This window comes from Berghia stephanieae, chromosome 1, assembly GCF_034508935.2.
Source record: "Berghia stephanieae isolate SIO BIC M18660-M18661 chromosome 1, UCSD_Bste_1.3, whole genome shotgun sequence".
Classification (NCBI taxonomy): Eukaryota; Metazoa; Mollusca; class Gastropoda; order Nudibranchia; family Aeolidiidae; genus Berghia; species Berghia stephanieae.
Window position 1 is genome coordinate 69,672,671 of NC_088360.1, and position 57,500 is coordinate 69,730,170.

Here is a 57,500-nt window from a genome sequence, read left to right on the forward strand (position 1 = left end):
TCTTGTCGATCATAGATGGGACGTCATTAGTCGCAAGGTCTGAGAAAAATAAGCCCAATACATTGCAACACCCACGCAGTCAGTGATAGAGAAGTGGAATAATATCACACAAGAACAAATTTATCAATCAATGTCCATGGGTGGACACACTCGATGTTGAAAATTTTGCGATTGTATATAATGTAAGCATTCTATGTACATTTTCAATTTTATTGTTTTTCTACATGTTGATATAATCAATATCTATAATGTCACATACCATTTTGTACAGTATAAAACAAACTATCATTTGATTGATGAAAACAGAATGGAATTTGACTTATCTACATGAGATACATTGATTTTAAAGGTGTTGCAGTTATTTTGCTGTTCAGCATATTTTACAAATTGCTGTTGGTAATGTATTATTTATATTTTTAAAAATCTTTATTGATTTTTAAAATGATTGTTATTCAGCATACCTATGCCAGAAGTATTATGCTATTGATACAATTATATTCTCATAATATAATAGCTAGATGGGGAGTAAGCTACGTGTATACTTTGAATTTGTTTTAACACTGTTGTTATGTGGAATATTTTGCGTTGGTTTGAGAGTATTTCCAACATTGAGCCCGTATCAATTTGGGCTATAAGACTTGTAAATAAGTTCACGCCAGTAATGGACAACATAAGGACTTCTTTTTATTAGTGAAATCATTCTTTTCTTCCCTTTTTTTTATTATTTGTTTTATTTATTTATTTTTTTTGAACGTTTTTTTTTCTTTCTTATATTTTTTAAAGAAATTTTCGGATGGTATCTGCATGTACTTAATACATTTGTGTCCTTTGTCGACAGGCAAACTGCACAGTCTTCTGGTGGTATGAGTTTTGAAATTGTTGAAAAGGACGCATCAAGCAGACCCGGTCTTCCTTCACTTCCTCTCAGACAATTGGAAAAACTGGAGAAGAGACGGAAAAAGAAAAAAGCCCTGACTGAGGATGAAATTAAAGAGAAATTGGAACGGGCCGAAAGGAGGAGGAAGGTGAGATGAACAATTACAATATTTAGAAATCATCCTCGTACTATTCATTCAACCACGTCTCTCAATTTTTTTTTCTATCTGCTCTGATGGATTATATATATATATATATATATATATATATATATATATATATATATATATATATATATATATATATATATAAATATAGTATTGTTTTATTTTAGCGGAGGGGGGGGGGTGCTTTTGGGGGATGAGGTATGGGGGTGGTTCTAAAGCTGTTTTCGTGAGGCGGATGGAATGGAATGTGCGTTTAAGCCATTGACTAAGGAGCGCTGAAAGCACGAGATGTAACAAGCTGTCAACTCATTAAGTATTGCGGACACTTCATTTTCCTGGCCACGCGGAGTTGTCGTAACAGAAGGATCGTGAGTACGAACCCCCATCGCCGCGAAGTTTTTATTCTCTATTGTCTTCTGGTATTTTTCTACTCACTTCACTTCTTGTTATTGTTTTCCTCTCGCTATGGCATAGTGCATATATATATATATATATATATATATATATATATATATATATATATATATATATATATATATACATATATATATGCACGTGTTTGTGTGTGTGTGTGTGTGTGTGTGTGTGTGTGTGTGTGTGTGTGACTTGGGGCGGGGGAGACTTTAGACACTGGTATTTACCAAGTTAGTGGACCATCATTATATTTTATATGTATATATATATAGAATTGAATCACATTACTTTGCCCGACAGTTTCTAGCCAGCCGGCTGAATTGTCGACGACTGTGACTGCGATTAACCGCATAGCATCCCATTGTAAAGTTATTATTTAGCATCAAATGATGGAAGGAAACGGAATAAGAATAATTGCTTTTTACGTCTTGTGATTCGTGAGCTATGCTCCTTGTAATGACAATATATTTTTTTTCATTTTGTCCAAATAAACTTAGAATATAGGACTACATGAATTAAAATGACCTTTAATGTGTCTTAAAATGTCAAATCTGAGACTTCAAAGACATATTTGGGGTTATTTTGTAATATCGATATATGAAGTGAGGAGTTCTGTCAGTGAATGACACGGCAGTATAGGTTACATCACAAGAGAAGGACCTCCTACAGTTAACTTTCTACGTACACCTTCCACACTACACACAACCTGAGAGGCTAAGGGGAGTGAAAACACATGAAAAATGGATTTACAATCCTATCACCCTCTAAAATCAATCAATTTCTTGTTGGGTCTTGCCGTTAGACCGATCAATACTTTAGAGTGACCTGATTTCCAGGTATGAAGTACGGGCACGTAGGGGCTGGGTGACCGAATTTTATTCATAAATAAGTCGTTACCTCCCATGAGCATTGGATTTCGGGACGCTCGGATTCTTGTACGGTTTTTTCGCTTCACCCGAGAGCGTTCTAGAATTCAGCGAGTACTGTAATGGGGTTTTAACACATGAGTCAAGGAAGCAAGGAAGACTTAGGACACACTGTCCATAGTCTCTATTGCTTCCTTAACACACTGTCCCAAATCTCCCGAAGCATATTTCTTAACTTGAAACTTGAATATTGTTTTTGATTATTAATCTTAGAATAAATGGGTTCACTTTTTGCTCTACTCACTAACATTTTATTTGATTTGAACAAGCATCTATTTATAAGGCTTGAAGTGAGCAGAGAAAGAAGTACAGATTATGTTGTTATTTTTATATAGTCCGCTCAAACGAGGAGAAACGAAAGGGTAGAGGAGATCGGTGCATAATTCAAAGTGGTATAGTAATATGAGTCAATTCTATAAAGAACATTATATAGGTAACGGTCCACTAATTTGGCAAATACAATAAGTGTCACAAGTCTCCCTCTCCTCCACTATATATGGGGTGCGAGAACAACAATAACAGCAACAAAAACTGGAAATGTTTAGAAGCCATCAGACTATAAAAGGTGCAAGTCTGACATTTTACCACATTCAAACCAATTTATTGAGAATTATGTATACAATTTTTCAGGAAAATAAGTTGAAAAATACTATCTCTACGATTGTTTAAATAAATGAACTGCACTTTTGCCATATCGGACGTAATTCTCAAATTTGGATGGCATCTGTCGATCTCCCGTTTTACTTTATAAAAATGCGTAAACTTTTTTCATTGATCCAATTGGTTTTCCAAAGTCTGGAATAGTCATTCAGTCCTATGCATTTTGAATTGAGCCTCTAACTCTACTTCTGTGCTCGTACCTGACTTCACATGCTTTGATAAACAAAATATCAGTTTTTAAACTTCATTAATAGGACGTATACAGCCGCTAAAAAAAATCATGCATAGATTAAGTGTTGAGAACCGTGCCTGTTTGATTAGGCATGTTCGGGCTGAGGTGTCTGTTGCAGAATGTTCACGTCGGTAGGAGCACGTGCTTAACCACACTGAGCTTTGAGCATTTATATAGCGCAATATCCACTAAATGTGCTCAAAGCGCTTTACAGGGAGTCCCTGACCAGCACTGGCGGTCGGTCAATAGAGCGAAGTTGTTTTGTGCCGCCCTATATTTTCCGTAGATTAGCATGTCAACCAAACAAAAAACTTCAATTTTAAAATTTTGATAAAATTAAAAATTTAGCACATACTGCTTTTTGTTTTGAATTTAATATTTGATGACTCGTGCGTCGCTCCGCGAAGGTAGCGTCAAATCGGCACGTTTCATCTTTCCCCCGTTGCCTGCGCGGGGTGACAATGAGCGGAGGGTGTGGTGTGGTGGGGAAGTTTTTTTTTTTTTTTTTTTTTTGTTTATATGAGCCAGTATTCGTTTGGCCGTCCTGTCCTTATCCTATACTCTGGTGTACCTTGAAGAAAGTTAGTTACCACTCCCCAATCTCCCTCCACCCTCCCTCCCCAACTAACTATTGTCTTTCACTGCTAAAATAATTAGGCCAAGACGGCCAATCTAGCGATGCACGCCCTGAGGTCCTACTTGGGATAAATTAAAACCATATCAGTTTTATCACTGAAAGAAGAGGCTTTGCTTCACTTAGATATACGGATGAAGAGAATGGCAATAAATATATATTTTATCATTGTTGGTTTTGCTTAAATATATATTAAATATCAAAAAGAACAGTAAACAAAGTATGCACCGAGAAGAGCCCCATGGTAGTATAAATAAAAATCCCTGACCCCACGGAGTCCTTCATCCCGCACACTCCCAACGATCCCTACTCAACTTGTATTGTGTGCATTGTCTAATAATAGTATAATTATAAAGATGTCGCTGATTGTGTGTGAAGTTAACAAGTGCTTTGCGTTTGGAATTTAATGTGGATTTTTAAATTCAATTATTCTAAAGTTGTGTGTCATACCGTTAGTATTCAGAGAAAATGTATTATCGCTGTTTTCATTGTTTATGAAACCTACCTGTTTTTATCTTGAATCATTTTATTTTAAAAAGTTATTTCTGTAGTTTGTAACCAATCATGAATCATGTTGATTTTTTAATTGAAAATCGATTCCGACACTTATCCCCTCAAGAGAAAATAGTGGTGAAAGATTTAGGCCCACACAAACCAGTGAATTTTAACTTAGTTTCTAACACACCGCGCAGACAGCGCCGATTTAATAATGATTATTTTTTAAAATGTTGAATGACTTACTGCCAGTGAAAGCCGTAAAACGCTTCATTGTTTTTATTGCTTGATTTTTGGTGATGTATGCTATAACGGACAACAGGAGGATTCAGTGATATTGCGCACATCTCTCAGGCACTGAATAAACATTCTGAATCAAATAGCCATGTCACAGATGCTGTTAAATATAAACTTTTCAACGTTGTAGATATAAGAAATCGGTTGGAAACAGGACATGCTGCGTCTGTGAGTCGTTATAATGAACAGATGAAAGTTAACAGACAAGTTTTGTCCAAGATAATTGATGCTCTTTTGTGAGTACGTCTCGTTAATATTCTAACACACACACACATACACGTACACACAAATACACGCACATATGCAAACAATTGCAATACCCCCCCCCCTCCACACACACACACACACACACACATACACACACACACACATACAAAGTAGGTCAAATTAAGTTAAATTAACTAGACCAATAAAATTTGATTCTGTATTTCGGATTTGTGCCGCCTTAAATACAATGTGACCAACCGCCCCTGCTGACCAGCAGCAACACGTAACATGTAGAACGAAACATGCTGCCAGTCTTGTTTTGACGGCGTCATCTATATATGGTTAGCTCTATAGGGGTACGAGCTTAGGCCTCCATAATAGTTTTATTAACTGCATGTCATTTTTATAGCGAAACTCAAGATCAAAATTGTAATTGGCTAAAATATTTTTAAAAAGCTATTGTTATAGAAAAAAACGAAATTGACGTCGCTCAGCTCTTTGTTATGTTTTTAGACAGCCATTTTGGTGTACATCTCACTAAATTATATCAATCAGATTATAAACGTTCGAGATTGCATGTAGTTTTGTATGTTGGTACGATATATCCGGCTGTCGGCTGTTGTGGGTGTTTTACATTAACGCAGCGCATCAATAAAATAATAAACGTGTGTGGACAAATAAAAAACCGTTCGAAAAAAGATACCATTGGCTTTTACCACCACTTAGATAATAGCAGATTATAAAATTGTATATTGATCTTTTGTTATATGCCATAACATTTATTTCTGCCGTTTCATCTTTTCAAACAGAGAAGAGAGGAGGAAAAACTCAACAAGATCAAAGATATGGAAAAAACAGATGCTTTGGCTGCTTTGGAAAATTTTGAGCAATATAAGAAAGAAAAAGAGGAACATCTGAATCAAAAATTGGATGCTGTATCGGACAAAAGACAAAAACAATTACTTCAAATTCGAGAGAAAATGAAAGAAAGAGAGAGAAGAGCAGAAGAAGTGAGGAAAAGAAAACAGAAAGCGTTGATGGAAGGTCTGTCTAACAATGGAATTATAAACAATGACCAAGAATATCCTTCCGGTATTGATAATCCTTCTTTTCAAAACAACTCGTGAATCAACCAGTAAATAAGTATGACGGTTATAAACTGTTACATCAAAGAGAATTTTGTTGTTACAAATTATAATGCCGAATGCTGCATAATAATTAAAGTTTTGATCCAAGGACATTGATTTCTCTCTGGTGGTTTCTATAAATAATCCAAATATCAATCACTGGGTTTGTTTTGTTTTGTTTTGTTTTATTTTTTGTTTTTATTTGGGGGGGGGGGGGCGGTCAATTTTCAAATCACAACAACATATTTCTTTTTATGAACATAACCTGTTTGTGCTATGCAAAATCAGTGTTGTTTTTGTTGTTGTTGTTTTAAAACTTTAAACGGTGTTACACAACGATTTTGATAAGAAAGCTATTTAATTTCCTATCATGCCCCCAATACTGTTATAGAGAAGTCAAAAGTGTGGGTGTTATATAACCCTGGCTCCCCTCCCGATTCAGTCGTTATTGGCAGGGGATAAGATTCCTTTATTCATTGTGTAATTGTGTAGTAATCGGGAATAAAAGTAAACAATCATAGTTGCTCTTTGTAACTCGCTTGGCTGAGATAGATTAGTTAATCTAAATCCTCTTTGCGGGAAATCTTAGCATTAAGCATATTACCACAATCGGACTCGGGTCATTAATCATTAATCACTTGAATAGGTAACAATATTTAGGTTACTTACTCGTCTTTGCCTTCAACCAGGTAACTGCCGTCATTTGGAAAGAAGTGTATTTTTAAAAAATTGACCAGAAAACTCGTCCTTCAAATATCGAATGATTTAAATGACCCACGTATTGGCAAAAACTCTCAAACCTGGGACTTCACAAGGTCCCAAGTTTGAGAGAATTTGTCAAGACGGGATTCGTTTAAATCGGTCGATATTTGAAGGACGAGTTTTCTGGCCAATTTTTTAAATTAGTGTCTGTCCAGAGCACGGCACTTAACCGGTCGGTTAAGTAATTTTCGATCAAAGCGACTCTGGTGTATTTCCTTTTACAGGTGTACAGCCGCCCACTCACATGAGGCCTGGCCAGAAAACTTACTTCGTATATTATTTTATACCCGTACGTACACGACTAACCTTTCCATTTCTCCAATAATATGATCCCCTTGCTTGTAATTACAGATTTGTCATTTTATTTAAACTGGGCGTTTAAGAATCATTGACCCAAATGTAAGCCCTTTGTATTGATATGATATGATGTGATATGATATAAAATAATATTCATATGCGGGTTTAAAGCAATTTGACAAGTTGTGGATCATTGATATATGAAGTAAATGTTTTCTGTCTCACATGGTAGAATAGCTAGCATTATTTCTCAAGCGACGTATACAAAATTTGCAGGTCTGATTGTCGAACACAATTATGGCCTTGATTTAACATTGTTGTAATGGACGATATTAAGCGTTGGTTTGAGAGTATTTCCATTGTAACAATGAGCTTATAACAATATGGTATCAGACCTACAAATGAGTATACATCGTTCTCAAGTCAAGTCTTGTTATTTGTGTAGATTGAAAAGTGGTTTTCCAAATCTTGTTAAGTCGATTTTACATGTTTAAATTTACGCTCTATATGCTACGTGGAAAAGTAAGTTCTATTATAAGCAATTAAAGACACAAACACACAACAAAAAAATTTACAATAATAGTTTATATGTTGTTGTTTTCTCATGTTTACATTGATATCAGTATCAGCAGTGAGATGAGCAATAAATTGAATGAAGCGGTATTAAAAATTTAATCTTAATCGTCATTTTAAAATCTGTATGAGGAGAATTTGTTTCAAATAATGACACTACTTTTTTTTAATAAACAAAAAATTTAATTTCAACTTTGATCATGCAGAGGTTTTACTGTTTAAAAGTATAGGACTCAACCATCTAAAGGTCCCGTGAATTTGAACTGTGTTCTACAATGTAAAACACTTTTTAATTATAAGTACCCAGTAATGTTTTCATTGCTGGTATAAACCATACAAAATTTAATTTGATTAGCATATATATTGCATGATTCACTGGTTTGAAACGTATGGAAGCATTAAACCTTTTCTTGCTAAATTTCTCTAGCAAATAAAATGCCATATTCTTGTTAATTTAACATAATGAAATAATACTTAAAGAATTGTTATCTTCTATTAGTGTACATTTGTGTAAAAAGTTTTCCTTATTTATTGTACAGTAATAATGTGTTCATGTTGGACACTCCTTGTCTGAACTACCCAGATCAAGATCAGCTGTGATATATATATATATATATATATATATATATATATATATATATATATATATATATATATATATATATATATATATTTTATGAACGCAATGTAGAATAGTTTATGAATTTGTTCCATTTTATAGCATTGCTTTACTGAGCTACTGAAGCAAATGCGCACAGGACTGTTTCATCTTATTTTTATTTTACTTTACTATTTTTTCCGAACATTTCTTTGGCTGTGGGATTGACATCAAGTTGTCCAAGTCGTAAACTTATTGATATGAAAGTAGCTTGATTGCTGTCACTGTTAGTGTAACTAATTATGTTTAAGATAAGGAATGACAACAGCAAGTAAAATGTTGTTTTAACCATTTATATTGTTACTTGTTGAAGACTTTAATCAGATATTATAGAAATAAAATGATGGAGAAATGGCAAACCCATCCTTAAATTATCCACATTATTGTTGCCACATTTTTGTTCAAGCAAACAGTATTATTGTGTAACCTCAATACAAACTTTCTTAGACTGTAAGGAGTATTTCTGGTTTGAATGCTTACCTCATCGAAATAAGACAATGATTATAATATGTGAACCATATAATATAAGGAGGGTTGAAATCCTGAATTGATGCATATATGTTATGAGTTTATGTTTGAATAAAGACAATAAAATAATATATGGTTGTCATTTCAATTCATTAACACATTGAAATTTTCAGTGATTTTATCTGCCAATATAATAATAATGATAACAACAATCAACAAAAAACAACAACAATAATAATAAAAAATAATAATAATAATAATAATAATAATAATAATAATAATAATAATAATAATATAATAATAATAATAATAATAATAATAATAATAATAATAACAATAATAATAATAATGATGATAATAATAATAATAATAATAATAATAATAATAATAATAATAATAATAATAATAATAATAATAATAAATAATAATAATAATAATAATAATAATAATAATAATAATATTATTATTATTATTATTATTATTATTATTATTATTATTATTATTATTGTTATTATTATTATTATTATATTATTATTATTATTATTATTATTATTATTATTATTATTATTATATTATAATTATATTATTATTATTATTATTATTATTATTATTATTATTATTATTATTATTATTATTATTATTATCATTATCATTATCATCAGTGCCGGTTCTAGCCAATTATCGGAGGTCGAGTAAAACACATTTAAAAAAAAAAAAAGAAAAGAAAAATGTCACTTTGGGGGCCTCATACCATTGGTGAAAATAAAATTATTATTCAACACATATAGAAATAACTCTCAAATAAACAGTATTATTAATCATCATTTACCAACATTATGCTTATGAATTTGTATATTGAATCAATTTGCTGAGTCTGACAATATGAAATGTTTTCCAGCTTATGGCCTCTCTTGTTCTTCGATGCACAGACAACTACATTGTACTCCAAAATTTTCACATTTTTTATTCGTTCTCAGGTATTAAATAAATGCTCAATCTCTGCCTCGAGAAATACCATCGATTTGGAGTGTGAACCTGATGCAAGAATGGGACTTTTTAAACACAAAATTCACAAAAACGCATCTTATTGAGATCATAGCTTAATGGTTTGGGAAGGGATACGGTCCTTTTTAAACACTGAACTGGTAATTATTCATGGCACAATAACTGGAGAAAGATATCGGCAAGGCATATTGAAAATAATATAATAAGAAATAATGAGGAATGCATTAAATTCTCTGAACATGACATCGTATGCCTCTACATTGCCAAGATTATTTGGAAGAAGAAAATATTCCCATCTATCTCTCGACCATTGAGCACCTTTGGGATGACTTGGACAGGGTCCGAGCAATGTCAATAAACTTGAACAATATCTCTTCCTAATCCAACATATTGAATGTCATTCAGCTGATGCAGAATAGAATTCGCAATGCGCTAGAGGTGGTCATACTATATTGACGGACTGTTTGCGCATATGATTGATTACTTGGGGTTTTTATTCTTTTATTTTCAATTGTCGTCCTTCTTTTTAATTATGTAACAGATTTGGCCCTGTAAGACAAACGTGTTACGAAAAAGTTGTAAGTCAAGCACTGGTTCTCAATTTATTTTGTATTGTGATTAGTGTTAATCTTTTGCACCTCATTACATTTTGTGCCACTTAAATACGTGCTCCAATTTGTTTTTGAGACAAAGCTTCATAGTTCTCAAATTTCCCACACCTGATGACTTTTAATTGAGCAATAATCATGCTACATTTCAATTATGTTCATAATTTGTTGCAAAAACATCAACATTTGAATTCGGTGCAAATTTTTGTTTTTTGAATTGTTTTGTTTTTGTTTTGTTTTGTTGTTGTTTGTTGTTTTTGTTGGGTTTTGTTTGTTTTGTTTTGTTTTGTTTTGTTTTTTATTGCTCACAATAGTTTAGCCATATTTAGAAACGCCCAAGGAGTGAAACAAGAGGACTAGTTCAAAGTGGATCCAAGTGTCAAATCTGAGACCACGGGTAGTTCCATAAAGACAGAGGGCACATAATCCCAGACAGATGGACACATTTATTACAAAGGTAGCAATTAAATAATATAAGTAAATATAACATGGAGATCAGAGATGGTTTACAAGGGAAAAAAAGGTCATAACCCAAGATAAAATTCAAACATAAATTTGACTATTTCACTGTTTCCCTCTCGGCAAAGGTAAGAGAAAACCCTTTAGTTCATTCCGGGACTAAGATGGTCACTGTTGTCTTGTTTCACTTTTGGGAAATAAAAAACAAAATAATGAAATTAAATAAAAAATGTACTTTTGTTTTTTTATGATTTTATGGCGCTTGTGACACATTCGGGTCATTTCAGCACCAGTAAAAAGGAAGAAAGTGGAAAAAAAAGTCTAGATTTACTATTAAAAGCACACGAGAATAAGTAAGACAAAGAGGAATGATTTAAATACGGAACATGTGTAGATTCCAAGAGCATGCTTTGATGCAAAGTTTGAGATAATCTAAAATTTTCACCAAGACACAAGCACAGAATCCCACTAAGAGGAAGACATTCAAATGCCTACATTAAATCAGGTGGTCGCAAAAACGCGCCGTTGTTTATTTTTTTCTATTGTAAAAATAAATACAGATATCTGCTATTAAAACTATTCTTTGTTAATAGAAATGCAAAATATCAAAATAATTGAATGAGCCGTTTTTAATATTATATAAAATCATGTAACACCACCTAAATGTAGATATCGACGAAAAGATGCAAATCATTATGACATTTATTTACGCGTTGTAATTCTTTAAAGAAGACACTTGTTGCTTTGCCTGGGAAACTCTATGCACATCCAGTTACATATGTCAAAATCACAACGAACCATTCTGCACTGTTGGAAACTGTCTTATGACGACATAATTAATGTTTGATATAAAAAAAAGGCAACAAATTTTAAGATCATCGCCATTTTATTCTCTACAATGCTGTCATTTTTCTCTGACATTATATTTCTGCACTCGGTTTTGAAAAATCTCTATATCTTTTTTGTTTCTCAATCTATATTTATAAAATGTTGACTGGCTATAAGGATGTATTTTATTTGTGTTTTGAATCGGAAAGAAATCCAAAGAAAAGTCTCAGAGATACAAGCCGACAAAGAGCGGCGCGATTTATTGTGACCAGCTGATATATTCAAAACAGCAAATAAAACGGTACATAACAGAGCGGTGGTTTACAATGTAAAAAGTATCATCTCCAAAAAAACTATAACTATACAATTCGACTGTTTCTCTCCTACTCCTAGCCACGGACTCCGATCAAAGAGAAGACAAATGTGTTTTGTGTGTGTGTGTGTGTGTTTTTGTTTTTTTATAAGGGTTTCCAGCGCTTGCAACACATTTTATGTCATTTCAGCGCCAATGAAAAGGACGAAAATGAGATAGTCGAAAATTCTTGAATTACAATTAAAGCACCCAAGAAAAGTAAGAAACAGGGGAATTAGTTTAAATAGGGAACATATGTAGACTCCAAGAGCACGCTATCAGTGTACTTAGTCTGGGATTAAACTAAATGCCTCATCCAGACACAAGCACATGTCCCCGCTAAGAGCACCACACTCAAATGTAAAATAAACAATACAGCGCATAACAGAGAGAGGATTTACAAGACAAAAAATATCATCTCCCAAAACTCTTAACTATACATTTGACTGTTTCCCTCTCAGCCAGAGTATGAGCCAGGGCCAAGACAAAACCAAGTAACCTCATTCCAAGAGAGCATGTTGGGAAACAGTTATAGGAGATAGAAGACAGAGTAAGTGCCTCCCTGCCCACTACTGGAGGTCAGGAACCCCACCGAGAGAGAGAGAGAGAGAGAGAGAGAGAGAGAGAGAGAGAGAGAGAGAGAGAGAGAGAGAGAGAGAGAGAGAGAGAGAGAGAGAGAGAGAGAGAGAGAGAGAGAGAGAGAGAGAGAGGACAAAGACAGAAAGCAACTCAGAAAACATATGCAAGGAGATAGAAAACACGGCAAGTGACCTCCTGCCCACCATGGGAATTCCAATAGACGAGAAAAAAACATCGAAGAAACACAGATTTATACAAGTCGGTAAATAATTTTATTAGCAATATACGATTGGCATGGTATGGAATGATTAGGACAGATATTAACATATTTTCTCTGAAGCAATAGGAAAATATAACAGAGTAACATTCTGTGATATCTTTACAGTTCATCTCACATGTTTGGAAATAGACAAACATTTATCCCAAAAAAAAAAATTAATATATAAAAGGCACTTTGTAAACCAATTAATCAGCTCGTATTAAAGAAATGTAAAGATTTTAAATCTTGATTTAATAAACTGAAAATAGATAGTTAAATCAATGCATGATGAAAACCTAATACAATGTCTTCTATTCTTCTCCATAAAGACCAACTGACTCGACTCGGTCAGAATGAGCATTACTATCAATGTGCTTTTCCAAATAAAAAGAATAAATTACGGCAATTTCCAAATTGTCTGTGGCACATCTTTGTTTAAAGGCGCTTTCACCATTTTAGGTCATTTCAGTGACAGTAAAAAGGAAGAAAATGAGACAGTCCCAGACACAAGAACAGAATCCCATGAATACATGCAATTGCTTACAAAATATTCTATTCAACAACATAAAAAAAAAATGAAAAAAAAAAAAATTGCGAAAATCTATATCTTCAGACCAATCACAATTTGAAAATTGAAATTATATATGCTAACGACATTGACTATTGGCCAAAGACAAAAGGGGAAAGTTCATTTAAGTAGTTCGCAGCAGCAATCTACCTCTGCCCAACCAAAAGACACTTATAAATATTTTTTTTTGTTTTGTGGGGTTTTTCTCTCATGATTTGATGCTTTCCGGTCATTTTATCACCAGCATAAAGGAAGAAAATAAAACCGTCCAAAGACAAATCCAGCTACCAACTAAGAAAAACATAAACAAAGGAGATGGGTTCAAGAGAGGTTAGAGGTAAAACAATGGGTTATCTATCCTTGTGTCTTGTCAAGAACCGCTTTAACAGTTAAATCTACAGGATCTATGCCATAAGGGATATGATTAAATTTTAATAACAAAGTGCTTATTATATATTTTAAAAACTTAACAATTACAGTTTTAACATAGAGATTAACAAGGCAAAAATACAGACTCTCATCAAAGATAAATCCATCTGTTTCCCTTCAACAAAGGACTCCAGGTGAAGCCTCGGCTGAACCAAAAGGGAAAAGAAGAGATAGCTAGAGTAGACCAGCCCGATTAGTCAACATTCCCGCCATGAGAGGAATCCCATCCACCAAAAACCTCATGAAGAGACTGGCATGAGACCCATATCATGAAAGACACTAAATGGTTTATGATACTGAAAAAAATTATGTCATCTAATTCCAGGACAATGACATGACAGTAAGCCACTAAAAAAGAGCAACAAATATGGGAAATATAAGACTCTACCCCATCAGTCTGCCCAGGCTATCATATTCTCAACAGTGGATAACAATTTAATCATAATGATAATGTATTTAATATATAAAATGAAAGACAGCTAAACAATCATTATAAAAATTCACCTACAGGGTGAGTTATATGTTTTTCATTAAGAAGAAAAAGCTCAATAACAGATGTAAATAGAATCGTGATTCTGTAAAACTCAATTAGAAATTAATCAAAATATTCCCCTGTAACAAGTGCGATACAATATTTCATCTGATACCCATATTATGCTGAAAATATATTTACTACACATACTTTTTTGAAACACAGACATACAGAAATTGCTCTGAAGACATCCAAAATATCAAGATTATCAATACCAGAAAGGAATGATGAATTCCAAGTGAGAATTCAAATAGAATGAAATAAACTCTGCTTGTCAAAATGGAATTTAAAAATACAAGAAGTTTGAACCAGACAAAACTCTATCGTTTCCATTTCATTAAATACTTGGACAAATTAATTTTCAAAGAAGGATATCTCAATAAATAACTTGCATATTCATTCATCAGCAATATATCAAATAATTCAGAACCAACCCCCCCCCCCCCCCCCCGCAAAAAACTACAACTGATTTTTTAAAACAAAGATACCCTTACAAGTCAATCATTTTATATTTTGAAACTTTAATGAAGAAGAGAATTCCAATAAATATCAAAGCATAAATAACGATACAATGGGAATGTAGGTCAATAATTTTTATAATAACTGGAAGACAGTTTGTATTTAAGAGGGAAGGAATGCTATAATATAAGAAATCTATAATATGTACAAACAAAATATTATATCATTTATTTACTAATCAGGAACACATAATGAATATTTTCAAAACAATTTAAAATATTTAACAACATCTGGAGCAGCATTAAAAAGATTTATACAATTCAATCATATTTTAATACAATAGGGGAGCAGAATAACATTGCAATGCCATGTGACTACACGCGGGTGAGGGAGACAACAGAAAACAGCATGCCATTAAAATCAAACTTATTAGAGATTAGTTACTCCAAAGTACTCTCTCTCTCTCTCTCTCTCTCTCTCTCTGTCTCTCTCTCTCTCTCTCTCTCTCTCTCTCTCTCTCTCTCTCTCTCTCTCTCGTTTTGTCTTGTGACGCACGGTTTTGTGTGCTGCTATGATTAATCAATTAATGTTCAAATTTTTAAAGGGTTTAAAAAATTAATAAACAAATCTGAAAACAATGTTGAGTGTTCAACATTTGATAATCAGTCACTGACAGTTCTTGTTCGATTTACCAAGTTACAGCTATTCATAATCAGCACTGAGGCATTGGGCAAAATCCCATCCAAAATCAATTTCTAATGCCATAACTAAGCAAGATCCTCTTGTGATAATACTTTCGGAAACAAAAATTCTCTTTATCCCCTCTCTAGACAAACAAAATATTAATTAAAAATAACTACATAAATAAATAAATAAATAAATAAAGAGGAAATGTATTTTGAAAATAGTTATGAGAAGCTTTCAAAATCAACAGTATGTAAATAAATTTTTAAAATTTTGTTTCACTGATTCATTTGCTTATTTAAGTTATTTAGCTCTTTTTCCTCACCCAGTTGTCATAGGAAGAATAGTGACAATTTTAGATCAAATATAAGTAAAAAACATTGTCAACCAAATTCTAAAGCAGGAAGTCATGAGCCATGAAATCAAGGGGAAAAAAAACAAAAGATAGAAAGAAAAAAAAGTGTCTGTCAAAGATAAATGGCAAGTGGAAAATGGCATCAACAAAAGATGGCTTAAACGATTAATGACACCAAGATCATTTAGCAAAATTATCAATGAAACTTGGTAAGATGGATTTAGAGATGATAGACATGTTCGGTACGTATGAACACACTTGTTTGACTTCATACTGTGACGCAGACATCATGAAAATAACTAAAGATTTAGGTTTTAATTCTGTTTATCTGTATCTTTTATATATATATAATGTAGGGTGAAAGAAAAATTATCTGGAAAAAAGTATCACGCTGTTTTAATATGAAGAAGAAATCAAAAGCATTCGAAAAATTGCAAGCAACAAGAACAATACCATATGATAATACTTGCCAAGTTTGATAAAAAATCTACCACTGGTAAAGAAACTACGCTTGTTATAACAAAGTCGTATAAAAATTAAGATATCAAATGTTCCAAACTTGCATCTTGTTTTTAGCAGCATGGTGTTCTAGTAGAAAGTTACCCCATATTGTTGAAAACCAAATGACCTATCAGGACATATTCTGGAATAAGTTTTTCTTCTAACACTGTTAAATAATTTTCAATGCAACGTAGAATCATATTTGATTTATTTCTAAAGATTAAATGGCCTCCAATGAATCCTGACTTGAATCCAATGGACATAATATGGACAATGATGTCAAATAGTGTATATGAGTCATACAAAGTTTTACACAGAAGCAGAGCAAAAAGAGTCGATTCAAATTGCATCAGCTCATATCATTATCTATGACATTAAAAAATCAATTGAAACATGAAAAAAGGCTATGCACAGTCATAAAGTAAAATGGGGGATCGACAGATCACATCAAAATTTGAGACTAATGTCAAAATCTTAAATATGGCAAATTTGAGGTGTATCTATTTTTAAAAAACGTCAAAATAATATTTCTCAATATATTTTCCTGAAAATGTGGGTACATCAAGCCTAATAAATTGTTTTGATTATGGTGTAATTTCAGACTTGCACCACTATTGGCCCGGCGGTTACACCTGACATATATTTTTATTTTTAAACAGAAACTTTATTTTTAGACTCTATCTGTTATGAATGGTATTGAACAGAAAACTCTTTAGCCTATATAAAAAGTAAATGCAGTATAACCAAAATTGAATTCACGCTGTTTGATCCCATTTACTTAAAATCAAAAGAGAATGATAAACAAATGTACTAGGAACACTCATGAAAATAATAATGTAAATCTATGACAATAAAAATATGTAAGTATTGTTGCGTATTTAATTCAGTTTGACATTGCAAAACAATTTAATATAAAAATATATCGTGGAATAAACTGGAATTTATTTTGGACTTAAAAGGTGACAATCATATTACCAAAAAAAAAAAAAAAAATCGTAACAGATCAATTTGCAATGGTAGGATTATTGGCAATCAAACTCTGAATCTTATTATATAAAAAAAAAATCAGTTCTTATATTGATCAGAATGACCCTAAAAAAGCATTCAATTAATAAAAGATTTACATAAACTTTCTAAAATCATGACGACTTGTCAATAATTTTTCACAAATTTACGTAAAAATTTGATCATGATTTAAAGGATGACATCAAAAGGGATCCCACCCCTCCCATGTCATCTCCTAAAATCTGACACAAACTTTGCTCCTTTTGTAATACGCAAATTGCTCTAATGAGAAATTCATGACTTACTTGAAAAATTAAGTACTTGTTTCATTGCTTGTTTGGCTTTAGGAGTTAAACCATGCTTCTTAACTTTACGGACGATAATGAGAAAGTCAAAAGACTTACGATATAAAGTTTATCTGCCCTGAGAAGTACACAAGAAAAGGTAAGGTTTAGGGGATTTGTTCATAATGAGAACTTAAGTAGATCTGAGAGAAATCTATCTGTTTCTCTAGCTTTAGACTGTTTAAATAATCCCAACCATTCACAGGCATATGACCAAAGAACAAAAATACAATCCAGTGCTTATAAAATACATATCAATAACTGACAATTGCATATCAATGAAAAGTTATTGTTTTATACAAAATTTACCAGCAGAAATTGCATATGACATAACTTTCAGCAAAAGATCTCAACCAGACCATTGGCATTACCAACTGCTTTAACCAGAAGAAAGAAGCAGCAGATAGAGGAGAGAAGAGTTGCTGTTGACCTCCCAGCAGAGGAACTGCAACCAGGATTAAGTAGTTGATTATCTCACGCAGTGTGTCAATAATAAATAGCCAAACTCTAGAATCTATGAGTAATATATTCATCTCAATAAATTCCTTTATCGTCCATGTTGAAACTTGGGGCATACATCAAAGATTATTGCAAAACAAAGTCAATGTTGAAAAGAATAAAATAAATAAATTAAAAAACACAAAATTAAAAAAGCAACCAAAGAATAAAAACTGAAAAATTGCAAACACTATAAGATTTAAGGATATTTTGTCATGATGACAATCTTTTACCATTTTTAGATAACTTGTATTATCATAAAAAAGATTCATGAAATATGTTGCAAATACACACAAACACACACACACACACACACATATATATATATATATATATATTCCAAGACAAGAATTTGATATTCACCCTTACATATACTCCTTAAAAGAGAAATCAATAAAGAGGAAAGTCATTCAAAAAAAAAAAGAGCAAATCTCTCATAAAAACGTTGAAGACAATAGACTATTGATTTTTTAAACACTAACATCAATAATTATCACAATGAAATTTGAACCATGTGAACTACAATAAACTGTGAGAGTCAATGTAAAAATAACCATGTTGACTTCAGCTATATAATAATTGTTAAAGCATTTTACAGCTTTAAGAATTGAAAAAAAAAGGAGCTGGCAGGTTGGAACCCTAAATTTGATGAATTGTAGAATTATGAACTGAACAACTTGACATAAAAATAATTGTATTAAAGACATAGATGTCAAAATATTGGCTTTTTGTTTTAGGATACATTAATATTTAATGGCATAAGCTCAACAAACTTTATAAGCCTTTAAAGCAAATATGTTCTACAACGGCTTCAATAAAAGTGTGATGACGTTTCTGCATTGAAACCTGATGATATGGAAAATATTATGATGAGGGATAGAGTTCCAGTCATTAAAAAAAAATAAATAAAAAAAAAATATAGAGAGTTAACATTCTGCAGTTACACCATTAAACACTGCTTCCTCCAGTTATACCCACCCATTATGAACGAAATGAATAATGGCTTTTTTGAAGAAAAAAAAATGGAATGAAAGACAATATTGTCAACACAAAGTTGAGCTTTCAGTTTGCCATTCATTATGGCGAGGTCTTCTCCAAGGCAACTCACAACTTACATAAAAATGATTATGTGTGGCCTGTAATATGTTTTCATTTTTAAAGCATTATTATCTTTGTGAGATGCAGATATACACAAATATAAATCATTAGTAACAATCTTTAATCACAATATTATTTGATAAAAAAAATCAATCCACTGAAAAGAAAACAGTTGCGGGAAGTCTGAATTTCTTTGCAAAACTTTTGATTCTTCGATTATAAAGACATTCAAAATCACATTTGATTGTTTGCTCACGGATTTATTAGGAACGTGTAATGCTACATGTAATACAGGTTGTTGTTATAAATCTTAAATCTGCATTGATGGTGCTTTTACTTCTATTTTTTCATCATCATCATCGCCATTATTATTATTATTATCATTAGCAGTAGTAGTAGTAGTAGTCGTAGTAGTAGTAGAAGTAGTAGTAGAAGTAGTAGTAGTACTGATATTATTATTATTATTATTATTATTATTATTATTATTATTATTATTATTATTATTATTATTATTATTATTATTATTATTATTATCATTTTTATTACTACTATTACATCTTATATTTGTGAGCAATTGGTCATACTTTTTTTTTTCTTTTTAAATGTTTATCATAATTCTTAATGTCTTCTTAGATTTTCTTCCTCAACCAATAGTAAAAAATAAAAATATATAAATAAATTATAAGGCCTCATTTATTAAAACTGTTCCTGTTTCATGTATAAACTACGCTTGTAGATTTGACGTTTGATGTATTTCACCAGGTCTTAATAGATAATACTTTTTTAAAATTTTGAATTTTACATTTCCTCCATATCCCTGTAATTTGGCTCTACATTGATGAAGTAGTCGTCAAAGAAATCATGAAGACTTGCAAATGTTGGCCTCTGTTCGGGAACTCTGTTCCAACATTTTAGCATCATCTCAAAGTAAGAGTCTGGCACCTCTATGATCCCATTGGTTGGTTTGCTCATTCTATGACCCTGCTCAACCATTGCCAACACTTCAGCTCCTTGCATGCCTGTTTAGAATTTTCAAGGTAATTATCATAATGCAGTGTAAGATATATTTATAGCCCATTAAAAAATGTTTATTAATTTTGTGAAGTTTGTTGCCATCAAATTTTGCAATTTTGTTTTCCTTGGATCCAACAATAGGATTTTTCATTGCTAAACATAGCTGTGGACAAATTCAACACGTTTGCACAGTGTAGTACCAAAGTGCTGAAAAGTCACGAGGATATTGTTTTGTTGAATTATTGAGAGATATTGGAGATCATCTTTGAAGACCCACACAGGAAATAAAAACCTGCAATTTCTGAATAGGTATAGAGGAGGGGATTTCAGTCAAGACAGATAAATTGATAGACAGATAGAATGGTTGTTAGGTAGGTAGTAGAGCTGTAATGATATCCACTTGCATCCGATTATCCATGGCAATATTGGTAATGGATAGTCCGTGGTTTAAAATCATGGCAGATAGGATAGAAAGGTTCAATGGATAATCAAATATCCGTAACACTTTCTGTAAATGTCAACTGATCAGTTCAAACACAAACTAGTTTTAGTATTAGTTTGAGTGAATCTTAGAATAACTGATTCATTGTCACTAAAACATACAGTAAAGTTAGAAAGATTTTTTAATATTAAATATTATTTTATACCTCGTCTTTGACAAAACTGATCAAAAAAGAGGGAAAAAAAAGAAATATGAATAACTTGTGACAAAAAGTATTGAACTAACCTGGATAAGGCACCTTTCCAAATGTGATGATTTCATACATGAGAACCCCAAAAGACCAAACATCTGATTTAATACTGAATTTTCTTTCCATAGCTGCTTCTGGCGCTGTCCATTTGATGGGGAACTTTGTGTCTAAAAATTAAAAATGAAATATAATATAGTGCTAAGATAACAAAAAATGACAGATTTAAAAACACAGTTTTGTCATGAATATAAAGGATGCATACATGGAATACAGTATTATGTGCAAGCAACTAAATACCATAATTTTCACAGGTCCTTTTATTGCATGTTTTGTTAATATTATTGTACCATTATTACATCGTGGAAAAAAATGATCAATTAAGCAACTTAACAATTAACCATATCATTTAAGCCATGTCAAAAGGACATCACATGATCCTTACTTTCATTTGCCTCATAAATGTCATCCTGGATAATTCTGGCCAATCCAAAATCTGCCACTTTCACATTGTAGTTTTCACCAACAAGAATATTAGCAGCACGCAAGTCTCTATGGAGAAAATTGACCTCTTCAAGATAAGCCATACCCTCAGCAATCTGGATAATAATGAAGTGTGATAGAAAAGGTGAGTCACCTAACTACTAGATATATCATGTTTGAATAAATAATTACATCTTTGACCCAATAACAAGGATGTGCATAAGATCATGATAGAAAATTTGAGCTTGAGACTTTTTACTGTCATAGCCAACCATTTGCAAAACATGGCTCATAGAATTGAAATTGGAACCAGTGGTGAGAAAAAGAAGAGAGATGTTCGTTATGTGAAAGAGCCTAGCATACAAACACCTGAAATATTCAGTAGCCGCAGAAGAGACACATCTATAGCTGTTGCAGTAAATTATCAATATAGTCTCGCTATAACAGAAATGCCTTTTCATTGCATTGAGTACAAAAGTCCAAGAACGCTTTTTGGGCTATACCAGGGTTGCCAATTCAGGAGGCAAAAATTTACTGAAATTTTACAGAAACACATAGACCAAATCTTTCCAGTAAAAAGACATCATGTACTTACTTTTTTACTGTTTAGCAGGTGATTGGAAAATATACTGAGGGTTTATAACATACTGATTTCGTAAATATATGGAAAACTGGCAACCTTGGTATACACTAGGTCAATCTATCTATTTATGCTGTACTTAAAACCATTTCTAGTCTGCCCTTGGGTTACATACAACCGAATAATATGAAATAAAAATGCATTTAATTCCTACCTGTGAGTTAAAGTCAATGAGGACATTAAAACGTAGACGTTTTCCTTTATCCGAACGCAAGAAGTCCAACAATGCCCCATTCACCATAAGCTCTGTAATTATGTAGAATGGTTCATCCACTGAGACAACAGCTAAAATTTGCACAAGTTTCCTATGGGTCAATTTGTGCATTATCTTGGCTTCATCTAGAAAAGATTCTGCTGACATCGTCCCCTTCTTCATTGTTTTGACAGCCACATCCACCACTTTGCGAAGCGTTCCTGAAATAGAATTTTTTTAAGAACATGAAGATGAAGTACTTAATTGAGCAATGAAGCCCAAAGTTTTGGGAGACTATAATTTCTGCCTTTTGCCAAAAGATGGTCAATCAATATTAACATTAACAAGTCTGTAATAACCAGCCGAAAGCCCCCTTTGAACTCTTCACCAGAAAAAGATTACCACGGTCCAATTACAAATAGTTCAACGTCTTGTCGAACTGTGGCCACCAAATGTAAGAACAGCAAAGAGATCTCATTCAGTGTGTGTCATGGAACATCTCTAATACTTCTCTAAATTTCAATGGAATTACAATTCTGCTTCCCCATAATAGACATTGTGACTGTCTATCACAACTTAATTCATGTCTGAAGTAGTAGTAGTAGTAGTAGTAGTAGTAGTAGTAGTAGTAGTAGTAGTAGTAGTAGTAGTAGTAGTAGTAGTAGTAGTAGTAGTAGTAGTAGTGGTAGTAGTAGTAATAGTAGTAGTAGTAGGGTAATATTTGTTGTCGTCATAGTTGTAAAAAAGGGGTCCCTATTGGTGGTAGTGGTGGTAGTAGTAGTAGTAGTAGTAGTAGTAGTAGTAGTAGTAGTAGTAGTAGTAGTAGTAGTAGTAGTAGTAGTAGTAGTGGTAGTAGTAGTAGTAGTAGTAGTAGTAGTAGTAGTAGTAGTAGTAGTAGTAGTAGTAGTAGTAGTAGTAGTAGTAGTAGTAGTAGTAGTAGTAGTGTGTAGTAGTAGTTGTGGAAGTAGCAGTAGTAGTAGTAGTAGTAGTAGTAGTAGTAGTAGTAGTAGTAGTAGTAGTAGTAGTAGTAGTAGTAGTAGTAATATTAGTATTAGTAGTAATTTTAAAATAAACGATGCATAGTAAGAGAGGAAATTGATAATTGACAATGTGGTTAATGTAGTGCCTTGATGTAGAAGTAGAAGCAAATAAGAAAATCGTTTATAAGTAAAGATGACTTTGAAAAAACAATCATTGCTCAATACTGTTTCTACTGATAATTACAGCTAAAGGCTTAGGCTTTCCAAACAAGCACTGTCACAATTAAAGTGCAAGCACTCATAAGAGCACAATATATCCTTATGGCCATACTTTAAACCTAACTAAATTTTAAATTGAGCTTTATATAGCGCAATATTCACTAAATGTGCTCAAAGCGCTTTACAGGGGGTCCCTGGTCAACAGCAACATTTAACATGTAGGACGGGACATGACGCCTGTTAGGCGATATTACAATTTTTTGGACAAAGACAACGCTGTTAACGGCCAGGTACTCATTTTGCACCTGAGTACGGTGAGAGAATGTGAGTAAAGAGCCTTTTCGAAGGACTTAACTATGTATGTGCCGATCCGAAAGCGAGTGTCATACCACTAGACCACATAGCCGCACGTAGTGCTCAGCAGTGATCGCTTTAATTCATTCTTCACATTTATTTTGATGTTCGACAAGTATGAACTGTGAGTCATGAACCAAACACATTGTTGTAATATATTTAAACTTTTAATTGTATCAAAGTTAAAGTGCACTCACCCTACAATAAAAATAAAAAAATTAATAAATTATATTTATTTGAGATGTAAATTAAATTATATTGAACAAATTTCTCGGCAGTCCAGAGTAAAATAAAAAAAATTAAAAAAGAATGTTATGATGAAATCGAAATAAACAATGACAGACAGTGAACAGCATGGATACTAAAGAAAAACAATGGCAGAAAACTAATTTACAGGGGAATAAATTATTTCCGGCTATTTTTCCTTTTAATTAGGTACGCCAATATGTGTATAAACACTGTCAATCAGTCATTTAACAAAATGAAGCAAAAAATGTAACAACAAAAATATTTGACAAATCAGCTGATTTTAGTAAATTGCCTGATGATTTACAGGCCTAGAAGTAGTAATAGTTGTTGTTTTTGTTATAGTTGTAGCTGTAGTGGGGATGAAAACTGACCACCAATGCACATCACTATGATAAAACTTTATGTTTGACAAATAGCTAAGATTTTTAAAAATCGCAGCAAGGTAAATCGTCTGAATTTTAACAAAGTTGCAATTTTGCCCTCCAAATTTAATTTTTCAATGAACTTTTTAAATTTGACTTCTTTAAATCTTTAAATTTTAAAATATTTTACAACTTTTTGACAACCATAGATGCGAATTTATGTGACCATTTACAACCTTTACAACAAAGGCGTCAAATTTACGTTTCATGACTTTATGACCTTGATAGACACCCTGAAGATAAATCCTGAAATGTACGTCTTATCAAACATTTTTCAGTCATATACTTTCAATGTTCATAAGATAACAGAGCAATTTAGATTAATTCACTCTGTGCAATAAGGTATGTTTATCATTTTGAAAGTATTTAAAAAATAAAATAGCTAGACAGTAGTTAAATTCAGAGAAAGTATTATTTCAGCATCGTTAATGTTGGCGAGTGAAAATGGTAAAATCCATTTTACGGAAATTAGTAATATTTTCTATGCAAATCAAAAAAATATATATATAAACACTAAACCTACCTTTCCATACATCTCCAAAACATCCTGACCCAAGTTTGCTGGTTAATCTTACAGCCTCTCTGCTAATTTCCAACTCTCTGAATTGAACGACTGGAGGGATGCGAGGGCAAGCCTGATACAGTTTACAACAAAGTCCATCAGAGTTCTCTGAAAAAATTGGTTAAAAAAAAAAAATTGTTAATGTTGAAACTTTTAAAACCAAAACAACTGGTTTTTATCCCACTAATATTAACCGTTAACTAAGATCTGCAACCCAATTACAAACACTAATATTAACGCTCAACTAAGATCTGCAACCCACTTACAAACACTAATATTAACACTCAACTAAGATCTGCAACCCACTTACAAACACTAATATTAACACTCAACTAAGATCTGCAACCCACTTACAAACACTAATATTAACGCTCAACTAAGATCTGCAACCCACTTACAAACACTAATATTAACCCTCATCTAAGATCTACTACCCACTTACAAAACAAGTGAAAATAATAAATTCCTACTACAAGTGACTGACAATCACACATAATTTTTGTCTTATTTTGCAACAAATGATGGTTTTGTGTTGTTTGTGTGTGTGTGTGTGTGTGTGTGTGTTTGCTTTTTTTGTTTTGTTTTGTTTTTCTGATCCTCTCTAATCACTAAAAAAATAACATTTTTAAATTAATCTGCTTGGTCAGTAAATATATTATGCAATTTTACCAATGGTGAGATGGGTAAACAAGATAAAAAACATATAAATAGGAAAATGCAATTAACTTTAAAACAGAGATTTTTCACTTTAGGCCAACTTAAAACAAAGGTCAAGTTCGAATAAATTTCATTGAAGAAAAATTACATGACTTTTCGTCAATTCCAATTCAAATGGCTTTGTTTATAAAAAATAATGTCTCCCTCAAAATATAGCAGAGAAAATAATCTGATTCAGACATGGGTTGAGAAAACTGCTTTATTACCGAAAGTTCTTTTGCAAACTTTCATAGTCGGAAAGTATTTTAGAGCCATATGACCCATGATGGTTAATCTGGGGTTTATTTCAAATACATTAAATGGACAGAAAAAATTGCTCACTATCTTTGGATAAGGCATTTGGATCTGATGCAAAGTGCTTTCCAACAGATGTAAAAGATCCTGTTACTCACTGCGGACTGGTTGCTGGATGGACAGACTGTAAAAAAACGTGAATCTGTTTGGATTCAAATCCAGTCCATTAAAGCATTATTGAGTACTTTATGCATTGAGCTATCAGACATACCAATTAATTTTTTCCCCTTTTCTTAACATTGTTGGATAATGCCTCTAATCTGTGTGACCAAACTAGCACATTACCTCTATAATGTTTGATGACATCAAATAATGATCGGAATGTTTTCTTAGCACTGATGAAAAATCCACCATCATCCATTTTGCGTATTCTGTAATGTTTGACACATGGATCACCATTGGCTTTGTCACTGTCACGAACCGATAAGACATATGATGATTTATCTGAAAATAAATTATCCAGGAAAGTGATCAGCAAAGTTTCAGAAATGGCTAATGAGTTAGTATTAATATGATACAAAAGTTAATCAGATAGTAATAAACTATAGAATCTAGCTTTCCCATGGATGCATGCATTTATTCTTTTATTCTGATTCCTCATCAAATTTGCAACTATTGGCACCCAGTATTCTAATCTCATTTTACCTGGCTGTCATCATACCTCTATGATAAAATAAAAATAAGTGCAACATAATGTCAAATATTTATTTTGAGAAGATATACCTGTGGCCTCCCTGACCAAGAAAGTCCCTTGAGGGTTACCAGGCAGTAGAAGCATCTTATCAGATTCCTTGCGATCAAACTCAAACCACCAACTACGAGAAAAAATATATTAAAAAACCTTTCATCATCATCATATTATTATTATTATTATTATAATTATTATTATGACATTACAGTTACGCTTAATCGCACATTGGTTAATCGCACATTCCACTCATACGCTACACATTCCCGAAAAACTGAATTTTCTCTATATAATCGATCCCCTTAATCAACACATCTTTATTCCATCTTTAGCATGTTTAGTGGAAATTGCGCTATACAGAGAGGCCAACTTTAAATTTGGCTCACAGGAATTTCAGACCCACTCGAAGGAATTTCAATGCCAAAAGAGGAATTTCCGCACACAAGAAAAGGGAATTGGGATAGTATTTGGCACCAGGTTTACATATTGTATAGTTATATATAGATAATTGATTAGAACTATACTATGATATATAAACACAATGCCAAATACAATCCCAAAGTTCCCTTATTTCAAGTGAAATAAAGCTCCAAAACCTAATGGTAGTGATTGTAGTACTGGTGGTAGTGAGGAAACTGTGATGTTGATAGTTGTAGTAGTAGTGGTAGTGATGATGATGACGATGATGATGTGATAGTGGTTGTAGTAGTAGTGGTAGTGATAATGATGTGGTGGTGGTGTTTGTAGTTGTAGTAATGGTAGTGATGATGATGTGGTGGTGGTGGTTGTAGTTGTAGTAGTGGTAGTGATGATGATGTGGTGGTGGTGGTTGTAGTAGTAGTGGTAGTGATGATAATGTGGTGGTGGTTGCAGTAGTAGTATTGGCAGTAAAGATATGGTGTTGGTGGTGGCTGTAGTAGTAGAGGTAGTGATGATGATGTGGTAGTGGTGGTGGTTGTAGTAGTAGTAGTGATAATGATATGGTGGTTGAAGTATTAGTGGTAGTGGTGATGATGTGATGGTGGTGGTTGTAATAGTAATAGTGGTAGTAATGATGAGGTGGTGATGGTGCTTGTAGTAGTAGTGGTAGTGATGATGATGTAGTAGTAGAGGTGGTGGTTGTAGTAGTAGTAGCGGTAGTGATGATGATGTGGTGGTGGTGGTTGTAGTAGTAGTGGTAATGATGATCTGGTGGTGGTGTTGGTGGTGGTTGTAGTGACAGCGATGATGATGTGGTAATGGTGGTTGTAGTAGAAGTGGGAGTGATGATGATGTAGTAGTACTAGTAGTAGTAGTAGTAGTGGTGGTTGTAGTAGTAGTAGTAGTAGTTGTAGTGATGATGATGTGGTGGTGTGGTTGGTTGTAGTAGTAGCGGTAGTGATGATGATATAATGGTGGTGGTTGTAGTAGTAGTGGCAGTGATGATGTGGAGGTTGGAGAGGGGGGGTTTTGGAACAAATTGACCTCACCGGAATTTGAAGGAAGTTGCCCGTAACCCGGAAATTTTTGCTCCAGGCCGGAGTTTTTTTTCCGGTGAAACCGGAATTTTGGCATCACTGCGCTATATAAAAGCTCACGTTTTTTGCTTTTTTAAAAAATGTGTTTAATTAAGATAGATGTTTTTAAAGTGTAGTAAAAGAAAATAGAAAACAATAGTGGCTGGTCTTTGCTTCGTACCCAAAAGGTACCGAGTTCAATCGCCCGCCGCTGCGCTGTGTGGCCTCGAGCAATTCACCTCGCCCTAGCTCAATTAGCAGCACTGCACTGCGGCTGATGCCTGGGTTATTCCAGTCTTACCTTGGAATAGACCCTAGAGACAAATTTTCCCTTTATTATCTTATTAATAGCAAAGAAAAAGATTGCAACCACACAATCAGTTGGCCACCATAAAAAAAGGATAAAAATCACAGGACAATGAACAGTTCTATACAGTAGTAAAGATAACTTGATGAGAAATGGAAATAAATACTAAACAAATTATTTCTGATGTGTTCTAGTACTCCAACATTATATGCATACTTAATATTTATGATAAACATTAACGTACCGCTGCCAATTGCGATTTTATGTGGTCAAAGTTCACTATAATTTTGGTAGCCTTCTGATACTGATAGAATGGTTTTGATTCACTAGTATCACTGACAAAATTGACATTTATTGGTAAGCGAAAAAATGCTAAATATTAATGAATTGTGTATCATTTCTTTAGAAAAATATTGACTACTTTTGTGATATGATGAAATCAAAAATAATTTTTAAATTTTTAAAAATGCATATTTTTACAAAACTAACCTGGCCATACAAGTGAGAGAGGGGGAAAAAATGGTGCTGCTTAATCAAATGTTTCCCCTAATGTTGAAGTAAGTTATCATCTTTCTTAACAATACTCACTCTTGTGTTTGGGGAGATGTGTCATCCTTGATGACATAATTGCTTGGAATATACCCTTTTCGTCCACTAGTGATATGTATTGCCAACCACCAGTCGTCTGTTTCAGTCCTTAACATCAAAATGAGGAGAAAAAAAAGTGTTTGAATTATAGAAAAAAATAAGAGGGGGAGAAAAAAGAATATAGAAAAATGTGTTTTTTTTAAATATCAAGTAATATCTAATAATGACAACAAGAGACTAAAAAATATAATGGCTTTCATCTCAAGATTAAATCAATAAAAATAAAAATTCCTTGCACTTTACCTTAATATATGATGATTACCAAATTCCTTTCATAATTCTGTAAAAATTGTTAGAGCTACACCACTAATTGAGTATTTTGATTGACTAATAATAACACAATGCAATGGTGCAAAACAAAATTAATTTTTACGTTTCATTGGTGATTTCCATTACATCACCCTTCTTGAATGAAAGGTCATCTTCGTTGATAGCATCAAAATTGTACAAGGCACGAACTGTGGATTGTTAAATGAAATTTCATTAATCATTAAATATCTTAAGTGTCTTTCAAACTGTTAAAGTATGAATTCTTTTTTCTTTTTCAAAAGCTAAAATAAAATATAATTAATATATCCCCCCCCCCCCCCAAAAAAAAAGGATGACATTCTTTAATGTATGTGCAACATCAGTACTTCAAACTCTTATTAGATGAAAAACTATAAACAGTGTGAATATTATCACTACCTGTTTTGGAAGGCACTGTGGGCAGAGGTCTCTCTTTAGTTGGAGATGCAGATGCAAATCCATTACTGTCCACGACATCTGAAGCCCCACTATCAGGGGAGCTTACGATGTGACTTCGAAGATCAGGAAGTGGTGTGCCCGTATTAGAACTCTCATGGCGGCCTAAGCAAACATTTCCCATTGTCAATATATCAAGGTGACCTTAACCGTGATCTGAAAAAAAATAATGATGACACAAATATAATTGATTCTGCAGCTTTGTCACGTTTTCTGTGGTCACATTCTACTGGTAGGTCCCGAGTTCGAATCCTGCTCTGAGAATCACAAAGTTGCGTCTCTGGAAAAGGCCTTTTCCTCACATCCCTACCATACTCAGTGTAAAATTGGTAGGTACCTGGTTGATATCAGAAATTGTCTCCATAAAAAAAATTGTAAAAGCACCTCTCAAGTATCATGTCTTACCCTACATATTAAGTGTTGCTATCGGATTGGGACCCCTTATAAATGCTTTATGCATATTAAGTAAATATTGCACTATCACTCTGGTCAAAATATTTCCAGACATCTATAACTCATTCAACCCTAACACTGACTATCTTAGTATTTGGCCCTAATTACATTTACCACATCATTATTTCATTTTTTTGAGACAAATTATATGCATATTATTAAGCTGCTGTTTTCAGTGTTAACATGTTCATAGGAGTTGAATAAAAACTAAGTATATGCCAATTTTCTTTTAGATTGAGTAAATTATCATTATTATTATTATTTTCAATCTTGAAAAGCATCAAAAACCTCTACAGAGAGCGGAAAGCAGGGACTAGGATTGAGTGAGATATCATGTTAATAGTTTACATTAGAAGTTAGATACTACTATTCTTCATTGCAACCTTCAAAGTAATCCCCTTCTGCATCTACATGCTGTCTGAGACTTTGGAAGCAGAGATATATGTCCTCTTTTGCAAATTTTCTTCCCACTCTTGGAGCTTACGATACTGTCACCTTTTAAATGCCATTTTAAATTTTGCAAAGAAGAAAAAGTCACAAGAAGATAAATCCAGTGAATAAGGGGGATGTGGAAGGACAATCACTCTGTTTTTAGCTAAATAGTTTTGCACATGCAATGATGTATGTAGACTGGCATTGTCATGAAGACGTTACCTAAAGCTCAGGTCACTTTCTTCTCACATTTTTGCACAAGTGTTTCAAAACTTCAGAGTAAAAATACTGGTCAACAGTCCGATCTGGTGCTACAAACTCCTTATGAACAATTCCTCAGAAAATCATATAAAACCATCAGTATCAGCATGAGCTTTACTCTATTCTTCTCTTGTTTTGGATGTTTGAAACTTGGACACTACCATTCAGTCAATTTTTGCACAGTCTCTGGATCGGAACTGTAAACTTATTTTCCACAAATAATGCATAGTCTTCACGTTCAGGAATTAAATCTTGTTTTATCTTTTATCTTCTATTAAGTCATGTGGACAGGTTTTGCTGCAATTTTGCACAACTCAAGGCGGTTTGTTAAATCAAAAACTAAAGGTTTCTAAATGAGTCAATAAAATGGAGATAGAGATAAATGGTATAAATGTGACTCATAAATAAGGGAACAACACAAAAGAAACGATGCTTCGACATTTGGTCTTTTTCAAGTAGACACGAAATATATATATATATATATATATATAATAGACTGTCATAATAGTTGAAACATTATAAGTAAAAATGTGTGTATGTGCAAAGGAAGAGTGAGAGAGAGTAAGAAAGAGAGAGAGAGAGAGAGAGAGAGAGAGAGAGAGAGAGAGAGAGAGAGAGAGAGAGAGAGAGAGAGATAGACAGACAGAGAGAGAGAGAGAGATAGACAGAGATAGAGAATGAGATGAAAACTATATATATCGAGAATAAGGCAGGGGGACGGGGGGGGATGTGCTATTGAAGAATACTAGACGGGGATAGTGTTATCATTGCCCCCCCCCCCCCCCCCCCCCCCCCACCAAGATATATTAAAAAAGAAAAAAATATATCGAGGGGGGGGGGGGGTGAGAAAGAAAGAGTAAGAAAGAGAGAGAGAGAGAGAGAGAGAGAGAGAGAGAGAGAGAGAGAGAGAGAGGGGAGAGAGAGGGATAACATTATCGCCGTCTAGCCCCTCCCCCCTACCTTATTCTTCATATATATATAGTTTTGATCTCACTACTTCATCTCTCTCACTATCTCTTCCCTTGCATGCGCACACACACATTTTTACCTATAATGTTTCAACTATTATGACAATCTAATATATATAAATATATATATATAATATATATATATATATATATATATATATATATATATATATATATATATATATATATATATATATATATATATAATCTTTCTAACAAGAGAAGTAACATGCAAACTAATAACATCTTTCTTACTATCTAAAATAGATTACTGTAACTCGTTAATCTCGAATGTAAGCAACGATAAAATATCACGCCTTCAAAGTATCCAGAATGCGGCTGCTAAATTGATTTTAAGAAAGAAGAGAACATCCTACTCGCTGCCACTTTTGTATGAGCTGCATTGGTTACCAGTTAAAGTGAAAATCGAATTCAAACTAGCAGTATTGTGCTATAAGTGCCTTAATGATCAAGCACCATTGTATATTACTGAATTTTTAGAAACTTATTAGCCAACGAGGAGTCTACGTTCTGCACTAGATTCTACAAAATTAATTGTTTCAAATAAATATAAATATAAATTTTACGGCGGCAGATCGTTCAGTCACGTCAGACCTTCCATCTGGAACTCTCTTCCTAAAAGAATAAGAGAAACGAAGTCCTTATCAATATTTAAATCAAAGTTAAAACACATCTTGATTAATGCAGCTTTGTAATTTGACCCCAATATGAATGTTAATTTAGTTTATGTTATTATATCATTATTTTATATAATATTATTTCCGTATTTGACATAGCATGTGGATGTATTATAACATATCTTGTATTACTGACTTTATGTTTAGTTATTACATTGTTGTAATATGATATTATGTTGATGTAGTATATATAATGTTTCACTTGTATAATAATGTCACTATATTATTGTTTCGCGCATTGAGCATCACCCAGTGATGAAAATGCGCGTTATAAATGTCATGTATTATTATTATTATTATTATTTGTTTTTGCTTTTAAGGCGCTTGCAACACATTTAGGTTATATCAGCGCCAGTAAAAAGTTCTGGAATTACAATCAAGGCACCCAAGAAAAAGTAAGACATAGGGGAACTGAGAACAAATAGGGATCAGATGTATATTCCAAGAGCACACCACCAAAGTACTTGTTTGAAATCGCCTATGTCTCATCCGGACACAAGCACAAAATCCAAAGAGGAATACACTTAAATGCTAACATTATACATTCAAAATATCAAATATAATAATACATAACAGAGAGATGATTTACAAGGAAAAAAATATCATCATCTCCCAAAACAATAACTATGCATTCGACTGTTTCCCTCCCAGCCAGGACTCCGAACAGGGCCAGAAAAAAAACAAGTAATCTCATTCCAAGACAAAGACAGAAAGCATTTCGGAAAACAGATATAAAAGGACTGAAGACACAGTCTATACCTCCTATATATATATATATTTACATTTCATGTCTACTTCAAAAAGACCAAAGGCCTAAACATCGTTTCTTTTGTGTTGTTCCCTTATTTATGAGTCACACTTACTCCCTTTATCTCTATTTCCAGTTTGTTAAATTTGTTATGGCAGGACCCATGTGAAATTCTAAATTCAATACAAATGTTGTTAATGATGCGGTGATGACCGTTGCTAATAGGGTAGAAATTATGCAATTGTTAGCATATCGAAGAATTCAGTCTTATATCTAATAGAAATAAAAAATTTAAATTTATTTGTTGTACAATGAATGAATCCATGCTCACCTCCCATGCAAACTTGATGAATAGAGAGTTTATGAGTGTTAACCGTTTAAAAACAACGAAAAGTGCCTGGAAGATTTGAAAATGTCGTGCCTTTAAAAATTTGCAAATGGTTCTTGACTATCTTGGAATTACTGTCAAGAACAACAAATACAACGCTGTTAACAGCCAGGTACTAATTTTACACATGGGTAAGGTGAAATAATGTGAGTACAGAGTCTTTTCCAATGACTCAATTATTATAGTTATGCGCTTCTCAGAGCAGGACTTCAATCCTGGACCTTCCGATCTGAAGGAGTGTGCCATAGCACTTGACTACACAGTAGTTACAGCAGTGTGTTTTAACACTGACAAATTCATTTTCTTTGAATAAAATATAAAATGGTCTCTTAATGGTGTGAAATTCCAACCTATACTATATTTACATAGACAAGATAATCACATCTAAAAATAGTGTATACTTATATATTTTGATCATAAAATGATACAAAATAGCTTGTTTGGGGGGAAAAAAAAATCAGGATCAGATCAAAGGAAAATAACCATTAATGTATATCTTTATAAACATTTAATTTTCTGGTTGAAATTGAATCCTCCTTATCAAAGATTGTGATTACATTTTGTTTTCATGGAACACAACCTACGTAAAAAATATTGAAAGTATGAATAAGATCTGACACAATTCAAAGTAGCATAATGCATGCTTGTACTGACATCCATATTTCTATGCAACTACCCAATACTGTTTAAAATTGTATGAGTGACAAATTAGCAGTTTATGACTGATTGAAGTCAAAGATATTGTGAAAGAAAAATATTTACAATATTTCTGTGGAACGCTTCTGAGCTAAATAGAGAAGCATTCATGAAAATTATGAACAATGAAACTGAGAATTTTCTGGGAGATTTTAATAACCTGCATCAGTGTAGCATGAAATTCATAATAGAAGTGACGATTTTGTAAATTTTGTAGGATTTAGCAAGTCTGAATTCAACAGTCTCCTCTAAATGAAGATATTTAATTTAACTTTAATGCTATTAGTATTAGTCACATTCACAATAACATCACTAAAACAAAACAAAATTACTCTATATATTGACATAATAATATGATGATAAGTAAGATGTTGCAAATCAGTCACAACACACTTTCTAACAATATGGAGGACATGAAAGGAGCCAAAACAAATATACCTCCATGAATATTCATATAAATTTGGGGTTGGGAGCTAATACCACAACTTACAATCAAAAACAATCACCCTCAGGCTAAATACTCTGAGAGCAATGATGCATGAAATAACAGTCATCTGAACAGGCAAAACAACACTAATAAGCATAAAATGTAAGCAATGTACCACAATCTAGAAAAACGACTCAAGATGGAGTGAATTTGCTTAGAATTGCACTGCTACAGATGCCTTGATGCAAAGATGTCATTATTTATAATGAAAAATATTTTAGGTCTTATTTGTCCTCACAATCTTTTCTCAATAACATTACAACAGACAAATACGTCCTAAGGCTAAGTTACACTAGCAAATGCTGACAAATATATCCAAATGGGTATTCAGTGTTGCTCATAATATGCTTTTCATATATTTTGCTATCACTACAGTTGCATCTCTAATCCGGAACTCCACAATCTGGATGTCTCCATTATCCGGACAGGTTGCCTGGGGATGGATTTTTCCCCCCTTTATTTGTACACTTTAGGGAGTGATTCCACTATCCGGATGTCTCTGTAATCCTGACAAAATGCTGCGAACGGAGGTGTTTGTATTGGAGAGAAGTGTATTGTCCGCCTGTTGACTTCTCTTTTTTTTTCAAATGTAATTTTTTTTTCAATTAAATAAATCAAACTATTTTCAGTAATTTCAATTACTTGTTTCACAAATCTAAATTCGACCCACTGGAAAAACAATAACCCTACGCAAAGTGAAGTTACAATTTTATTGAGGTCATTGCAGATGGTTCAGACATTAAAAACAATACAATTCATTGTTTTTCTGACGAATTAGAAGGTGATGAAGAAAAAGACAGGCATTCTGTCTCTTATGGATGGATTTGAAGTCGACAATAAAAATTGCAAGAAAACTACTCCCCAAACAATAACTTAAATAGCATCTTGAAAATTAGATACATAACTTACACAAAGAATGGTTATTTAGAGCAAAACTAAGATCTGCATCTTCTAAAGCAAAAAAAATAATTAATTAATTTAAAAAAATAAAAAAATAAAAACAGCTTCAATTTTTTGAAAGAAATACAAAATTCTCAGATGTGTGAAAAAGATCCAAAATCTTGTATCACTCCAGCAATATCACTCTGCATCTTCAATGCGTTAATTGCTTCTTTTTTCCAATATTTTGAATAAAATTTAAATATCATCAATAGAAAAAAAAGTAGTCCCTTCAGAGCTATTCATCCCCGTTCTGTAGCGTGAAATGAACCATAGCAATCGCTTGCTATCCATCGGAGAGAACACTAGTCCATCGCAAATTACTTTCCTCCAAATCTAACAGACTCAACCACCCATTCATTGATGGGCCCCCATCATCAATCAACATTATTCTAATAAGAACATGACGACAACTCATACAAAATTTTATTGTGATGCAAACCAAAAACTACATTTCATCAGGAAATAGAAAAAGCAAAATTTATTGTTTTTGAAATTATTACATGAATATTTCAAGAGGGATGTCGATAGTGCCAGACATTTCTGCCAATAAAGAAAAACGATTATTGAAGACACTTGTCTGGCGATAACCAAAAGCCTGGCCTTTTCATTATTGCCAGACACGTTGATCACGTTGGCAGAAAGATTTTATGCAAAATGTCAAACTAAGCGTGAGAAATTCCAAATAATCTTTAAAATGTCAGTGGTAATTTGTGTCCCAAATCAGTTAATATCAATAGTCCATCAACCATTAAAATTTTCACTACCTACCCACCCGTTAATTTCATTGATCTTCTTTTGTTTCTACAATTTGTTCAATATGGGATAATGATGATGGTCGGGGATTATTTATTTTGCGGCCTAAGTGTTGTTCGCCCCAAAACCAACCTACTTATTTTCCCGTCTTCTTCATACAAAATAATACAATTTATTATCACACTTCCACAAAACTAGATCTAACAACATATTATTCGAATCAGAGATGAAAATAACAATCAAAGCAAGGCAGCAAAGATGGTAGAAAATTATCTTGATCATATATGAATTTTAATGGTGTGGATAGACAGCTCAGTGGGTTAGACCACCTTTCATTTTGTTTTCCTTTTGTTCCTGCACTGGTTCAAATCCTCTCTCTCCCTTTTTTTTTTTTTTACTTCCAAGATGACGTCAATTATTTTCCCTTTTGTATTGGGCAAGAGTTTTTTTAATTAATTGAATTGGCAATAATCAAAGCGTTTTGAGAGATTTGCTTTAAATTGGAATACAAATACCGTGAGACCTCTCTAAATTCTAGATGAGATAGAGATAGAGCGATAATCAGAGATGCCAATTGTAAATTTGGCTCACAGGAGTTTCAGACACCACTCGTAGGAATTTCATTGCCGAAAGAGGAATTTCCGCACACAAGAAAAAGGAATTGGAATGGTATTTGGCTTTGTGTTTACACATTGTATAGTTCTAAATAGATAACTGATTAGATTTATATTATGATACATAAACACATTGCCAAATACAATCCCAAGGTTTCCTTATTTCAAATGAAATAAAGTGCCAAAACCTAATGGTAGAGATTGTAGTACTGGTGGTAGTGAGGATGATGTGGTGTTGGTGGTTGTAGTAATAGTGGTAGTGATGATGAAGATGTGATAGTGGTTGTTGTTGTAGTAGTAGTGGTAGTAATGATGATATGGTGGTGGTTGAAGTAGTAGTGGTAGTGATAATGATGTGGTGGTGGTGGTGGTGGTGGTTGTAGTAATAGTGGTAGTGATGATGATGTGGTGGTGGTTGTAGTAGTGGTGGTAGTGATGTTGATGTTGTGGTGATGGTGGATGTAGTACAAATGGTAGTGATGATGATGTGGTAGTGGTGGTTGTGTTAGTTGTGGTGGTGATGATGATGTGGTGGTGGTTATAGTAGTAGTTGTGGCAGTGCTGATAATGTGGTGGTGGTGGTTGTAGTAGTAGTAGTGGTAATGGTGATGTGGTGGTGGTGGTTGTAGTAGTAGTGGTAGTGATGTGGTGGTGGTGGTTGTAATAGTAGTGGTCGTGATGATGATGTGGTGCTGGTGACTGTAGTAGTAGTGGTAGTGATGATGATGATGTTGTAGTAGTGGTTGTTGTAGTAGTAGTAGTAATTGTTGTAGTGATGATGTTGTGGTGGTGGTGGTGGTTGCAGTAGTGGTAGTGATGATGATGTGGTGGTGTTGGTTGTAGTAGCAATGGTAGTGATGATGATGTGGTGGTGGTGGTTGTAGTAGTAGTGGTAGTGATGATGTGGCGGTGGTTGTTGTAGTAGTAGTGGTAAGGATGATGTGGTGGTGGTGGTTGTAGTAGAAGTTGTGGTAGTGATGATGATGTGGTGGTGGTGGTTGTAGTAGTAGTTGTGGTAGTGATGATGATGTGGTGGTGGTGGTTGTAGCAGTTGTGGTTATGATGATGATGTGGTGGTGGTTGTAGTAGTAATGGTAGTGATGATGTGGTGGTGGTGGTGGTTGTAGTAATGATGTGGTGGTGGTGATTGTAATAGTGATGGTAGTTGTAGTGATAGTGCTGATGATGTGGTGGTGGTGGTTGTAGTAGTAGTTGTGGTAGTGATGATGATGTGGTGGTGGTTGCAGTAGTAGAGTGGTCGTGATGATGGTTGTAATACTAGTGGCAGTGATGATGTGGTGGTTGGAGGGTGGGGGGGGGGGGGGGGGGGGGGGGGGTATCCTTGGAACAAATTGACCTCACTAGAATTTGACGGAGTTGCCCGGAACCCGGAAGTTTTTGCTTCAGACCGGAGTTTTTTCCGGTAAAACCGGAGTTTCGGCATCACTGGATAATTTTTTTTCACTCTAGTAAATGTTTCTCTCCCCTTTATTTTTCTACGCTAAATTAATATCCATATCTCTATTATGAAAAATTCTTGCAAGTGCCTAGGCCTAAGTGATATATAGTGATTGTGAAAACGAATAAATATAATCAGACTTTTTTTTTATTGCAGACCCGTGCCCATGTCTGTTTGTTTTTGTTTTTAAGGGTTTTACGGCGCTTGGAACACAATAAGGTCATATCAGCGCCAGTATAAAGAAAGAAAATGGGATAAAAATAAGTTCTAGAAAATACAATTAAAGCGCCCAACGAAAGGTAAGACAAAGGGGAATTGGTACAAATAGGAAATAAGATGTAGATTCCAAGAGCACACTATCAAAGTACTTTGTTTGAGATCACCTAAATGTCTCATCCTGACATGAAGCACAGTCCCCACTAAGAGGAACACTCAAATGTTTACAAATCATATATATCATGTAAACAAAACAAATACAGTGTGTAACAGAGAGATGATGTACAAGGAAAAAAATATCATCTCCAAAAAATAACTATATACAGAGACGCCAACTTTAAATTTGGCTCACAGGAGTTTCAGACACTACTCGTAGGAATTTCAATGCCGAAAGAGGAATTTCCGCACACAAGAAAAAGGAATTGGAATGGTATTTGGCATTGTGTCTACATCTTGTATAGTTCTAAATAAATAATAGATTAGAATTATATTATGATACATAAACACATTGCCAAATACAATCCCAAAGTTTTCTTATTTCAAATGAAGTAAAGCGCCAAAACCTAATGGTAGAGATTGTAGTACTGGTGGTAGTGAGGATGATGTGGTGTTGGTGGTTGTAGTAATAATAGTAGTGATGATGAAGATGTGATTGTAATTGTTGTAGTAGTAGTAGTAGTAGTAGTGATGATATGGTGGTGGTTGAAGTAGTAATTGTAGTGATGATGATGTGGTGGTGGTATAGTGGTTGTAGTAGTTGTGGTCGTGATGATAATGATGTGGTGGTTGTTGTAGTAGTGGTGGTAGTGTTGTTGATGTGGTGGTGATGGTAGTTGTAGTACATATGGTAGTGATGATGATGTGGTAGTGGTGGTTGTAGTAGTAGTAGTGGTAATGATGATGATGTGGTAGTGGTGGATGTAGTAGTAGTGGTAGTGATGATGATGTGGTGGTGGTTGTAGTAGTAGTCGTGGTAGTGATGATAATGTGGTGATGGTGGTTGTAGTAGTAGTTGTAGTAATGATGATGTGGTGGTGGTGGTTGTAGTAGTAGTGGTAGTGATGATGTGATGGTGGTGGTTGTAGTAGTAGTGGTCGTGATGATGATGTGGTGCTGATGGTTGTAGTAGTAGTGGTGGTCGTGATGATGATGTGGTGCTGATGGTTGTAGTAATAGTGGTATTGATGATGATGTGGTGGTGGTAACAGTGATGGTAGTTGTGGTAGTGGTAGTGATTATGATGTGGTTGTGGTGGTGGTTGTAGTAGTAGTGATAGTGATGATGATGTGGTGGTGGTTGCAGTAGTAGAGGTAGTGATGATGGTTGTAATACTAGTGGCAGTGATGATGATGTTGTGGTTGGAGGAGGGGGGGGGGAGGGGGGAGGTATCCTTGGAACAAATTGACCTCACCGGAATTTGACGGAATTTGCCCGGAGCCCGGAATGTTTTATGTTTTGTCCCAGACCGGAGTTTTTTCCGGTGAAACCGGAGTTTTGGCATCACTGTATAGATATGACGTCGCACGACGGTTTGGTCCTGAAGGTACATTCTGGACATTTTGACCTTTTGATATTTCTGAATAGATCATTCTTTTCTCTTTAATTTGATGCCTGTTTCATTGATGTACCATAAATTTTGGCTGAGTTATACAAAATTGAAATTGGAAGGTTCCTGCAAAATTCAGAGAAATTTGCACTTAAAGATTTTTATGTCCCGTCCCACATGTTAAATGTTGCTGTTGACCAGGGACCCATTGTAAAGCGCTTTGAGCACGTTTAGTGGATATTGCGCTATATAAAAGCTCAATTATTTTTTTTAATTCCGTTATTAATTTTACAAAATGCCCATACCGCTCCAAAAAAATGAGCCAGTTGGGCAGGCCATTATTGGGTCAGAGTTTGTCGCCTGATTGTGGATGCTACATAGTCAATCTTTTCATTTTAACTCATCCTCCCGTCCCGGTAAACATCTCCATCTATCTGTCTATCCACTAGATCTTTATTTTTTCCTCACATTCCATCCTCCCATCTCTAGTCAATTATCTGCCGAATCTGATAAGTTAAATTATTCATTTGTCAAATATCTCATAAAATTAAATTTATAATGAAGCAAGATATTTGAATTTCTTGCAACATCAACTCAAACAACAACCGTGCTGCGTAAGTGGCCATTTTGCATAAATTATGACCGTGTGATCCTGAGGACCAATGAGAGAGAAGGATCCAAGGGGTTTTCCGTTGGTAACCATGCATCGCCTACTTCTGTTTACATAACTGGAATTTGACTACACTATTTTTGAGGATATAATTTGACCACAAGAGGGGGTCAAGGGGCTAACTACAAATAGCATTGCGAAGGTCAGAATGGAGTTCTCCTTCAAGAAAAAGTTGTAGGTTACCAATTACCAGATTGGCGGACGTCAAAATGATCCCTCTTTCAATGGGTGAAAACAGGGTTAAGTCTTTTAAAAAATTAATTTTATATATCTTTTTTAATGAAAAAAGTATGATTTTATGATAGAAAAATACCTTTACAAGTCGAAAATTGAAAAAAAGCATTTTGACTTTTTTAATTTTTAGTCACTTTTCAGATATAATGGCTTCTCAGTCTTCCGGACCAAATCTTCTCGCCACATCACATATTTGACTACTACCCTCACAGCCAGGACCAGGACAAAACCAAGTAATCTCATTCCAAGACAAAGACAGAAAGCAAGTTGGAAAACAGATAGGGGGATAGAAGACACAGTAAGTACCTCCCTGCCCACTGAGCACTTTGTCAAGTTTGGCCCCGCTAAATTAGGCACTTTCATGAATTTTTCAAAGGGGACTAAAGGAAATAAAACCATGTTATTTGGATAGAGTTTGAAAAACCATTTAAAATGATATATGATACAACACTGTAGCTCAATTGGTTCAAAAGTTATGGATTTTTATATCGACAATTTCTCCTTATATAGCTATATAAGAAAATATTCTTGAAAATTGTGACCGAAAAATTGATGAATTTAGGGTTTCTCCCTTTTAGAGAGCAACTATGTTAAAAAAAGAGCATATTATTACATGTTTCACCTAATATAATCAATAGAGGTACTAGACCAAAGGAAATAATGCAAGAAATTAATCACGCAACATTGTTATGTAATGATTATGTAACATTACGTGTGATTGAGCAATGGCGCTGTACCGTATGCGAAAACCCGATTTACAAATCGGACTATAAAAACTGTCCTATTTAACAGATATTGACAAATGATATATCATTTTAAAGGTCTTTTCAAGCTCTATCCAGAAATATGAAAAGGTAATAGCTAATTTCCCTTTGTACCATGTAACCGAAGTCTATAAAAATATTTTGTTTCAAAATCATCGGCTGATATTTTTTTTAAAGTTCGGGGTCACTGAGGAAACAAAAGGTAAACCAAATTAAAATGACAGCAAATTAACATACCTGGATCCACAGCAAGGCAGAAACAATTCTTCAAGAAGACAATATCAGAGTCAAAGGAAGTAAAGATCCTCTGTCACGATATCAGTAATGATGTCTACAACTTTTACTCTGAACTCTGTAGACTCGTCCTCAGACTCTTCCTCCCGCCAGTAAGATATGGTAAAAATATCCCTCTTCTTGGACAATTTGACAATTCGACCATTGTAAAGAATATCTTCTCCCTCAACATTCCAGGTGTGAATAATATAGCATCCGATGACCTCTTTCGGCTGATCGAAAATTTGAGTTAAATATCCAAGAAGAGGCCCTTTTACATTTCTGAAGATAGTATTTGACAATCCAGATGAGTCCTGAAGCGCACCGGTGACATCATTTGCAATTTTGGCTCTTCGCACTCTGTCCTTCTTTTGTTGCTTTACCCTCTGCCGTTTCACCAGCTCCATTTGCAATGCAGACTGGCGTAGATTAAAGCTGGACTTATTCTTTATGCCCTGGCACCTTGCAAACAGGATGATTTTTGATTGCTCTTCAATGGACTTGCTGTCTAGCCAATCAAGTGTTCCGTTGGTCTTCACCTTGACTTTGGCATCAATATAATCTAGAGAAGCATTTGGGGCTCGCCTCATCTGTTTGTCAAGAATGCCCAGGGTTCTCTCTGCCCATATGTTGTGTGCTGGGGCGGTGTCAACTCTTCCAGCCATGACAGCTGCAGAATTTGCACCCTCAGGCATGTACTCTTTCAGTTGTCGTGTCAGAATAGACACAAACTCCTGAAGAATACATTCTGTAGACAAATACAAATCAGCCTCATCTCTATCAACTATTTTTAAAGACTGAAGAACTGTGTCTTCTTCCATAAAGTGTCGACCGAACACATCCTCGGTTGCGGAGTACAGCCGATCCGGGGCATGGGCGAGTGTCTGAATCTTAGGAATGATGTTGATCAGAGAATGAGCTATTCCTGCATGGTCCCTAACAGAGGACGAAGTGTAGCAAAGAGCCATCCATGGTGCTGTGATCGATTTACCCACCATCCCCAAAAGTTGCAGGTCATTGAGAATTTTCGGATTCGACAGATCGGTGGCGAGGCAATTTGCAAGAGTTGTTGCACTGCACTGTGTCCTCAGATAGGTGACCAATTGGTGGCGATAACGATAAATAGTTCCAGCCAGATGAAAAAGAACATGGAGACGATTCCCAACATACCTCAAGAACGTTCCTGGTTTTAAATCCTCCGACTTAAGAAAAATTTTAAAACCAAGAGGGTCACCCTTTTCCTTGTATCGAATCTTGTAAATCCCCTGAATAACACTTACAACACAGCTTGTTCCTCCAAGGGTTTTCCCATGAAGATTTCTCTTACTGTCCAGCTTTCTAAGAGCTGAACGGGCGCCATTTGCCAGGCCATCCAAAGGGTGGAGGTTGCACTTGAGATCCAACAAGCTTTTGTTCAATTTCTCCTCCAGCAGCACCACGGCAGCATGATTGGCAGCAGCCCGATCTGTTAAAGTACATAAAATTTTTCCTTTTATGGCATCACACACATCAATATGTGGGATACCTTTGTAAGAAGCATAAGCCATCCCAATGTTGTCCAAAGTGTCTGAAATATGATGTACATAATCCTCTGCACATCCACCAGGCAATTGAGCTGCATTAAGGGTGAGTATTGATGACTTTGTTGAAATATGTATTTCATTGATGTGTTGTCCATCAACCGTTGTGGCATCCCATGATAAGGTCATTGCATCAGATGACAGAATTGTTTCAGCAGACTGAATGTCAGCAATTACTCCCATCTCACGTGCCATTCTGGTAGCTGTCGATATGTTTGGGACTGACAATAAGGAAGAACCAGTGAGACACTGAACTGCATATTTTACAACTGTGCCAGTGGTAGCTGCTGGTACCTCATTTGACAGACATTTGTATATGACCTTTCTTATGGAGCAGGAGTAACTGTTGCCAGTTTTATTTTGGATGATAGAGCAAGATGGCGCTGAAGTCTCTTCTAATAGAGCGATATAATAATCAATTTGAATATGGCAATCCTTCTCCTTGTGGAAAATTCTGGCACATTATGGACTCCCTGAAAAGATAGTAAACCTCATTAAGGAAATGTATGAAGGATCAAGTTGCAGGGTTGTACATGAAGATCAGCTGACTGACAGCTTTGAAATTAAGACTGGTGTCAAGCAGGGATGCTTGCTCTCTCCATTCCTGTTCATCCTTGCCATTGATTGGCTAATGAAGGAAACCTCCAAAGGGAGAAGAAATGGGATACAGTGGACCCCTGGACACAGTTGGATGATCTGGATTTTGCAGATGATCTGGCTCTTTTGTCCCACACCCAGGACCAGATGCAAACAAAAACCACAATTATAAACAGCCTCTCGGAATCAATTGGTCTAAGAATACACCCTGCAAAGTCAAAGGTCTTGAGGATAGGTACGCGTCAAAGGGAGCAGATCAAAGTAAAAGATCAGGAACTCGAAGATATAGACACTTTCTGCTATCTCGGAAGTATAATTGACAAGGATGGAGGCACGGAAGCAGAGGTGAAAGCACGAATAGGAAAGGCACAGGCTGCATTCACATCTTTGAACAGAGTTTGGAGAACTAAAGATATCTCCCTTCAACTAAAGCTAAGACTTTTCAACTCAAACGTGAAGTCTGTCCTACTGTATGGATGTGAAACTTGGAACGCATCACAGGCATGTATAAGGAGGGTACAGATTTTTGTAAACAGGTGCATGCGTAAGCTACTCAGAATAAAATGGATGGATAGAATAAAAAATGAAGAAGTATGGAAAAGAACACAGCAGAAACCAGTAGGAGAGGATATAGGAAGAAGACGATGGAGGTGGATTGGACACACGCTTAGAAAGAATGACTCAACTATAACAAAGAAAGTATTGGACTGGAACCCTCAGGGCAGAAGATCAAGGGGAAGGCCACGAGGAACATGGAGAAGAATTAAAGAAGCTGATATACAGAGAAGTGGTAAGACCTGGAATGAGATAAAAAAGTTGGCTCAGGATAGAGAAGGATGGAAACTGTTTGTCTGTGGCCTATACCCTGACCCAGGGTGAAAAAGGCAATGATGATGATGATGAATCCTTCAGCTCTGTTTTTAAATCTCTGTTCAAGGAAAAACAGTTGATTCAGATCAGATGTAATTTTTTTTATTTTCTTTTACTAACTGTTTGTTCTCATTGGTCAAGGCCAAGTTGGTGTCTTTAAGAATCTGAATAGAATGATCCTGATTCAGATTTTTTTTCTCCAAGTAGGAAATGAAAATAATATATCCATGACAAATATTATCAGGATCTGGAGGGAGATACTGAAATGTTTTTAATACATCAATTAAGGTAGACACAGGATCCATTTTGATTTCTTTGTCAGGTTGAAGTTTTCAAAAGCTGTATTGGAATGCTGAATCTGAGAGGGAAGGGGGAAAATACAACCACAAAAAATAATTGAGACAAGAGCCAGAACTATTATATTGTCATTAATTAACAATTATTAATAACAAAGTAATAAGTGGTGATGATATGAAGATGGTGATAATAATGATGGACGATTATGATGTTGGAAAGTTGGAAGAGATGATGAAAAAAAAAGACAAAAGTTGTAGACGAAGACCCATTCTAAACTAAAATTAAAATTCTAAAAACACATTGTTTTCACTTCAATATAAGTCAAATTAAATTAACATAGTGGAAAAATATAATAATCATAAATAAAAACGAGACCAAGTTTCATTTAAAATGAACAAGATCCCCATCTATTACGATAAATTTTAAAACGAAAGTAGCTTAATAGACACAAAGAAGAAAAAACCTATTATCGATAGATTTCCGCTCGACTTCAGGTCTGGTGGTATCAGACCGCCTTTCTTTACGGTTCTAAAAAACACATTGCCGGTGGATGAAATGAGATGAAATTTGGAATACAACACATTGAAATGTTAAGCTTTAACTGCAATAAAGTTTGAAAACATTATATTTTCAACAAAAAAAATTGTAAATCAGTAAAAACTTGCCTTTCTTCACTCTGTTGTATCTTCTGAACCAATGAATGGATCTCGATGAAACAAAGACTGTTGAAAAATGCGCGATCTCCAGAAAACAATGATACCTGATACGACCCCGTTCATTTATCAAAAAACACAAAAATACGTAGATATCCGTAGGCCCCCTCCGCAGGACCGTAAAAACCCGGTCACAGCTTCTCGAGGCGATAGCGGCGTCAACGACGGCAGTGAAAATCGTATCGGTGAAAGTGCCTCGCTAAATCGCAGTTATCCGTTATCCATAGGTAGTATAAGTAATAAGCACTTCGAATGATACCAAAATTAGCCACCAAGGTTCACAAATAACGCCATGGTGACAAAATCAGTAAAGGGCCAAAAGTTAAGTTCCAAAAAACGAGTTTCACCTTACGTGTGAGTGTGAGTGTGAGTCTTTCGGCGGCCACTGGACTGGAGTTCTCAAAGTTCAAAGTGGGAGGTACTCATGTCTGTCAATAATCAGAGACCAGTATCAGTCTGTCAATAAGATTGTAATAATAAGAATAAGTTACCTCCGTTATTTCTACCACCTGGGTTTAAAGGTAACCGAAGTAGTGAGGTCTCTACCCGACTTCAGAAAGTCAATCCCTTGAGAAACAGCCTCCCTACAACAAACAACAAGGAAGTTGTTTTCTTCGGCGATGGGAGATCAATCTACTTCCTCTCGCCTCTCACAATTTTTTTTCTTTCCGTGTTTTCACTTTGGGTTGCCAGAAATGCCAGATTAATTTAAACAAAAAATGTCATAGAAATATGCGTACTGGCCTAAAAAATACCAAACTTTTCAAAACATCACTTTTTCTGTTGTAATAATAATAATAACAATAATAATATAATAATAATAATAAAAATATAATAATAATAATAATAATAATAATAATAATGATAATAATAATAATAATATTAATAATAATAATAATAATAATAATAATAATAATAATAGTAAATATAATAAAAAATTATTTAAAAAATAGTAAATAAGTAATATATATATATACGTGTGTGTGTGTGTGTGTGTGTGTGTGTGTGTGAATCTTGTAATAATATAATCATCACGACAAACTTACATTGGCACACCGACAATCTTTACAGATTAATACAATTAGGCTACATAATGATATTAATGCATTGAAATACCACTGATTGAAAATGTATACATATCCAAGAACGTTATTCATTCTCTCTCTCTCTCTCTCTCTCTCTCTCTCTCTCTCTCTCTCTCTCTCTCTCTCTCTCTCTCTTACACATAGAGTATTGCTAGTTTAAGGGTGAAAATTGTGTTGTGAGAAATTACGGTTAATTTGTCAATAAAATAGGTAAAATAAAGTGATTTGAGAACATTGCAAAATCCCAAAACGAATTTTATGTGATAGAATAAGAACGCCGATTTTGGGGGATTTGGTATTAAATACGCCAAATTGGTATTCGTGTTTAGATCCGGCATAAAACTCGCGTTATTTCTCGTTTCCAGTTGAGTTATTTTACGAAGTTTTAGGAAGGCAATATTTTCACTGTAACAACCGACGTAACAAATGAAACAGTAATTTTTTCACAGCCATGTTTTTCTCAAACAGAGCAGAAAGGAAAGCAATTTAATTTGTTCACTGTAGCAAGTAAAACAATTGCGCAGCAATTTGTTCCCAGTTATATTTTATCAAAAGAGCAGTACCAGAATGGAAGGCAATTTTTTTCACTGTAACAAGTGAAACAATTGCGAAGCAATTTTTTCACAGAAAGTTTTTATCTAAAAGAGCTCGAAATCGCCATATTGTTTCTTACTGCTGTACTGCAATACAGAATAAAAATTTTTTCGCGGCGGTGGTGGGGTTTGAACCTGCGACCTTATTGGTACGACAACTCCGCCTGGCAGGTGAGAGCGTGGCTCTACCGTGTGAGCTATCCACGAACACAATAAAATATTCGTTTCAAACTCAAAGTCATTACTAGATCCCTCTCTCACCCACTTCTTGAGACCGCCGATTCGTTCGTACACCACCATCGCGAATAATTTTGACCAGCAGTTAAGCTTAATAGCCAATATTCTCAACACAAACATATAACATAGAAACGATTGAGACATTGAGTATGCTCCGGTGTATGGGGTGAATTTTTAATTCAGAAAAGTGAGTGGAGCAGGCACTTATGTTGGTAACAACAAGATATGAAGTGAATAGAAAAGTGCCAGAAGACAATAGAGAATAAAAATTTTTTCGCGGCGGTGGTGGGGTTTGAACCTGCGACCTTATTGGTACGACAACTCCGCCTGGCAGGTGAGAGCGTGGCTCTACCGTGTGAGCTATCCACGAACACAATAAAATATTCGTTTCAAACTCAAAGTCATTACTAGATCCCTCTCTCACCCACTTCTTGAGACCGCCGATTCGTTCGTACACCACCATCGCGAATAATTTTGACCAGCAGTTAAGCTTAATAGCCAATATTCTCAACACAAACATATAACATAGAAACGATTGAGACATTGAGTATGCTCCGGTGTATGGGGTGAATTTTTAATTCAGAAAAGTGAGTGGAGCAGGCACTTATGTTGGTAACAACAAGATATGAAGTGAATAGAAAAGTGCCAGAAGACAATAGAGAATAAAAATTTTTTATTCTCTATTGTCTTCTGGCACTTTTCTATTCACTTCATATCTTGTTGTTACCAACATAAGTGCCTGCTCCACTCACTTTTCTGAATTAAAAATTCACCCCATACACCGGAGCATACTCAATGTCTCAATCGTTTCTATGTTATATGTTTGTGTTGAGAATATTGGCTATTAAGCTTAACTGCTGGTCAAAATTATTCGCGATGGTGGTGTACGAACGAATCGGCGGTCTCAAGAAGTGGGTGAGAGAGGGATCTAGTAATGACTTTGAGTTTGAAACGAATATTTTATTGTGTTCGTGGATAGCTCACACGGTAGAGCCACGCTCTCACCTGCCAGGCGGAGTTGTCGTACCAATAAGGTCGCAGGTTCAAACCCCACCACCGCCGCGAAAAAAAATTTTTATTCTCTATTGTCTTCTGGCACTTTTCTATTCACTTCATATCTTGTTGTTACCAACATAAGTGCCTGCTCCACTCACTTTTCTGAATTAAAAATGTACTGCAATACATTGCTCATTTTCTGATAAGATTATAAAGAGGCGTGGCCCTCATGTTGTTTACTACAAGAAATCAAAGTCAAAGTGGGACTCCGGTGAGAACATGTGAGGATTGAACCAGTGAATGGACACCAGTGGAGATATCAAGGATAATCATCATCATCATTGCCTTTTTCACCCTGGATCAGGGTATAGGCCACAGACAAACAGTTTCCATCCTTCTCTATCCCGAGCTAACTTTTTTTTTTTTTTGCGTTTTTTTTTTTTATCTCGTTCCATGTCTTATCAGCTTCTATATTTCTTCTCCGTGTTCCTCGTGGCCTTCCCCTTGATAATGGGAGGCTAATATTAGAGGAGAGGAAACCGAGAGACCCAGGGATTTTAACTGTTAATACTACTACTACTTAATCCTCTTCGGGCCTTGAGGCACATAGGGCATCCACCAGACATCTCCATTTTTTGCGATCGGCTGCTTTTGCGGTGGCTGTGTTCCAGGACAGGCCTGTTTCCTTTAATTCTTTCTCCATGGTCCTTCGCCAGGTTTCTTTGGGTCCTCCCCGCTTTCTCTTCCCATCTGCTGTCCAGTACCAGGCTGTCTTGGGAAGTGACCCTTTTTCCATTCTGGCCACTGTTTATTAAGTGGAGAGTAAACCCAGGACTTTGACTTTGAGACGTGAACACCAGTGGGGATTAAACCTAGGGCTGTGGGATGCCGGGGCTGATGAGGATTAAACTGAGGCTGTAAACAAGTGGGGAGTCAACCCCGGATGGACACAAGGAGGAATGTAATATTTTTTTAGATGGACACCAGGATAAGAGTGAGCCTAGCAATGGGAGGTGTACACCACAAGGGAGTGAACGCTACCACAGGTATAGACACCAGCAGTGAATTAACGGGACTATAGGAGGTAGACACCAGCGGGAGTGAACCCAGGGCTATGAGAGGTGGACACCACTAGTGAATAAACGTAAAACCACTGGTTATAGACTTTAGCAGGGAGTGAGCTGTGGCTATGAGAGGTGGACACCAGTGGGGAGTGAGGATATGAACACCAGTGAAAAGTGAAAACCGGTCTTCTGAAGTCGGTAGGAACGATAGGTCTTGGGTAGCCAGTTGAGATGTCACAAATTAACTCTGGACCCGAGTCAACGGATGTTTTGACGATTTTGAGGCTTGTTAATGCAGTTTTGTAAGCCTGTATGTCAATGCTATTTTCTTGGGATTCCGCCATAGCTTGATAGTCGATGCCAATTGAGACTGAGTTTGTAACTGCTCTTGAGAGACAATCTGCGACAGTGTTGTTTTTTCCAGAAATGTGTCGGATGTCAGTTGTGAACTCGGATATGGCAGATAAGGGCCTTTGTTGACGAGCTGACCATGGTTCAGTTGATTTGGACATGGCATGGATTAATGGTTTATGGTCAGTAAAAATAGCGAATTGTCTCCCTTCAATGATGAAACGGAAATGACGGATGGCTAAGTGAATGCCAAGCAACTCCCTATCAAAGGTACTGTATTTCTGTTCAGGTTTACGTAACTGCCTGCTGAAAAATGCCAATGGTTCCCAATTACCTTGATGATTAAGTTGTTCAAGGACAGCGCCCACAGCTTGGTCGGAGGCGTCAGACGTTAAAGCGAGGGGTGAGTTCAAGCAAGGATGGGCTAACATTGTAGCGTTACTTAGTGCATTTTTACCGTCAGTAAAGGCTTTCAACATTTCTTGCGTCCACGTAAGTGTTTGGCGTTGTTTTTTGACTTTCAAAGCACTATATAGGGGTCGAAGTATTTCAGCTAGTCTCGGAATGAAACGATGGTAAAAATTCAACATCCCGAGGACCCCTTCAGAAGCCGTATACAGGTCCCTATGTTGTCATAACCCCTGGAGATAAACAATTCCTGATCGATGTTGGTGGCAAAGCAGAACGGATTTCGATCGACCGACTTAAAGCTGCAAGCCGGAACTTTAAGTTTAAGAGATAGACACCACTGGGGATTGAACACAGAACTACCAGATATAAACACAAGTGGGGACTGAAGCTGGGGCTTTGAGAGATAGACACCACTGGGAATTGAACACAGGACTACCAGATATGGACACCAGTGGGGAGTGAACCAGAGACCATGGAAGGTGGGTATCAGTGGGAACTGAACCTGGGGCTTTGGCTATGGACACCAGTGGGGAATGAACCCGGGACCATGGAAGGTGGACGCCAGTGGAAAGTGAACCTTGAGCTATGGGATATGGACACCAGTCGGGAATGAACTCGGAACTTTAGGAGACACACGAGTGGGGAGTGAACCCGGGACGATAGGAGGTAGACACCACTGGAGAGTGATCCTGCGACCAAAGGATATGGACTCCAATGGGGAGTTAACCTGGGACTATGGGAGGTGGACAACAATGGAGAGTGAACCGGGGAATGAGAGGTGGACACCAATGGGAAGTGAACCCGCCGGGGCTATTGAGGGTGGACGCCAGTGGAAAGTGAACCTTGGGATATGGGATATGGACACCAGTCGGGAATGAACTCGGAACTTTAAGAGACATACGAGTGGGGAATGATCCTGCGACCAAAGGATATGGACTCCAATGGGGAGTTAACCTGGGACTATGAGAGGTGGACAACAATGGGAAGTGAACCTGGGGCTATGGAGAGTGGGCACCAGTGGGGAATAACCCTGCACAACGTGAGGCGGACACTAAAGGGTAGTGAACCCGGGACAAGCCGGTGGACGGAAAACACAGTTCCTTTTGAAATCGATAGTGAGATTCGATGCGCTTATTAGGATTGCCAGATTGGATTTCTTTTTATTTTATCCGAACTGCCTATTTATGGTTGTTTTGTTTTGTCTGCTTTGTTGTTTAAAAAATATATATATTTCTAATGTTTTTGATAACCTTTAATTGTCATTTTAGATTTGGATCCTATTTTTTCTGAGAGAAAATGAAAATTTATATTTTTTTTTCAAGCAATAAAACATTTTTTTTTCTCTGCAAAGTTTTATCGCTCTAGCTCGACGTGAACATAATTGCATGTCTGAAGGGACAATATTGTACGCAGGGACGGCTGGTAATAATGGGCAGGGTGGGCAAATACCAGCCTGTTTTTTCAAGTTATATGCTGTATTACCAGGTCTGAAATAATCAAATTTAAATTAGATAATTTCAAAAGTTACTACTTAAACTTTATACTTCGTACTGAAATCAATTTGTGTGTATTTTTGATAGATTGCGAATCACCATGCATCCCTTAATGCATAAACCAGGATACGCTCCTGTTCTTTTTTTATCACCCCCCCCCCCCCCCCCAACCACTCCACTCCGCCCACATCGTCATCTCATCGTCTCGTCGCCTGACGGTGAACTAACTCCGATTTTTGCTGTCTGGCCTCTCTAGTACTAGGTCGGGCTAATTCAAATGAGCCCACCTTATTAACCAGTGAAAACTAAATAGAGATTTTGGCAAACGAACTTTTTCTTATTTATTGCCTTACTTGTGCTGGTACCATTGATGTATAAAAGTGCCAGAAGACAATAGAGAATAAAAATTTTTTCGCGGCGGTGGTGGGGTTTGAACCTGCGACCTTATTGGTACGACAACTCCGCCTGGCAGGTGAGAGCGTGGCTCTACCGTGTGAGCTATCCACGAACACAAAATATTCGTTTCAAACTCAAAGTCATTTCTAGATCCCTCTCTCACCCACTTCTTGGGTGAGAGAGGGATCTAGAAATGACTTTGAGTTTGAAACGAATATTTTGTGTTCGTGGATAGCTCACACGGTAGAGCCACGCTCTCACCTGCCAGGCGGAGTTGTCGTACCAATAAGGTCGCAGGTTCAAACCCCACCACCGCCGCGAAAAAAATTTTTATTCTCTATTGTCTTCTGGCACTTTTCTACTCACTTCATATCTTGTTGTTACCAACATAAGTGCCTGCTCCACTCACTTTTCTGAATTAAAAATTCACCCCATACACCGGAGCATACTCAATGTCTCAATCGTTTCTATGTTATATGTTTGTGATGAGAATATTGGCTATTAAGCTTAACTGCTGGTCAAAATTACTTCGCGATGGTGGTGAACGAATCGGCGGTCTCAAGAAGTGGGTGAGAGAGGGATCTAGAAATGACTTTGAGTTTGAAACGAATATTTTGTGTTCGTGGATAGCTCACACGGTAGAGCCACGCTCTCACCTGCCAGGCGGAGTTGTCGTACCAATAAGGTCGCAGGTTCAAACCCCACCACCGCCGCGAAAAAAATTTTTATTCTCTATTGTCTTCTGGCACTTTTCTACTCACTTCATATCTTGTTGTTACCAACATAAGTGCCTGCTCCACTCACTTTTCTGAATTAAAAATTCACCCCATACACCGGAGCATACTCAATGTCTCAATCGTTTCTATGTTATATGTTTGTGATGAGAATATTGGCTATTAAGCTTAACTGCTGGTCAAAATTACTTCGCGATGGTGGTGAACGAATCGGCGGTCTCAAGAAGTGGGTGAGAGAGGGATCTAGAAATGACTTTGAGTTTGAAACGAATATTTTGTGTTCGTGGATAGCTCACACGGTAGAGCCACGCTCTCACCTGCCAGGCGGAGTTGTCGTACCAATAAGGTCGCAGGTTCAAACCCCACCACCGCCGCGAAAAAAATTTTTATTCTCTATTGTCTTCTGGCACTTTTCTACTCACTTCATATCTTGTTGTTACCATTGATGTAATGACTTTGGGAATGTTCCAGTATTGAATTAAATTTATTAATTTACTAATTTTACATCAATTTAGTATTGATTTGTGTTGTTTTTATATATTTGTTTATCCATTTAAACTTTTCTTTTTTTTCTCGTTTTCTTTAGTGCTTCTCAAAACTCATTTATTTAAATTGTTTTCTTATTTGTTTTTTGTTGTTGTTGTTTTTTTTTTTTTTGTTTTTTTTTTTGTTTTGTTTTTTAATAAATTAATTTGTTAGTTCTTTTTTTTTTTTTAATTCTTAAAGTAATTACCCCTGTATTTTTATTGCCAGACAAAATAATTTTGCAAAACAATGTAATTTTCTATTGTATTCCGTATAATAAAACAAAACACTTTTATTCAAAAGTCACGACTAAATAAATATATAAAATACAACCACCATTTTGGTTTGCTCAACATTTGAATTAGTATACGAGAAATACTCTTCTGAGAAAAGGAGAGAGTTGAATTCTAACTGACTTATAGAGGAAATACGGAAGGGTGGGCAGATTCCGTACTTGCCCGTCCTGAAGCTAATACATACATAAGATAGTTCGCGATGAAGAGGGGGGAAGCTCGGGGTTGGTTGGGTAAGGAGTAAAGATAACACGGTCGTTATTGTTATAGTCTAACGAATGCATGAGGAGAAATTCGTAACATTATTTTGTCTTAATTGTATTGTATGAAGTATTGGCGAAAGCCTAAGATTAAATATACGTTGTTTTTGTTTGTCTTATTTTGACTATGGAACTGATACTGATACGAGTACTTGTCATAGCAGAGCTGCCTACTTGAAATAGGAAAATAAAAATCGTAGTTTTCAGGGCTAATAAAATCGTAGATATTTTAACTACCCTTTTAAAAAATGACCGGAATTTCGACTGTTTTGATAGATATCAATTTTTTTTAAACGAGAAAAAATGATTGGAAACGTAATAATGATGGTGATGGTGGTAGTGATAGTGGTAGCGGTGGTGGTAGTAGTAATGATGGTGGTGGTAGTAATGATGATGGTAATATTATTATTGTTATTATTATTATTATTATTATTATTATTATTATTATTATTATTATTATTATTATTATTATTATTATTATTATTATTATTATTATTATTATTATTATTATCATCATCATCATTATTATTATTGTTATTATTATTATTATTATTATTATTATTATTATTATTATTATTATTATTATTATATTATTATTGTACGTATTGGTGGTATTACTATTGTTGTATTTTTGTGTGGTTATTAATGGTATCAGTTTATTGTTTGGTTCCATTTACCATTTTTTTCCCACTTTCATGTGGTCATCAAATTGTATGATTTATTGTCGAAAGCCTAAGATTGAATAAACTTTGTAATATCGTATGGTAACCATCATTGTCGACGACATCGTCGTTGTCATCATAATCATCATTATCATCATCATCATCATCATCATCATCATCATCATCATCATCATCATCATTATCTTCATCATTAACAACAACAACAATATTAACAACAAGTACTACAATAGCAATAAAAACAATATCAACATCATCATAACATTTCCGTCATCGTCTCCACAACTATCATTCTAACCAACAGCACCACCAAAACCACTACCATAATTACATCCTCCTCCACCACCACCACCACCGCTACCACTATTCCAACCACTACCACCACCGGCACAATCACTCTAATCATCAAGACAGCAGTGAAATGCAATTTGAGCTCTGAATGAAACTCGAGTCATATCGCTGTTGTTGCTTCTCGATTAAAACTTTAAGGTTACTACATACTACTGAAAACCAATAATGTAACAGAAATATTAATCTCGCCGTTGAGGGATTAAAGCAAATCTTTAATTTTTTCGAGTGAACGAAATGGACTTGTATTGTCAAGGTGTTGTCGCATTATGTCTCGTCGCTTTATTTTTTAGTGGTATTCTCTTTCGTGATTCAGTTTTGATTACGTTTGGAATAATTAAAATCTACTTGTATTGTCATTTCATTGTGAATGTGATTATTTGTGGTTGAAATATTATTTTTTAAAGGTGAAAAAAAATAATAATTTAAAAAAAATTAATTAAAAAATAAATAAATAAATAAAATAAAATAAAAAATTATATATATATATTTATGACCGAATCATCTTTGCCCCACCACTGTAAATAGGCTAGAACCGCCACTGATTGTACGTTTTCTTTTAGATTTCCAACAGGGCATGTTCGCCTTGATTTCCAACAATGAGCCCATAATGAATTGGGTTATCAGACCTGCAAAAAGTGCACGTCGTTCTAGCTGAAACTGAAGCGTGATTGGACTTTGAGAAATAACATGGCCATGGGCATAATATTATAGGCTAGATAAAGGCCTATGAATTTAAATTTTCATCCGTATACTTGCTTTTATTGTCTCGGTGTTTTTATTTTGTTTGTTGTTGTTTTGTTTTTGTTTTGTTTTTGTTTTGTTTTTTTGTTTTTTTGTTTTTGTTTTGTTTGTTTGTTGTTTTTTTTTTTTCTCAAGCTCGACCTTTTAATTTTAAAAGATTTAGCAAGTTCACAATGATGCAGTCGGGTACGAAAAAAATGTTGCAAAGATTTGTAACAAAGAGCATGATCAAACTATTTGGTTCCAAAACCGTATGTATTTGCCAGCATGCCGAAAAAGGCAGATCCAAGGCAACTGATGTTTGTATAGACCTGAGAGAGGGGGTTTATAATATACTTCTGTTTCTGCTCGACACTTTTTTTTCATAAGTTGGATTACTTTTTTAAAAATTTAGACTACTTTTGCAAATGGTTTGGATTATTTTCAAACATTTTATCTGGCAACCTTGTGCGTCCCGGCGAGTGTAGTAATGGCAGCCTCTACAGACTTTTATCTACGTTATTATGTGGGACATAAAGGCAAATTTGGTCACGAATTTTTGGAATTTGAATTTAGGCCAGATGGTAAAGAATAATA

General features: G+C 35.0%; 3 protein-coding genes across 5 annotated transcripts in view; 2 read left to right on the forward strand and 1 right to left on the reverse strand.

The window, feature by feature from the left end:
- The window catches only part of LOC144980565 (uncharacterized), a 10,918-nt gene extending 4,749 nt beyond the window's left edge, over window positions 1-6,169 (forward strand). Inside the window, exons 3-4 of the mRNA XM_078928244.1 lie at window positions 839-1,025; window positions 5,718-6,169. Coding sequence (XP_078784370.1) covers window positions 839-1,025; window positions 5,718-6,035 — 505 coding nt within the window. The 3' untranslated portion in view covers window positions 6,036-6,169. The remainder of the gene's footprint in view (window positions 1-838; window positions 1,026-5,717) is intronic.
- Window positions 6,170-19,990: 13,821 nt separating this feature from the next.
- Window positions 19,991-47,416, reverse strand: LOC144980574 (tyrosine-protein kinase Yes-like). Of its 3 annotated transcripts, none has more exons than XM_078928252.1 (11): window positions 47,206-47,416; window positions 29,999-30,211; window positions 29,685-29,769; window positions 29,252-29,359; window positions 26,896-26,987; window positions 26,458-26,616; window positions 25,123-25,269; window positions 22,337-22,596; window positions 21,505-21,658; window positions 21,098-21,229; window positions 19,991-20,375 (listed from the first exon to the last, which is right to left on the reverse strand). In XM_078928252.1, exons 2-11 carry the CDS (start codon window positions 30,177-30,179, stop codon window positions 20,155-20,157), a joined length of 1,539 nt encoding a protein of 512 aa, XP_078784378.1. In that variant the 5' UTR covers window positions 30,180-30,211; window positions 47,206-47,416; the 3' UTR covers window positions 19,991-20,154. The 3 variants fall into 3 exon arrangements, with proteins under 3 accessions (XP_078784378.1, XP_078784385.1, XP_078784393.1); XM_078928259.1 differs by having other exon boundaries at window positions 47,067-47,370; XM_078928267.1 differs by having other exon boundaries at window positions 47,062-47,349.
- A 9,929-nt stretch (window positions 47,417-57,345) lies between these two features.
- The window catches only part of LOC144980597 (protein mago nashi homolog 2), a 17,060-nt gene continuing 16,905 nt past the window's right edge, over window positions 57,346-57,500 (forward strand). The window contains exon 1 of the mRNA XM_078928276.1: window positions 57,346-57,487. Within this exon, the coding sequence (XP_078784402.1) occupies window positions 57,394-57,487 (94 nt within the window). The 5' untranslated portion in view covers window positions 57,346-57,393. The remainder of the gene's footprint in view (window positions 57,488-57,500) is intronic.

Excerpts from the sequence above, each read along its gene's own strand:
- LOC144980574 (XM_078928252.1), bottom strand. The coding sequence starts at position 30,179 with ATGGGAAATGTTTGCTTAGGCCGCCATGAGAGTTCTAATACGGGCACA. Across the intron at positions 21,659-22,336 it reads TCATTGACTTTAACTCACAG|ATTGCTGAGGGTATGGCTTA; the intron begins GTAGGAATTAAA and ends ATTATTATCCAG. Across the intron at positions 20,376-21,097 it reads TGGAAAGGTGCCTTATCCAG|GCATGCAAGGAGCTGAAGTG; the intron begins GTTAGTTCAATA and ends AATTCTAAACAG.